Source organism: Pituophis catenifer, unplaced genomic scaffold (assembly GCF_029215685.1).
Source record: "Pituophis catenifer annectens isolate HBS135680 unplaced genomic scaffold, rPitCat1.0.hap2 SCAF_1, whole genome shotgun sequence".
Lineage (NCBI taxonomy): Eukaryota > Metazoa > Chordata > Lepidosauria > Squamata > Colubridae > Pituophis > Pituophis catenifer.
In genome coordinates, this window is record NW_027256881.1 from 285,753,867 (window position 1) to 285,814,814 (window position 60,948).

At 36.8% G+C, this 60,948-nt stretch overlaps 2 protein-coding genes across 2 annotated transcripts; one reads left to right on the forward strand and one right to left on the reverse strand.

The window, feature by feature from the left end:
- The first annotated feature begins 9,988 nt into the window (after window positions 1-9,988).
- On the forward strand, window positions 9,989-13,278 carry SRP14 (signal recognition particle 14). The gene is made up of 5 exons (XM_070931338.1): window positions 9,989-10,109; window positions 10,958-11,030; window positions 11,970-12,082; window positions 12,778-12,810; window positions 13,005-13,278. The coding sequence occupies exons 1-5, from the start codon at window positions 10,086-10,088 to the stop codon at window positions 13,092-13,094; spliced, it is 333 nt and encodes a 110-aa protein (XP_070787439.1). The 5' UTR covers window positions 9,989-10,085; the 3' UTR covers window positions 13,095-13,278.
- Window positions 13,279-16,005: 2,727 nt separating this feature from the next.
- Window positions 16,006-60,410, reverse strand: EIF2AK4 (eukaryotic translation initiation factor 2 alpha kinase 4). The gene is made up of 39 exons (XM_070940158.1): window positions 60,192-60,410; window positions 58,299-58,414; window positions 54,099-54,201; window positions 50,039-50,212; window positions 49,459-49,539; window positions 48,060-48,208; window positions 46,869-46,984; window positions 45,955-46,112; window positions 44,586-45,121; window positions 43,514-43,623; window positions 42,869-43,026; window positions 41,966-42,396; window positions 40,186-40,255; window positions 39,755-39,838; window positions 38,597-38,719; window positions 36,616-36,720; window positions 36,212-36,272; window positions 35,381-35,460; window positions 34,162-34,263; window positions 32,831-32,881; window positions 31,563-31,799; window positions 30,287-30,362; window positions 29,770-29,891; window positions 29,359-29,408; window positions 28,104-28,272; window positions 27,128-27,244; window positions 25,221-25,286; window positions 24,150-24,320; window positions 23,539-23,673; window positions 23,347-23,454; window positions 22,777-22,905; window positions 21,186-21,272; window positions 20,617-20,729; window positions 19,974-20,032; window positions 19,023-19,120; window positions 18,050-18,118; window positions 17,273-17,317; window positions 16,845-16,957; window positions 16,006-16,300 (listed from the first exon to the last, which is right to left on the reverse strand). Exons 1-39 carry the CDS (start codon window positions 60,351-60,353, stop codon window positions 16,243-16,245), a joined length of 4,992 nt encoding a protein of 1,663 aa, XP_070796259.1. The 5' UTR covers window positions 60,354-60,410; the 3' UTR covers window positions 16,006-16,242.
- Window positions 60,411-60,948: the final 538 nt, after the last annotated feature.

Genomic DNA, 60,948 nt, shown 5'->3' on the forward strand with positions numbered 1-60,948 from the left:
TTTATGGAACCCTAAGGATCACTGCAACTTGATCCCTAGAAGTTATTCTGAAAAATAACAGCAGGGTTGTAAAAATTTGAAATTCTTTCTTGTATTAAGCTTATTTTATTAAGTACTCCTATCATTTCTTTACATATGCAGAACAGAGTATTGTATTTAATGATAATATAACCCCAGTAAAAAAAAAAGTATATTATTTTGGATCTAAAGCCAAGTATAAAAGTTGAAAGGTATCATGGGGGCATGATATGGAAATTTGGATACAGGTAATTGTACTGAGCAATGAGGAACAGTAGCACTTTAAAGAGGAATCTTTGATGCCGTTTCCTATTGCACTCTAACATCTATAGCAACTTTCCCCAAACTGGGTGTTTGCCAACTCTGCGGATTCAACTTCCAAGATTCTTGGTAATACTAAGGGCTCCTAGTTGAGGAAGACAATCACAGAAGTTTTTTTGTGGTAAGAATGAATGTGAAGTCAAGTTAGACTCTGGTTTGTGGTAGGCATGCAAATCAAGAACCAGCTATCTGACACACAGACTTGAGAAAACCAGTGGGATATGAGCAGATTTTATGACTCCTGTTTACAAACCAGAACTTGGAAAGACTGAAAACTAATAGTTTGGTTATGAGTCAGCCTGTCCTTGACATGGTCTTTTCCTTCCCTTGTTGTGTCACTTTAACCTAAGCTAAAGAGCTCTGAGAATATCAGGACTATCTGCCTTCTCTGCAGTTTGGCATTCCTGTTCCATCACAAAGTAACACCTTCTCAGTTTTACAAGAGAATAAGAGGTTGCGCAAGATGAATATAAGCCAAACAGAATATTTGTAGTGATGCTTAGTTGCTTTATTGGGAATATTTGAAAAATTAAATTACTCTTACAACCATAGCCTTACCTTTTAACTTTTCTAAATAGAAATGATTTAGGCACTTTTTAAATTGCAGGTTGAATAATAGTCTATGCTATGCAATTTGCTTGAATTTGCAAATTCCTTGATATCTTTTTCTGTCTGATACATATTTATGAAATATATTCAGCAATAAAGTTAAGGCGCTATTAAAAGGAAATGCATGGGGTTAACAAAATAAATCACCTATGTTTCTAAGTATGTTTGCTTGTGTAAAGCCATAGTTTTGATAATAAGAGTGGCACTAGCATTAACAGAATAACAGAATTGGAAGGGACTTTGGAAGTCTTCTAGTCCAACCCCCTAAATATCAGATAGACATTGGCCACCTCCCAAAAATCATATTAGCCAGTCAGCCACTAGTTTATTCACCACAAGGTGTGAAAAATAATCATTCTGGGAACAGAAACCCTACCCAATTTCTCCAGGGTTGGCCTAGTATCCCACAAGCTGTTGCACTGGAAAAGTACTGACACGGTTTTACATCATCAGATACTGTATAGGCGTTCACTGTCAGTATCTGGTCAGTAGATTTGGCTTCAGGGTGGACTGCAATCTGGATGACAGATTTCCTGATATTACATTGGCAACGGTGGCATATTTAAGACGGTCTGCTTTGCTTTGCTGACCACAAGCAAGTGAGCAACGTTTGACTGAGCACCTATCTTTATAGCCAGGTGTCCTGATGATAGCATCGTTAGTGCTTCTCCATAACCAGAGAGTACAGTACTGTAGGTGTGATTTCTGCTTTCAGTCCTTGACACTGCATTTTGTAACAGGCTTGACTTTTCAGCTGCTCCTTTGCTTCACTTCTTTTTCTGGGAGACGAGCTCTGCACTGTGAGTCAGTGGATTGGGTTAAGTATTCCCACTGTTGCAAGAATCTCCCTGGAATCCTTTTCCCGAGGGGGTGGGGGAAACACAAAAGGCAGCTGCTTGGGAAGAAGGTTCTTATTTTATTTGGGTCAGAAACAGTACAACGCTTGTTTCTGGGACAGCTGACAACACACTGGCACATCAGCAAGGTTTATATACAATTTTTAGCCTTTGGTGTGAGTGAAATATGCTTTTATGAGCATGAGAAAGCAGGAAATATAGCTTTTATGGTTAGAGGAAATATTCTGTTATCTTCTTTATCAGCAGAGATCTTCCTGACCAGGCAGAGGTGTAAGAGCATGGGTACAAGTGTTAAAACTTGCATGCCTTTTAAAAATTGATTGATTCCAAGGCTGCCTGTCAGCATTCTATTGCCTTTAAGAAAATACTGTATTTTATTAGTGGAGATGGGTTTCTCTGACTTCAGATCAGAAGGCTGTTAAAAGAGGAGGGAGGGCAGATCAAAGACTTTTAAACTTCTATCATCACAATATGATTGACTGGGTGAGGTTAATTTAACTATGGCTGCAAGACCCAGGCTGCAAACATTCCAATCACTACTGTATGACAATTGTGAATTTAAAATTTATGTTACCACCTTTTTTACAGCCTTCTTGTGATCACTTTTGTAGCTCAGATCTGGTAGTATAATGGCAGTGAAGAAGACCATTGCTATTCCAAGGCGTTTAATGACACACTTTTACTTCTCTTTCGTACTAAGAAAAGTCTAGAAGTTTAGAGCTCATTCTGAAGAAACCATAATTGAATCTCTCCATTTTTTAAAACAAATATAGACTGATATTGAATTTTCCAATCCAGGCCCTTCAACTGTATGATCATTGTAGTCAACAGAATCACATGACTTGTCATATATTTCTATGGTAAAATTTAAAAAATTCATTGTTGATTCTATATTATCACTAGGATTTGTTCTTGAAAATAAAGATTTATTGGAAAAACATTTTGATAGAAAAATCATCTTTCTGATGCTGGAAAAAATTATACACACACATACATAGACCCCTAATGACATTTTTTTGCAGAATTTTGCTATAATTTTTGTTATTGATCTAAAAAATTCTGGATCTGTCTTCCTTCCCTGGTCATCAGACACTGGAGGTCTCATCTAATTTCCAACATCAGGTGTGCCAGCTTCTCTGATTCATCTCTGCTTGGACTGGGTTAAAATTGAATCCAGAGAAATCAGAAGGTTATGAAGTTGGGGGAAATCTCACCCTTTTCAAATGATATCTTCTTCTTCTAAGAATAGTTTTTTTTCTCACCTGAAAAGCTGCAGTTTCATGGTACAGGTAGTCCTTGACTTACAACAGTTCATTAGTGACCGTCTAAAGTTACAACAGCACTGAAAAAAGTGACTTTTCTAAATTATCTTATCTTGACTTCTATTTACAATTTGATCTCATAACAAAAATTTAGATAAAGATGTAAGTTTAAGATAGAGATATTTAGAAGTAGAATTTGTGTAAAGAGGTTAAATAGGTTAGAGATACCGATGCAGAAAAGTTGTTATTAGTATTGAAATTTTGATATGTTTGTTTTTGGTTGTTTATATTTTTTGTTTTTGGTGTGTGTGTGTTTTTCTTGCTTTTTTTGTGTATTATGTTTCTTTTTGTACTGTGTATTTTAATCTTTGGAAATTTAATAAATATTATTTAAAAAAAAGAAAACAGTGACTTATGACCATTGTTCACAGTTACGACCTTTGCAGCATTCCCATGATCATATGATCAAAATTCAGATACTTGGCTGAACTGGTTCATATTTATGACCGTTGTTGTGTCTCAGGATCACGTGATCAACTTTTGCGATCTTCTGACAAGCAAAGTCAACGGGGAAGCCAGATTCACCTAACAACTGGGTTATTAATTTATCAATTTAACAACTGTGGCAAGAAAGGTTGTAAAATGGAGCAAAACTCACTTAACAAATGTCTCACTTAACAAGATAAATTTTGGGCTCAATTGTGGTCGTAAGTCGAGAATTACCTGTACTGTATTCCTTTTACCATTTGCATAAAATTTGTCTGCTACAGGCTTTTTGGGAGAGATATAGATCTGGCTCCAGTTTATCAGCAATTATCAGCAGCCCAACAGATAAGTCAAGAAATGAATTCCACAACTACTTTTATTGACAGCTGCTATAACAACAGAATCTTTCATATCTGGTTATGCTGTGCCCTTCTCCTTCTTATACCCATGTTAATTAGGGAAGTGACCATATGAACTGCTTATGCATACTTTCTCTTTGTTTTGCGTTTAAATTGTGTTTTTCTCCTTGGTAACTGATCTCTGTCAAGGTCATTTCCCATACTTTTTAAAGATACATATCCCAGCAGGAATGCATTGCTTCCAAAAGATCCCCAAATTCAGAGCACTTGTCATTACATGTAGATGTTAGGCCTGGAAGCCATCTTTGGCGTTGGGGGTGTTACTTGGAACCCTGACAGTAGATACATATCTTTGGCATTGCCTATTCTATACAATATTTGCCTAGGTGCCAGAATCTTCAAATAATGTGTTTTTTCCCCCTGCATTTTTTCCCTTCCATCCTATTGTGTCCAATTCTCAGAGACTGCCTAGAGTTCTGTCCCAGCAGTTTTCTTGACAAAATTTTTCTCCTTCCTAGGGTTGAAAGAAAGAGACTAGTTCAAGGTTACCCAACTGGTTTTGTGCCCAAGGTGGCACTACAACGCAGAGTCTCCCAATTTCTAATCTGAGGCTCAAACTACTGTACCAAACTCATTCACTCATTCTTGCTCTCTTTATGTATACAGCCCATAAGGAAGATTTGTGGGAATCTAAAGGAAGTAGTGCAAGATCAGAAGATGTGAACAGACCTTGCCCATAGAATTGCCAAGAGTTGGACATGACTGAATGGATAACATCATTGTTATCATCAGGACCTTTTCCTTGGAGACCTATGCAATTCTTCTTCCTATCATTGCAGTCTGTTACCTCTTTGGTGTGTTTAAGAATTTTTTTTTAAAGTGACTTTTATACTCCATGTTTACCCCATGAAGGACGTGTTTTTATCTGCCATCTAATCTTTTAATTCTCATGTCATTTTGTGCTTGGGTATGTGGTATTTCTGAATGTTTTTTTTAGCTATTTATTGTGTTATAAGTTTATAGTATTTTATTTGAATATGTTGTCATTTACTTTTTTTTTTAAGAAATTGCTGTGGGCTGACTTTCTTGGGATTGTGTGGTATAAAAAATGTTTAGATCAGTTTCCTCCAGTAGAAGTTCCTAATACTGACGTGTAAGGTAGATCTCGTTTTCCACGAGCCTGGGTCTCAATCTAGATCTGCCATTTAATGTCAGAATGTTCCATGAACATCATAATATCATTTAATTTGAACCTCATGATCCATTATGACTGACTTTGCTTTTCTCCCATCCAGTTTCTTCATAATAGCGGATTGTTCCTGGACATAATGATCAAAGAGCTTTACTCGAATGAGTCATGAACTACGAGCCATTATCTCTTATTAACTCATCTATAATATTCTGGCAAGCAATCCATGAGTTCTGATGCTTCATAGTCTGTCCAATGCTATACTCTCCCTTTGAAAAAGGGTCTGTGACCCAGTTTGAAAAAGTAATCTTCTACCATTCAATCTTCACATTTTCAGAAATATTAGTTGACTTTTTACTTGATTATTTTTAGAAACTTGAACTTTCATGTTGCATAAAAAGTATATACACACAGAGAGAGATTCTCATGTTATCAGTTTAAGGATGACATGTAAATGTGTCCTTGTCCTTTTAAAAGAAAATCCCAACACTGCAGGGGTGAAATCCAATTTTTTTCCCTACCAGTTCTGTGGGCGTGGCTTGGTGGGCGTGGCAGGGGAAGGATACTGCAAAATCTCCATTCCCTCTCCACTCCTGGGGCCAGCCAGAGGTGGTATTTGCTGGTTCTCTGAACTACTCAAAATTTCCGCTACCGGTTCTCCAGAACCTGTCAGAACCTGCTGGATTTCATCCCTGCAACACTGTATATGTTGCAAACTACCATTGGAATCTCTTCTCAAGCATACATATCTGTTAAACTCACCAAAAGGAGGAATTTCCATAATTATTTGGATATTTGAGGGACCACCTATCTCCCATGGCTCAACCTATTTGACCCTGCAGGGTTGGTGTGCTCCGCATTTCTTTGATTAAACAATGTGATTTCTCATGACCCTAAAAGCCCGCCTTCTCTGTAGCAGCCCTGGGACTTTACCCTGATCTTATTGGATCATGCTTGTCATCTTTTATTTGTTTATGTTGCTTATTTTATTGCAATTTCTTGGATTGTTTTGAGCCACCCAAAGTTGTTGAAAGTCGATGGCAATCAAACCAATTAATGTATACTATGGCTGCATTCACTTACCTTCACTACCGGTTTACAAATGAGAGCGGGTGTGCGAGCATGCTCAGTTTGATTGTGACATCTCTGCACATGCGCAGGACCCGCGCATGCAGAGAGCATCAAAAACAGGATGTGATGACGTCCGAGTGGGTGGGCGGAGCCTCCTGCAGCTGCCGCTACTGGTTCGCCCGAACCATATAGAATTCTGTGGATAGGTTCTATGGGCGTGGCTTGGTGGTGGTGGGGGGTTAATGTGACTGGGTGGGCATGGCCAATTTTTTTTTTTACTTTTAAAAGCATTTTTTCTACAACCTTAAGAGGGTTCAGAAAAAAATGCTTTTAAAAGCCTCTGACGATCAGGCAATTCAGCTGGGATCGTCAGAGGCTTTTAAAGGCATTTTTTATTCTACAACCTCTTCAGCCAAAGAGGTTGTAGAAAAAATGCTTTTAAAAGTAAAAAAAAAAGCCTTGATGAGGCTTTTTGGGGAGGGATTTTTGCTAACGGTTCTCTGAACCACCCGCCATCGCTACCGGATCAGGTGATCTGGTCCGAACCGGGAGCATTTCACCCCTGCCATTAACTACTTTAACTACTTTTAAGCTATTAGAGATTCTCAGAATGATGTTTGAAAACACCAGGTTAGTGTGTCTTCAATGAATGAATGAAAGAAAAAAATAATAATCATAAGCTAAAGAGTTTAAAGAATCTAAAATGAACAGCAAAATGCTAAGTAAGATTTTGAACTTAGAAAGTTGTAAATGAACTAAGGGTTCAGATAAAATTGGGATATTAACATTTTTACAGTAATATTTTGGAATTAAGAACTAATAGCTTCTTGTGGGAAATAGATTTGTTTTGGTTTTTATAAGACAAAACAAAGATAAGCAATTTATGCTTTCACAAACTGGACACTAAAGAGCACTGAAATTTTTAGGAAGAGGGTAGATTTACAATCTGGATAAATGTTGTAAATTTTATACCAATAAAAATATTGAAGGAGCCTTGTCATGAATAGAATCAGTAAATAGTAACCACAGTATTATTATATTCTTACTTTTCTCTGTCTTTTCACTTTTTTCTTGCAGCTTTTACTCCTTTTCCATTGCCATTATAACTGCAAAGTGCAAATGGTTGCTAAAGGAGGCAGTTGCTGAACAAGGACTACTTGTATTAGCTATTTAATCTCTGCTTCAGTTAAAATAACCTTGTCTTTAATGCTGAATAATTTTACAGTCGAATCCCGCAGCGGTATATTCAAGTGGAGGCAAATCAGTTTGTCACCTCTGTTTTAAGGTTGTACCGTGAGAAATTCAGGCCTTAGTGGAAATACAATATACATCTATAAATTTATAATATGCATTGAATAAATAAATAAAATGTCATTTTTGAATCTTCTAGGGATTTTCTCTTAAACTGTGTGTTAAGAAATTTTGTTGCCTGTCACAAAAATAAAGAGAATGTCCAAGCAAGTCAACTAGATTTGTTTCATTTTTGGCGATAGAATATCAACTTCTGTTACAGCAGAAGGCAGACTAATTCAGGGGACACTGAGCATGTTGTATGATGCGGAGAGTTCTGCCTTCTCAAACATCACATCTGTTCACTTCCCCATATCTACACGCTGAGAGGCCGATTCACAGTCACTCTCATTGATGGGGCCAGACTTGTTTATCTTCTTTTCAGTAGCAAAGACTACAACTATTTGGATTTGCCCAGTGTTATATTGGATGCAGTTCCTGCAATCTTTTATTTTCTCAGGAGCTTGTGACAACAACAGTCTCCAAATATCTGTCTCTCACGAACCAAAGAATTCTGGCTTTTCTAGGATCCATTACAAAGAGTGACCTAGAAATACTCTTTGCTGCTTTGTATGATGCAATTCCCCAGTGTAAAGTTCTAATTCAGTCTTGCCAGTTGACCTACAAAACTTTTGATTTGTTTGCCAACTGTTTTTCTTTTCGTCTTGCAAGATTTTTAACACTTTTGTAGCAAGGAGAAATTAATTAGCTGAGGCAAGAAAAACACTCTTTGTGAAATCTATAGCTCTAACATAATTATTAAAGGCTCAATAGTCTTATTTCTTTTTTAAAAAAGCCTTTCTTATTTCAAGGCAAACTTGTAGTTTATAGTCTCCACTCAGATTCATAATATTGAACAGCTTTGAAAAGAAATGAACTATAAAGCAAATTAAGAATGTGATGTGCTTTTCTTGATTCTAGACACCATATGAGAAGCAAATAAAATGGACAATTAAATGATAAAAAACTTGTTCCTGTAGAACTGATTATTATTTAAATACTTTCCACTAAAAACAGCATATCCTTAACAACCATAGGAAATAGCTCTGTTCTGTAAAGCAATTCAATTACATATAATTCCAGAAATATGAATGGTGCCCTTGGAAAAGAAAGTTCATAAAATTTGTTTTTAAATAAAGATATTTTTCTGTAATGGTTCTCCTTAAACTATTTCAAAAAATGGTGGTTGTTTAGCACTGAGCTTCCTATGATAGCACTAATTTACTGTGAAATGGATCTGCATTGCAATAAAGAACTAATGTTGTTAACTTCTTTTCATCATTCCCCCCACCCTCCGCAATGAAGTACAGTAGCAACTCTCATTTTGCTGTAAAGCCACAGCGCCTCCCCAAGGTACAATGGCAAAATGCATTTCTACCCAAGGCTGATTTTCTGGAAGGACATACTACCTGCTTTATTTCACACTATGGTTTAAAGAAAAAAATGAACATATTCAAATAATGCTCACAGCTGGAATTACTTTTCAAACTTGTTTCTTATATGTTATGAACCTGTGATAGCTCATATTAAATAATAACAAAAATAAATAAAATATATAATATACCAGTAATAATACTTAATATACTATAATTAGTATAGTATAGTATAGTATAGTATAGTATAGTATAGTATAGTATAGTATAGTATAGTATAGTATAGTATAGTATAGTATAAATACCATAACAAAGGCTTTTATTATGGATTTCAATATCGCTCTTCACCATCCACCTGTTGATGGTAACTTATCAAAATGTGACAATTATGCACCACAAATAAGGATTTACTGCAGTGGTGAAATCCAATTTTTTTTACTACCGGTTCTGTGGGCATGGCTTGGTGGGCGTGGTATGGCTTGGTGGGTGTGGCAGGGGAAGAATACTGCAAAATCTCCATTCCTACCCCACTCTGGGGCTAGCCAGAGGTGGTATTTGCCAGTTCTCCAAAATACTCAAAATTCCCGCTACCGGTTCTCCGAACTGCTCAAAATTTCTGTAACCGGTTCTCCAGAACCTGTCAGAACTTGCTGGATTTCATATACTGGATCTGGGTTGTCAAAACTTAGCTGATAGCAAAGAGATACTAAAAAAACAGAAGAGGAAAAAAAGAAAAGAAAGAAGCAATTTGTCACTGTAATCTTGTGGCCGTTCAGCTTTTTTTGGCAGTCCAGTTTCAGTACTCCCAGCATCTTGGGGTGGGGGTGGGGGGAGCTTTTTGTATACTTGTTCAAAGCACTGCTGAAACTCTTCTATATACCACTACTAGGATTCTTCTCTCCTTAAAATGGATCGGAGCGCAGACCTCTCTGTGGTAAGCAAGTGCCGCCCGACAGACTTCAGCCTCCACTGCCTGCGCAGCGGAAAAGCCCTGAAAGATCAGCTCGATCTAGGGACGCCTTCGCGGCTGACCCACGCAAGCGACCTCCGATTCCGAGAACAATTCTGAGTGCAATTCCGCCTGGAGCCCTGCGGGCGGCAGCAGAGAGAGAGAGGTGGGGTGAGGTTCTTTCTAGAGTTTCCGTCTCTCGTATACTACTTCCGTTTCCTGGCCGGGTGTCCGTCCGTTCGGCGGCGGTTGGGAGTTTGGCTGCGTTTGCATCAGCTGTTGGGAAGAAGCGCGCGGGGCGATGGTGCTGCTGGAGAGCGAGCAGGTGCCGCGGCCTAACGCTCCGTCCCCGGGGGTGCCTTTTAGGGAAGGGCTTCGCAAAGCCCCGTTGCTGTGAGCGGAAATGGCCTCCGACCTGGCACCTTTGTAGGGGGGAAGGCTGCCCTCCCGCAGTTCCTTGCCCTGTAAAGCAGAACAGGCAACCGTGGGATGGGGGGGGGGGCGGTTAACAAAAAGAAGGTGGCAGTTCCAGAGGCCTCATCTCTCTTCTGCGCTGGGTCTGCTCAAAATCTGTATTTGGACCCTAAGCAGCGGGACCAATGGTGCATAAAGCGATTGGACAGCCAGGGAGGGGCGCCCATCACTTCCCCCTTATAGTATTATTATGTCACTCTTGAAGGTTGTTAAAATCCATCCACCCCCAAAACGGTATTCGTTTGCATGGGGGCCGCTTAATGCTCAATGAATGCCAGAAGCTCCAACCCAGGGCGTCAGTTCTTTGCTACGTGCCACTTCGTTTTCTGGCCCCACCTAATGTGGCAACTGTCAACCTACGTGTTGAATACTCCTCCTCATGAAAAATTAATGATTTCACGGGGCTCATTTGAAGTAGTTTACACTACATTGCATCTTAAGAGTATTGGCTCTGAGGCCTAGCTTAATGCAAGTTAGAATCTCTTTGATAGGGAAGTAAGGAACAGTGAAAGGTGTAGATTCAGTGCATATCTAGCTCCATGAATAGATTATAATATTATGGTTTAATAGTCAAGCGCAGCTGTTTCAATATTCGGTGCAACTAAAAGCCTTAGGATAGGATTGTTCACTAGCTGGAAAAAGAAAACAATTCAAAATTGCATTCTTTGTAACAATTAGATGTTTTGTTTGTTTTTGCAGTTCTTGACAGAGCTAACCAGGCTTTTTCAGAAATGCAGGACCACAGGCAGTGTCTATATAACGTTAAAAAAATGTAAGTATTACATTCCTGTTTGTCTCACAGTAGCTTATCTCATAACAAATCAAATGAAGATTCTGCTGTGCTCAGTAGTGGAACTGCAGTTCAGTTAGTAAATGGGTAAGTAGCCACATCAGTAATCTCAGTAATAATATAGGAGTTGATTACTTCAAACTTAATCTATGAAAAAAACCTGATTTAGACCTCTACTGAGTCAGGAGTGTTTAATGCTTCTTAAGCATATTTTCCCTTAATCTGAATATTTTCTGCTTATTGGTTAGAAACATCCAACTTTTTCCTGACAGTTTTCACAGATAGATGATGATGTGTACCTGTTGTTGATAATAGCCTTTAGCTGGGAAATTCTGAGAGTAGAATTCCACACAAGTTGCTATGATTGAGAAACACTGGAATAATGGGTGGGAGAAAAGAGGAACATAATAATGGGGTTTTCTGTACTTCTAAGGTATCTTGCCTCCAATTCTCCTGGTATTTAAGTAACCAAAAAAGAGCAGGCCAATTTTTATCTCCCCCCCCCCCCCCCCCCGCTTGAATCCTAAACATGAAAAGATAATAAATTCTCTTAAGAAAAAATTTGGTTTTGGTCTTCTAGCATGGGAGGAAAATGTTTGCTTCCAAATGGGCAATCTCTAATGGCATTGCCACAACTAGAAAGTGAGTTGGTGGATCCTTTAAGTATTAAAGAACAGCTTCACGTGTACTTAATATTGTGAAACCTTATTATTGTGCCCAGCTTAATATAATAACCAGCATTCTAACAAAATTCTTACCTCCCAATCTGCACTTTTAGATTTCTAATATATGAAGCAGAATTCAAAAATACAGACATTTATTTTATGAAAACATTCTCTTGCCATCTTTGGATGTTATGTAATTTAACTTGCTAGTTTTGCTAAGTACAATATATAATTTTGATGCTTCTGTTTAATGTAGATGATGGTCGGACAAGACCAATTCCACGGAAGGGCCATCTTGAGAGTTTTGAGCCTGTAGACAACAAATGTCTTCTTAGAGCCACAGATGGGAAGAAAAAAATAAGCACAGTGGTAGGTGTTATTGTTTTATGAAAGGATGTTTTTTCATCATTGCATTTTTATGTAAGGGGGGGAGAAAGACCTTATATAAAATGGGTAATGAGTTTATTTATGTATTTGAAGTTACAGGCTGACTTTCACCCTCAAGGTAGCTAACACTTTAAAATTAAATGTAGGCAATTACCAAAAACGGGGTAATCAAGTTCAAAGGAATTAAAAAGTCTAGAAAGAGAAATGCTTTCAACGCTTCCTGAAAGCAGGATGAGCGGAGGATATACAGCTTATTCAGTAGATGAACCTGTGGAACACAAGTATCTTTAAAAAGCTTGGTTATTGACTATAGTGATTAAGATCAATACAAAGAAAGATGGGGTTCAGATAATTGGAACCTACACCAGCCCTGTGTAGAATGCAGTCACATATTATGCTATTATTTTGTACACCTCACGGTTAGATACATTATGTTTTACTTCCTGTTTTCTCTACAGTCCTGTTAGGGGGTTGGACAGAGAAAATATGACTTACCCAGATGACTTTCATACCTAAGGGAGACCTAATATTAATTTTCCTGGTTTTTAATCCAGCACTTAACCAATTCACCAAAGCTAATACATAATGTATCAATTCTTATCTGAATTTTGTGATCAGCAGAACCAGCTGTTTCGTTCATCATCCCATAATTCTATCATGAAATTGTTTTTTTATAGGTGAGTTCAAGGGAAGTTAACAAATTCCAGATGGTAAGTTTGTATCTATTCACTTAGACTTCAATTTTTTAATCAAATAATTTCAATTTTTACGCTGAATGCATGACTAACTGGAACCCTATAGAACTGTGTAGCTGCTTTCTCTCTGCAAATATTTTGAGGCAAATATTAACAGTTTCCTGAAACTTGAGTTTTTTTTAAAAAAAAAATCTTGTTTTTGATTGCAGGCATATTCAAATTTGATTAGAGCCAATATGGATGGTTTAAAGAAGAAAGACAAGAAAAGCAAAAACAAGAAAAGTAAAGCAACACAATGATATAAAAAACATTTTTCCAAAGAATGGACCCATGTTTTACCCCACATTTTTTCTTTATGTAACCACTTACCTTTTGACTAGTAACTGAACTTAGCAACTAGTAACTGAACAGTAAGCTTCTTATACAAACAGAGAATGCTCTCAGGATTGTGATACACAAAAATAAATATCTCTAATGCATAAATTTGTTCACCTGATTTGTTTCATACCTTTGATTTATTTCTATAAGTAAATTACTGGAATATCTTTACTCAGAAAAATAATTTTGATTTAACTGTTTAATATCTGCAAAAGCTTTATGAGCGGAATGAAGATTGAGAACGAATTTCAGTTCTGGCTTTGCTTTACTGTATTTCACTTGACTTTTAGTAAACTATATTTTCTCAGCAAGCAAAGTCAAGGATTGTTCTTGCCTAAAGGTTCAAGTTGAGGCAGGGCTGACAAAAATTGTTCAATAGCCAATCAGGAAGAGGAAGATTTCCTTCTCAGATACGCTTTTAAAACTTGTGTTACAACTGGAAATAGATTGTTAATGCTTTATGAATCTGAGCTTCTAAAAAGCATTTACTATGCTTGTGCTTAACACAGTTTTTTATATAGTGAACTGATGAACAGATCTGTTGCTTTTGTTAAGCATGGCACAAAATAAGTTTTCTATAATTTTAAAATATTACTTTATGGTGGCAAGACAAGTAAACAACCTAACCTTAAGCAACTTTTACACTCTTGAAACAATTCTGGAATCAGATTAAAATAGTTATATGCAAATTTCAATTGCTGCTGCGGGATTTTGAAGAGCAAACTCAACTAAAAATGGTAAAGTTTGCTTATCTACTAGGTAAAATCATTGAAATAACTTTCAATTACTAGTATCTTGATTCTTAAATATTTGTGCTTAATGTACAAATGTACAACTGTCAAAAACAGTTTGATTCAATGGGACTTGTGTGGAAACAAGAGAGGATTAGAATTAGAAATATGCATTTTACCATAGTTACAGAAATGAATTTGGTCCACAACTATAGATGATATTTTTCTTTTTAAAAATGTTACTGTTTGGCTATATTCCTGTACAGGTTTTTTCCAACTAAACAGAACTTGGCAACTAAAATATTGGGGAAATGTGATATTCAGGGAATCCTTCGTGCAAATACATCAATAGAAACTTGGTCAGCAGAAGAGCCATTTTAAAGAACCTAACTGGTTAAGAAGAGCCTGATAGTACAGTGGACTAAAGCACTGTTATTAACTGTTATTAACATCTGCTGCTTGCAATTACTGCAAGTTCAATTCTCACCAGGCTCAAGGTTGACTCAGCCTCCCGTCCTTTCTAAGGTAGGTAAAATGAAGACCCAGATTATGGGGGCAGTAAACTGACTTTATATAAATATACAAAAGTATGAAGGCTATTGCTTAACACATTGTAAGCCACCCTGAGTCTCCGGAGAAGGGCGGCATATAAATCAAATTTAAAAAAAAGAAAACTCAACACTCATGGCTAGGTGCAGTTAACCCCTATGATCAATAAGTACAAATGACTGATGCTGCATAGAAGTATCTTTATACTTAGTAATTCTGTAGTTTTATGTTAAACGTTGTATGAATAATGAACTAACTTTGCCTTTACACTGAATGGAGAAAAATCTCATCTAAAAGACTTTAGACTGAAAGGTACGGTATTTAAAAGTATATCTGAGCTATCAGACCTACATATAATCAATCTAGTATTAAGCAAAGACAATCAAAATATAAGAAAAATTGTCAAAACTGCCACCTCATGCCTGCACTCAGTGATCATCCAGTTCCAGTCTGCCATGAATCTTGTGGGGTGGGTGAGAGGGAGGAAGAGTGCCGGGGGGGGGGGGAGTGAAAGTTAAGAAAGTGAAGGTGCCTCTCCCAGACAGTGTTTCAAAGTTGCTCCGCTGTGAGAAGAATGCAGCTGCAAGCTAGCCTACCATCAGAGTGAACGATTCAAAAATATCTTGGAAATAGATTGGACAATGGAGGGACCCAGCAAGGGGAAGTGCCTAAGATTTAAATTGAGGCAAGAGTGACAGAAATGGTTAAATAGCTAATCGGGAAGAAGAATTCCTTCTCAGATAGGTTTTTTAAAAGTAGAAGGACATTTTATTTTTGTCATTGGCAGAAGAAACAAACAGCCCTGCCCAGTGGCAGTTTGGAGATCTAGGAAAAATACAGCAATCTTAGGACTAATTGTTTTTTTATGGAAAACGATATGCAGTGCTGCCTTTCTTATACTTCGGTTTACTTGTTCTGCTCTGTGTATGTGCATATAAATGAAGGAACAACAGCTGGGATTACCCCTTTAGAAGTACTTGTTTTTCTTTTCCTCCTTTCAGTTCTTATCTGATTTCTTTAATCTTGACATACTGTACATAATAAAAATTTAAATGCCACTGTACCGATGTCTGAGTAATTTGGGCATGCTTGCATTCATGTGCAGGTATCCCTTTTACAAATGTACAAATTACAATATTCCCTTTTTGGGGAAGCAGTGCTATGCAGAGTGCAGAAAAATGGTAAACCAAAAAATAAAAGACACAACTAAAATTAAACCTAACTAAAACCAGTTATTTCACAAACTCCAGATTTACAAAAGCAGATGAACCACCTCCTGTCTAAAAAACAGGATGTCCTAGAGAAGATCTTACTGATTCCATTGAAAAATACAGATATCCAAGTGTTTCAGCCTCTTCCTTTCAGTTCACAATAGGGGAATGACTGGATATTATTGCTTTTCTGCTTAGCCTTCCTTCCCAATTTGAAAAGAAGGAGATGTGGAAGGAGATTCATGGACTGAACAATGAAAATTGCAGTTATTTGACTTTTTAATAACCAAATGTCACAATTTGTCAATTTTACTTTAAGCAAAAACAAATAGATCCTAAGGTATCAGAAGATTATTTTATTTTGAAAAAGATATGTACAATATATTTTGAAAAGATGTACACCTTTAAAGATGCCAACTATGGCACAGGAGCTCAACATAATACTTAAAAAGGCAGCGATTGTCCAAGGAGTCATTGGGGAATCAGCAACAACAAAGTGCAAATTTTCTTTATATTAACATAATTGGAAGCACACATTTTGTTCCCTTCATTATCCTGACTTTAATCCTGACTTATAACTAAAACAGGATTTTGTAGTAATCGTCTTTGTAACTGTAGAGAACAAGGACAGGCACTCTGCAAGAAATAAAACAGGCAGAAAGTTGAGAAAACAGTCAATTTTGGTAAAAAATGCTATTGTATTTCAAATTTGTGTTAGGCTTCCTCATCAGGAGACCAAATAAATTTGTCCAACAGCTATTGGAAAAATTTATCTTTGTTCTATAAGATCTTCTATCCCAACTGATAGTGCCATATGGTTCAGGACTTCACATTATAATGGTTCCAGACTGCAGTTCCTTTACTGAATCTCACAAAGGGGGAATTTAGTGACCTTTATAACACTAGAGTCTAATGTCAGTCTTTTGATACTATAGAACTCTTGCAGTGTTTATACTAGGGGTGTCAAACTGGCCACCCATGGACCGGATGCATCATGCACAGGCCACGCCCATCCCAGCTCTGCGAATGGAAAAAATGTTGCAAGAATGTCACATGACAGCAACGTGACATGGCAAGGTTGACACCCGTGGTTTACAATCACCTAAAATCTGCAGAATGATCTTCCAGATTCAACATGAGAGTCTTGTACTATATTGCTAGTATGCATAGGAATACTTACTTTTTTTCTATTTTGATGGTATAGATTTCATCACAAACTTGCTTAATATATCTTTGCTTCGGCAGTCGAGACATCAATTGTTTCACAGTTGTATAGAAAGCTTGGTCATCAAACTGAGAAGATGGAAAATATTCAAACCAATATCTTAGTCTGAAACAGGGACTGTGAAAAAAGTAATGCTGAGAACATCAGGATGCTTTTTTTTTATTTTTTGGGGGGGGATGCAAATAGAGATTATAATCTTTGATTTCTTGGAAAAGCAATTTACAAAAATGAATACATTAAATTTATTCTATGCCAGCAATGAGATTTTGCTTACTGTATATAATGAATGTTCAACTTTATTTAAAACTCAAATTTATTTTTAAAAACTCAAGTTATTAATTAAATCCACCAGTAAAGGCCAGTAACTTAATTTCTAGGTTTACCTCTAATGATAAGAAGTGTATTATAGTTTCCTTTGGTAGATCAACCTGCAAAAACAACAACAATACTGAATCATTATGATGATATAAACTATGAGATAGAGTTACATTTGTTTCATTTAGTCCATGTTAAATTGGGTATTGCAGAAGGCATCCAAATTTTGGACTGTTTACCAGCACAAAAATTAATTAGATGAAATATCCTCAAGCTCTACTCGATTACTGCAAGAAAGATTAAAAATATCAGAAGCCCTGATCTGTAGTCACACAGATTCATACTCATTCATACCAAATTCTGATGACCAATAAATAAATTCCCAAACCCCAACCAGAACAGAGCTTGAAACTCTGAACTCTGACATTACAGGAGTTCTAAAAGAGGTTTTGGATTCCCTTCAGAATATTCTGGCCCAGGTTTAGTTAAGAAATTAATAGGTCAATGAAGTCCCTAATACTGTCACTCCTTTCCCACACTTCATATGCCCATTATTGCCTTTTGTTGCGGGCAAAATATTATAGGCAAAGGTTTTGGAAAGACTCAGAACAAAGAAAGTGATTTCAATGGATTCTATATAAATGAACAGGAAATTTACCACTAATGAAACAAATTGATTCCTGGAAATTACATCTGTACCTCTGATATGGCTTTCATTTCATTTCATTTTAATATATGCCGATTAGTGTACATTCAAAATGACAATAAAGTTATTCTAAGTTCTAGTTACTGGATTCTTATCCAGTTATTAGATGGCTTGTTGTGAAAAAAGCAAAGTAACTTACTGCTAAAATTTCAACTTCATTCAGCTTCAGCGGGAAATTAGTAAAACAAGCTTGGAGTTTGGTTTGTACCTGGAAGTCACATGGGATTGAAATAATTAACAAACCCAGACACAAACACACAGAGAATATTTTATTTTTATATTAAACAAATATACCTGTTAACTGGTCTTAACGCAAAAGCGACATGCAGGGATTTATCTTCACATTTACTGAGATAAACAGCGGGAGAAAGGGGGTGCACTCTCAATTCCATTTTTGAAATCCTTACACTCATGAATTTCCATCTCTTTTTCCATCTTAATGAGGGTTTAGATTAATGATCTTTCTCCAGTATATCCTCCTGGAGCGATTTCATACAGATTTCATACAATGGCCACCTTATTCTTGGATTTAATCAGCTATGGCAAAGGACAGTGAATTTGTCTTTCCCAAAAAGAAAAATCAATTCCAGGCTCTCTTCTTTTATCCAATTGTCCCCTGCCCCTCCCAACCCAACTCCTGATTCTGTAATCTTCTTCCAACTGTATTAGAGAAATTCTTACTTAAAATCAGTGAAGGAAAAGTACTAGACAGGAAACTTAACTTGCTCGAGGGAGGAATAACCATTTGACTAGGAAGGGAAGCAACTGTTAGAAGGAATCATTAAGAAATGCATCATGTTGCCGTGTCATGTAATCTCTCTCTCTCTCTCTCTCCAAATATAGCACTGGAGTTAAATAAAAGTTTTGTAGAGCAAAGTTTCTTGGCTCAATCTTTGGAATGCCAGATAAAATCTGACTCATATCCTAAAGTGTCACTGGCAGAAAGGGTACAAAATAATGAAAAACAGTGAACTAAAGGGACCAGAATTGTGCTTGCTTATTCACTATTTCTTACATTTCTTTCTACTTCTATACCATCTTTGTGGTATAATTTCAAAGTTATAAGTCATATTGCAGTATAATTATTGAGAGAAGAGATACATCTATAATACCTGAGCTTCATAGCGTCGTCTGACACTTGCTGACAACTTTTCTTGTGGAATAATGCACACATTTGGTATTACTACCGTTCCGTGTGATTCAGACAAACCTGAAATGCAGAATGATTTAGTTAAAAGTTCCACTATTTCTCATAGGTGCACACAATAACTGAGACTATAAAAAGTTTTGTTTGAAAATCTGTCTGTACCCTCAGATTTTCGATGCTGGACCATACACAAGTATTTTAAATAATAATAATAATAATAATAATAATAATAATAATAATAATAATAATAATAATAATAATAATAATAATTCCTTTCCTTTTAAATTGCCCCACATATACTTACGGGACCAACTTCTGCCACCAATAGCCTCCCACCGGCCGGTTCGCTCCCACAGAGAGGGCCTCCTCAGGGTGCCTTCGGCCAGACAATGCCGGCTGGCGACCCCCAGGAGGAGAGCCTTCTCTGTGGTGGCACTTACCCTTTGGAACAATCTACCCCCAGAGATACGAGTGATCTCCGACCTCAGGACTTTTCGTCGGGCCCTAAAAACTTACTTTTTTCAGTTAGCCGGTCTGTCTTGATTTTAGGATTGGTTTTTAAAATTTTGATACTGATTTTAAATTGACAAATTTTAAATTATAGGCCAAATTTATTAATTATTTTAAATCTGTTTTTAATTGTAATGTTATGTATAAATGTTTTTATTTTGGCTGTTCACCGCCCTGAGTCCGAAAGGAGAAGGGTGGATAGAAGTTTGAATAATAAATAAATAAATATCTTGTATGATGAAAGGCCTTATATGAATACTAATCAAAATAAAACAGTTACACATTCATTTATTTCCTTTATTCTATTTAACCACCTTGGAGGAGGATTGCTTTCCCATTTTAATCTCCACCTCTGCTACATAAATAACAAGATTTCTGAAAATACAACACACTAGTCATTACATACCCGAATTACTGGAAAATGATCCTTTTAGATTTTGTGTTGCGACATTATCGGAAATTTCTCTAAAATAGGATTCAAAAATCAAAGTTTGTTATTCAATACTGTTTTCAAAATAACAGATTACGACAGAAATTGATATTTTATTAATAATTGAAAACATTTGTACATTTATTTGTGAATTATCAAGAACTGCTAGATAGTGGTAAAAATATAATAAATATAATAGATTACTTTTCAGCATATATTAATTCCGTATCTTTGTAAAATTCACAGAGCTAGGTCCAGATTTAATCCTTTGTGGGAGGAAGTCATTTTCCAGCATTTTCCAGCCCTAACACCAAATTGTTTTAAAAGACCTCCCAAACCTTCTACTTTATGGAAGTCTCGAACTAATTCAGTGTATATTACAAATAAATAATTTGAATTCCATCCGATATTTACACATGGAAGATTTTTGCACCCCCCCAAACCTACAGCCCCAACTTTTATAACATTTCAGTTTAAAACATATTACAATAAAGGCAAATCGCTATATGATGCACTGTTTATAGTCTTTGAGGTAAATCACTGCAAAAGCAGTGGTATGGTATTTCATTTTCTTCCTGCAAATAATCTTTGGTCTTCAAATTATAGTACTTGTTGCTACCTGCTATTTCTTTCGTCATAGAATTTGGTCCTCAGTTTCTGGGCCAGATGATCTACTACATCAGACTCCAAGATTCTTTTTTCTGTCTGCCTTTCTCTTTCAAATGATTTTACCTGCAAAATAGCCCCACAAAGTGTTTTAGCCTTTATATTGCTAAATCTAAAGAATGAATTATCAGATTTAAATCAGGAAATGGATGAGATGCAAGTAAATGACCCCTTTAAAAAACAGCAGTGTTAAGGAATGAAACTAGCACTGATCAGTAAGATAAGTAAGGCCTTTGTAAGACCTTCCTTCATGGCTTGTATCTGCCCCTGTTATATTCATTCAAAACTTTCAAATAGACATGAAAGTTGGCTGGGTGACTTTGGGCCAGTCACTTTCTCAGCTCAACTTGCCTGAAAGAATTTATGTTGTGGTGAAAATAGGAGGAGGAAGGAGAATTAGGTATGATCTCCTTGGGTTATTTATAAAAATAAAGGTGGGATAAAATTCTAGTAAATAAATACATGTACTGAGTGGACAGAGATAAGAAAGGAAGTATAGCATAATGCTGCCATCACATTTACCTTAACATGATTTCCTTCTTTATCATAAATGAGGGCCACATAGGTGATTCCAGAACATCTGCAATACTCCTGTAATTCTTCCTGGGACTAGCATGTTAAAAGGAATAAAATTACTTTTAAGTTCTCTTCCGCAAAAACATTCGAGTAGTACTTGTCAATTGCACAGAAATAGATTTAAATCTCTTTCTAACATAATGATTGGCCTCAAGCTTCCCTGAGGCCAATCATTACGTTACCACCTTTAGAGCGCTCCATGGCTTAGGACCTGGTTACTTACGGGACCGCCTACTACCACCAATAGTCTCCCACCGGCCGGTAGGCTCTCATAGAAGGGGCTCCTCCGGGTGCCGTCGGCCAAACAATGTCAACTGGCAGCCCCCAGGGGGAGAACCTTCTCTGTGGGGGCACCTACTATCTGGAATGAGCTCCCCCCGGAGATACGGAGGATCCCGGATCTGCGCACCTTCCGCTGCGCTCTCAAGACCTTTTTATTCCACCAGGCAGGCCTGGCCTAATCTTTTTCCCCTTTTTCTCTTTTAATACATAAATTTTAATCTGTTTTTTTTAAATGATTGGGGTGTTTTAAATCTGTCTGGGCCAAATTTGTTTAATTCGGTTTTATTCTGTTTTTTAAATTTTGTATTTATGTATTTTATTGTTTGGCTGTTCACCGCCCTGAGTCCTTCGGGAGTAGGGCGGTATATAAATCAAATAAAGACTAAAGATTAAAGACTATAGACTGACCTATCTTTTATCTACTTTATCTAAATTTGTATACTATTATAATCTTCAAGGACTCTCAGTGCCTTGCATTGAAACATTAAAAATAAAAAAGGAATTCCAAATATTAAGTAATATAAATATTAGTATAACATATTAAAATAATTAAACTGACCCATTATAAAACAGAGCAATGAACAATAAAAATAAATTTTATATGATTGATATGGAACTAATTCCATCGAAAAGGAAAGATTAAAAATGATAATTTATCTAATAGTCCAAGTCTTTTAACACTCATACAAGAAACACCAATAAACTGTTTTAATTTCAATGTGAAAGATATATGGAATCTGTTCTGAAACAAATAATGCTAGCAAATGCAGATCTTTACACTGAATTCAGAAGATTCTATTAGCGCATGCGGCCCTCTGGAGCTCCGTTTTCGCTGGCAGAGCACACAGGCTGGTTCTTTGCTATTTCCAGGGCAGCCCCACGGGCCAGTTCTAAGCACCCCGCAGGCCAGATCTGGCCCGTGGGTCTTGAGTTTGATAATCCTGCTCTAGAGCAAGTACTTGGAGCTGTGGTAAGCCTGTAAGATGCCATACTTTTTTTTAAAAAAAAAAACCCTTACAAAATTCCCAACACCTTGTAATAATAGACCAATCTGTGATGGGTGGTTTTCAAAGGTACAGGCAATAAGTTCACAAGTGAATTTTCTGGTCGTTGAAATTTTTTCTCTTTTAACGACAACCCAAAACTTCTTTAATTTAGCTTTGCTTACTGTTCTATTCCTGATGCGCTTGGAAAAAGGAATGCATATAAGCCTAGAAACAACAATAATTAACATGTATAATAAATTACCACTTACCTGGGACCAGTCATACATAATTTCAGCTGCAATTCCTGCAGCCCAGAGCTTCTGAACAACATTTATGGCTCTTTCCATTGACTTCTGTCCAACACTAACAACTAACAAATCACAAGAGCTCACTGTAAACTAGAAGAAAAGAGAAATGGAAACCAGAATGTTACTTAATTGGATGGACTGTTCTGAAATTACTTAAACTAGAAAGGCAGGCAATGTTATTCTAAGGTTAAGATAGTCTTAGTCACTTAATATGATTCATATTACAATTATGATCATGTTTTTTGAGATACATGAGACACCCCCCCCCCCGTCCCCCGAAAACAACATCTTGGCTCTTCTGCAGAGATATATTAAGAAGCTTGAAGTTACCATATTCTGCACTGTCCTCTTTTATTTGTAACTGCAATTAGGTACCATTAGCTAATTACCAACAATTAGCTAATGGAAATAGTAATCTCAATTTGAAACTGTGTTATCTCATTTCATTATTTAGATTGCTTGAGAAAGATCTATATTTCCTACCCTTTATGAAGTCTACCTGAAATATGCAAAGTAGAAAGACAAACATACTGGCTCTTCCATATTCAAAACTGTGGAACTTATTCTGTCCACAGCTATGCTGACTCCAACAGCTGAAGGAACCAGACCAACTGCTTCTGGGCCTCTGAATTGTGAAATCTGCAGAAACCAGAAAAAGAAATATGCTAGAAAATGATTAGTGTCTTTTCTTATACCTAATTTATATAAATTTGTAACACTTACCATATGATCATATCTACCTCCAGCAGCAAGAATGTCAGTAACTGTTCTTTGTCTCCGTTTAATGTATGCAATAAACTGAAATATAATTCCACTGTGTTGCTGTATTTTATAAACCAAGCCCAAATTTATGGATATCTGCAAGAGAAAATTCTTATTTCATAATTTTAATCACACCTCAGAGGTGGCCAAGCCTCAAGCTACATGTGAGCCACAGGGACCCGTTTTCAATCTCCTGAAATTCCTAGAGTGAGCTAAGCTAAATTTTTTGGATACACCATTTGTTTTTCTCCGGTTTCACGCATCAATGCTGAGCTTGTGGCTACCATCTTGATTTTTGTGATGGCGCACCTCTGTTAGGTAAACAAGTGACATCTCCTTTCCAATGACATATTTACTGACTCTTAAACAGAATCAAATAATGTAGTTAAATCTGGAACTTGCTTGTTTTTTGTAAAACAATTCTGCCTCCTTCAAGCTTCCAAACTTACACTATGCAAAATTTTACACCCAGGTCCCTCTTTCTCTATGATGTTTGAATATTCTTTATACACTTGACTGACCTAAAGCCCTGTAAGAAATACTAATGATACAATCCACTTTGTTTTACAAACCTGGAATTTTACGCCAAGTTTTTTTAACAGACCCACTGTTTCCTCCAGGTCTTTCATGCCAAGTTTCACTAATGAGGCAACTCCTGTCTTTTGCTTCATCATAGTATTCAACAACGGGGTTAGATCTTGCAGCTCCCCTTTTTGCTCGATAAATCTATAAAGTCGAACAAGCTGAAAAGACACATAAATATGAATGGCTGCATGGTGGAGTTCTGAACTTAAAGTGCAAAAGCCAACTTAACTTTTTCTTATTTAACTGCTTTGACCTCAGTTTTTTAAAAAAATATACAGGTAGCTCTTGACTTACGACAGTTCATTTAGTGATCATTCAAAGTTACAATGGCGCAAAAGTTACATAAGCTTATGCACATGCGAGCGAAGCGAGCATGCACAATTCCGTTGCGAACCGGTAGTAAAGGCAAGTAGAACCCACCCCTGCCCCACATGTCCCGTTTTTGCCAAAAACGGGCCTGTTTTTCGCAAAAACAGGATGTGCAGAGGGTTTGGGAGGCCTGCAGAGTGCTCCTGGGAGCTGGGGGGAGGAAAAAACTGGACACATGAGGCCAAAACCTTTTTTTTTTCTTGTTTTTTTCTTCAAAACTTAGTGTTTTATACTCTGGTGCGATTTATAGTCTGAAAAATACAGTAACTGCCTTCACTGGAAATGGTGGGATCCTTCAGAGATGTATCTGGGCCTTGAAAGTAGTCCAGGTTGAATTGTATAACACAGTTGATCATCAACATAAGAAATGTTGTATGATATTTTGTATCATCTCATAAACTATTTTATGATAATTTTAATGTTTACAATTATAAAATGTTTCACAAAACTCACCGAATTTGAATTCCATGGGAGACATGGATCCCAGATTTTGGATACATTCTGTAAATTAGCCCATTTGAGGTACCTTAAAATTGTTACCCTATTATGCACCATTTTGCCCAGTTAAAGGTTACGGGAATGAGAGTTTTAGTAGTGTATGGACTAATCAAAGAAAGATTGCAAGACTGATGAATGGAACATAAACAATGTATAAATGAAACAATAAAATTAAATTTCAAATTACTTACATTGTTTGATGAAAGGGAAAGATTGCAGAACTTGGCCTCTACTTCTCTTTTAGTTAGCTTTTCAGTCTGCAGTAACACAAATAATTGTAACAGGTTAATTGATATTTTTTTATTCCTGATTTTTTAAAAAATCCTGCAAATGTTAATATCTAATACCTACCTGTTCACCAATTGCAGGTTAATCATTAGTGAAATTATAGGTTAATATGGTTAACGCTACTAATTACCATAAATTTCATTTCATGTAAGATCCCCCAACTTTATCTTGACCTTGGAGCAATGTCAAAATAAATACCTCTGCTTGGGGGGGAGGAGCTTGATACTATTTGTCAACTATCATGCAACTTTAAAAATGAATATATAACTATTTATATGAGAATGAGTGCATGTTCAAGAATTCATTGCAATGAAACACATGCAAGCAACCTATGTCTGAGTCTGTTTAGCAGTGGACATATCAAGATCTAGGAATCCCCAAGAACAGTACCCTCTACGGGCCAAACACAGTTCTGGATGCATCACCCTACTTCTGGTTCTTCTTTTATTCCCCCTATATCCTCAACCATCCCTATTATTCTTTCTGGCACCAAATCCACCTTATGAGATGGTTGCACTGCTATGTCTTCCATCCCTTTCCTTTAATTCTTAAAGACTTTGAAAGCTAGACAACAAAGAAGTCACATGCAATATTTCCATTTCTCCTGTAGTAAAGAAAAAGGTAATTTTATTTCTGCCTCTATCAGCTTACAACAAGCTCCCTTAATGTTTAAGAGGCAATTCTATCCATCATCTCTTCTCTTCTTTAGTGTTTCAATTTTTATCCATTTTTTTACTCGCCTCCCACCACAGCTTTTTAGTAGGCTCATGACAAGTAGAATGATTGCACCATTGCCTAATTGCAATACTCAGTATCCAACAGGGTTGTTCTGATGCAACTTGAAATGTTTCTCTTAGAATGCCCTATGAGACAGATTATGATCCAGATTTTTCAAAGTTTGCCCTTCATTCATTTCCTTTTGTCCACCTTTTTGTTATGCTTTGTTTTTTATTCCCTTCCTACAATTCTCTTCCCTTAGCTACAAAAATCTAAACAAGCAACAGATGGTGATAAAGAGCTAGACGTTTCTGTTATCTCTCTGCTATCATTTATCCATTTTCAGTCCAGTTGTAGGACAGGACTTGGAGACAGTCAAAAGTGCATGCAGGAATAAGACCAACTTTGCTGTTCTTCGAAGCGTCTATGTGATGGTGAAGCATTATGGGCAAGGAAGATGTAGGTAAGGTAAAACAAATACTGCAGCTGCAGCCTGAGATAACTTTCCAAGCATTTTCCCTTTATTTACAGAGAAGCTAATGCTGCCAAAGTCTACAAAAAAGTCTGTGTATGTATGGGGAGGAAAATAATACAAAACATTGTCCATATAGGTAAGAGAAAGTGCATGTGTACTTGGAGGGACAGTATGTATTTCATTACTGAGTATTCATTTTTTACTGTTATAGAGGCTTTTTAGTTTGAAGTGTTTTTCATTGTAAAAGAAATAGACTTTTGCTCGCTTTTTTTTTGTCATAGCTTACTTTTTTTGGTCATTGTCCTTCTAAAGCAGGTGTATCAAACTGGCAGTCCGCAGGCTGGATGCGTCACAAGCAGGCCACGCCCATCCCAGCTCCGCGAATGGAAAAAACATGATACATCCCGTAATGGCAACATGACGCCGAAACCTTGACACCCATGTTCTAAAGGTATTTTAATGGCCACACATTTTTTCCCTCTTTTCTATGAGCCTAATGAACAGCTTACTCTTCCTGTTCTGTTTAAACATCCTTCCTTCATTGACAGAGGGACCCTGTCAGCCCATCCTGTAATCCATAACATAAAAGTGCAATTCAAGAACAACATAATGCCTTACCACAGCATCGTACAGGATTGTGTAAACTTGATTGAGTTTATCTTCAGGGATCCCACAATGCAGAAGGATTGCTTTCAGCAAGGCAGTATGATTTAAGTAGATACTATAGTTTCTTTCCTAACAAACACAAATGAATTTCAGTTGCATTTCCATTACTTTTTCATGACAACTAAACTTAAATTTCAATATCCAGTATTTCTTCTCCTATCCCACCTGTTTGCGTTATATCACTACTGAGACTACCTACACTGACAGAATCTTACTTGACAATGAATTTAATTCCTAAATGAAGATTCTGAAGATCCATCAACCCACAGAGGCTCTTCTGGAACAGAAGCTTCCTTCTTAACAATATTCTGGAATAATACAAAGCTTCTGAATTGGATTTGATTAATGTATTATATTTAATTCAATTTAACTGAATTTCATTAATGAATCAGATTTAATCCAATTGCACTGGATTTCATTAATGAAAAATATCCTTAGTTATGGCCGGATAAGAGTTATCGAGTCAAGCATCTCCTATATCAATAATTATAAGTCACCAACAAATCACTACTTTTTGGAGTAATATTGTATAATATTGTATTATATCAACATTGGAGCATTTATTATACAATTATAGCACTCACTTTTTTACTAGTTAAATAAATGTATTTTCTGTTTTTTTCCTTGTTTGTTTTATTATTTTATTTTTGTTTAAAGTTCCTTTTTGTTTCTTTATTTTTTAAATACTTGTGAGCCACCTAGAGTAGCCCCATGGTGAGATAGGCAGCAAATAAATTTAATAATAATAATAATGATTCATTTGCATCTACTCAGAATAGTAACAGAAAAGGAACCAGGTCATATGTTTACTAGTCGTCTTAGCAAGTAGAGGATTTAAAGTTTGGATTCTCATAGCAAGTGAAGAAAATAACATTCCCACCTCTGACCCTCTGACCTTTTGGAAAGATCAAGGCAGAGAAACACCTACTTGCAGCACAGGAAATTCCTGGATTATTTCACAGATTGTGTAGATTGTTTCTGCAATAGGTAAAAAACTATTTCCAGCAGGTGTGATTATATCAAATGCACACTCTAAGAGTTCTCTTGGATGGCAACGATCTAATTTCCGAGGCCTGAAAACTCGCTCAATGCAGTATCTAGAGAGATAAATGTTTGCAGTTGAAACACCTGAAACCATCTTCTGTGGTAGTATACATTAATCAATCTATCCAGTTTTATCTATTCCATGATTTTAAAAAGTGTATTTCCCATTTTTTAGACATGTTAAGCTATGCTTCCATAATTCTCCTAAATTTGGGGACATGATTTAGTTATCAAACTTTTGCTCCAAATGTATGCAGCTTGGCTCTCAACAATTTTTGATGGTTTACAAGAAGGATGTTACAAAAACATCAATTTAAAAAAGAAGATAAAAGGTAAGATTGACAGAATGGATGAGTATGAAGCGAAGGTTCTCACTCTCCCTCGCAAAAAGCCTGAGCAAAGAGGCAGGCCTTTCTAAACAACAGCCAATTTTTTTTGGTGGGGAGGATGTCACCTAGATCTTGGAAGAACCTCCTTCCAAAAGGCATGTGCTGCTACGGAGAATGTATGTTTCTGGAATCCCAATAGATGACATAGTTTAATTGTAAGGATCCTGGAGTGCACCAACCATGTAAGATCAAATAAGTTAGATAGATACTACGGGAGACAGGTAGCCCCTCAAGTAATCAGGTCCTATGTCATGTACTGTAGGGCATTACAGGTAACGTTCAGCATCTTCAATCGTGTTCAAAAGCAAACAGGCAACCAGTGCAGCTTGCAAAACAGAGGTTTTACATGGGCTTATTGAGTCACTTATCACTGCCTGCATCACCAGTTGAAGTTTTTGGGTGGTGTCTAAAGGCAGCCTCAAGTAGACCATACTGCAGTAGTCAAGCCATGAGGTAACCAGGTATGAGTAACTATCTGAAAGGCCCACAATGACAATGAATGATGGGGACTGGGCTCCAACATACCTAAGGTGCATTATGTTGGGAATGGTTATTTCAAGGGCCCTAAATAAGGAGATATTACTCAAGATTCCTTTTAATTGCAGATGCCAGGAAGCTCCATTCAAAATATATGGTTTTCAATAAATTTTGTTCCCTCTTCTAAGCCAGCTTTATTGTACAGAAGTATAATCAATCTATCTTTGTCCAGTTTTGAAAACAATAAAAATATACCTGGGAGATTTCCCTTACCTTTTCAAGTTTGTTATGTTATTTCTAGCTACAAATCTTGCAAATGGAATCTGAAAAGAGGTATAAAAGCAGGTTATAAACTGAAAAAAAAAGCAGTATAAAGCAAAATATAATTTTCATGGTTATCAGCATCAATCTTTAAGTGAAAATATAGTTTATAACATAAAGAAACTAAGATGTTCTACTCTGCATGTAAACTTATCTTCCTATCAAATACGGAATTATACTGACATTTCTTTTCTTCTTCCTAATGCATCCCCTTGTGTAAGCTCTTTAAATCAGTTTCTAATCCACAGTAATTAATTTGGCTGTACTGCCTGAGAACTCCAGAAGCTGTACTCCAAAAAATCTGGAGACCAGCAGACTAGGCAAGGCAGGTCCAAGATCCTTAAAGATGATATTCCTACTCACTCTGAGATCATAAGGAAGCATCACCAGCATTCCACTGTGGTCCATCAAATATGAAGCTTCATTGTGCTCATACAGTTTTCTATTCCTAGGCATCAGTAGGGGAGTATGCATCTTGACAGCTCCTGTCCAAAAATGATAATAACTATTACCAGTATAATTCCATAGAACAAATATAAAATATTTTTAAAAGAAACTGTTGCAGAAACTATTCATTTAACGTTCTCATTTTCACTTTTCAAATGTGTTTATGACTTGTTTCAAGTAGAGTCATTTGAACTTCTCTGCTTATTTGTTCATTCAATGTTTCAATAAATCTAATTATCTGATAGCTGAAAACTCCACCTATCAGTCATATACTGTAAATAGAATACTGAATATGTCTGAAATTAATTCAAGAACAAGGTATTAAGGGTAGAGAAGTACAGTATCTATTTCTGCTGTCAGAATAATAATGCTGCATACCTCACATCAAAATATTTCAATCTAATTCAAGAATATTCAATATAAGCATACATACCATGTCTTTTAAAAATTCGGCTAATTGTCTCACACACATGTTGTTGAATCTTGGTTGACCAAACTGAAAAGCTACCCTAAAATTAACAATGATCAGAGGTAAGCAATGCATTTTTTTCCTTCAGTTACAAAAATACAGAGTGCCTCTAAACCATGAGCAGCAGATTTATATTCATTCAGCTTAACATACTGTACTAATTAGCAAATATGTTTTCAGTAAATATTTGCAGTTTCAAATTATCAAATGAGTTTTCTATTTCCAAAAAGGGAATATTGAGTAATGTTTATTTGTTTCTTTCACTTCATTAGCCTTTGAGAGTTTGTATGCTTGAAATCTGGTTCTCATGTCTGCAATTTACTCCCACATTGCACCTCAGCTCACAAATTTATACAGATGACTTTGAAAACAGTGCCTGACTAGGCACTTCAATGCTTGCATTTTATTTGCACACGTTAAACTGTGTTTGTCCTGGTCTGCAGGAAATAGATCCTAGGATTTTTTATTAACTTTTTTGTTTTTTTAAAAAATGTGAAACATGTTTCTGCGATGAATGTGTGCCATGTTTTGATATTTTTTAAAAAAGCTATTACCTATAATAATGGGCAGTATAATGTTTAAATATACCTCAGAAATTCTGCCTTGAAAGAACTCAGATTGAAAAGGAAGCACCCATCTACTGTATGTGAGTTTAGCAGCATACAAATCTAATAAATTTTTATTAAGCAATAATAGATCAGATTGGCCACAATTTTGTCAATCTTCTGTAAGGCTTAAAAACCTGGTTTGTCACTAGGCCTAAAGTGGGTTGAGCATTGGTTATGTTAATTGTTGGGTGTGGGTCTGTTTTTACTCTGGCTATTGTTGTATGCATTTTTTCTTTTTATATTTTTAACGTGGTTATAATCATTAATTTGGCAGCCCTATAAATTGATTAATAAAACAAAATTATTATTATGGCTTCAAAAGAAAATATCACTACCAATGAAAAGAGCTTGTAAGACATAATGGGATGCCACAGGGCAGCAACCAAAACAATCACTAACATCTTCTTCCCCTGCCAATTTTCATACTTTGTGTATGAAATTACTACACTGGAAGCATTAAAAGTAGTCAAAGCAATATTACCCAATGCTTTTCACTTTTCTTCCCTGTTAGTTTTTTCCTTTTCCTCTTCTGTTTGTTATTGCTTGTTCTGTTATTATTTTAAAAGCAGTAACATAAGATTCCAATCATATCTAACTTGCTGTTTCTTTTCAATGCAGACTTAAGAACACACCTTAAGGATATCACTGTCATAGGTATAATCTATTGCGGGAGAAATGCGCTGGGAGAATATTTGGCCCATCATGGTCCGGTATGCTTTTCCGTCCACATTTGCTAAAGTATGATGAAGGACTTCATGAAGTTCAGACTCTTCCAAATGAGGAGGTGGAAGATGTTCACTTTTTAAGAGCTCCATAGCAGTTGGCCGTTTTGAAGGATCGTGGTTCAATAGCCAAGCAATCACCAGTTTCTAGAAAGCCAAAATATATAGTGACATTTTAAATTTATAAATCAAAGAGTTTTCTTTCTAACGTCTATCTTTAGATATGTCTTCCTGGTTACACACAATCAATATATATCATATTTGCAGCTAATGTCAGAAAATACAAAAATATTGAATAATCTTTCAGCCATGCTAATAAAATCTGTAAACTGTATAACATTTAAGTCATTTAAAAAAAATATGACTTCAATATTACTTTCTAAACATTCATTTTGCTTCTAGGAACTAGATTACTTTGATCCGTATTATTTAATCCTAATGGGGCAAACAGACATTGGTTATTTATTATTAACTGCCAATAAAGAGCCAAGGTAGAGCCGAAGTGGCGCAATGGTTAGAGTGCAGTACTGCAGCTACTTCAGCGGAAGCAGATCAGCGGATCAAATCTCACCGGCTCAAGGTTGACTCAGCCTTCCATCTTTCCGAGGTGGGTGAAATGAGGACCCAGATTGTTGGGAGCAATATACTATTTAGTATACTGTCTTTGGTGTAAGCCGCCCAGAGTCCTCAGAGAGTGGGCGGCATAGAAATATTATTATTATTATTATTATTATTATTATTATTATTATTATTATTATTATTATTATTAATAATAATAATAATAATAATAATGGGAAATATTTGCAGCTCAGAGTGGAACTATGGAGTCCTTGGTCCTCTCTGAACTAGGTTGTTTTCTTGCAGATGTTTCATTACCTAAACTAGGTAACATCATCAGTGACTATCATTGTTATTTACTTAATGTTATTTATTTTGGGTAATGAAATTGGTATAAACAAACAACCAAGCTCAGAGAACACCAAGAACCCCTCATTATTATTATCAATTATTTTCAAATTTAACTAGGAAACAGACCAGAATTAATCTCAGTGGAAGAAACAGATACCATCCAGAGTTGCTCTGGCAATGAGATGGGCAGTCTCTAAATTTGATAAACAAATAAATTAAATTGTTAACACACAATATAACAATTACTTTTTTAAAAAAGAAGCGAATACCTGTTTTGCATTTTTCACTTCATCGAAGTCTTCTGGAAATTCAATAAATGGCTGAAAAACAAAACACATTAGAATAACGTGATCATCTTAAAAGTTATATGTATCAAAATGAAAATATCTTCGCCATTTATAATTATGTAGGTAGCCTTTCCCAACCTAATGATTTTCAGGAGAGTTAGACCTCAATTTTTTTAGTTCCCAGATAGCAGATCCAAGGGTCATACTAGCTAGGCATTATGACAGCTGAAACCCATTATATTTAGAGGGTAACAAACTGGGTAAATATATGAGATACAGACTAGTAACTAAGCCAATTTCTCACCTGTCTTTCTACTGTGCCCTACAACACTTAATATAAGCAATTGTACAGCATAAATCCGGTATCTTTTTATACTATTACACAGTTAATGCAAACTAGAGGTAAGCAAAGTGTTTGAAAGAAAGAAGTGTTTCACAAAATACGTTAAGTGGAGACAAAGCATCTGTCTTCAAAGTGCTAAAGCAGCCATCTCTTTCAGAAGGTTCAAGTGCCAGCTTCAAAGGCTGCTTCCATCTGTGTCCATATATACATGCATGCCCAGCTACATTGTCCATATAGGCACACGCATGAAGCAGCTAAGCATCCCTTGCAAAAGATGTGGCTGCTTAAATAGTCAGAAGAGAAATTCTTCATTTAAGCTAACATATTTTATGACACACCTCTTATTAATGCTGTGCACTGTCCTAATATAGGTAGTCGCTAAGTGAGATAATTATTAAGCAAATCACACCTGCTTTTATGAACTTTTTTCCCATGGCCATTAAGCGAAGCAACAAGGTTCTTAAATGAATCACATGGTTGTTAATAGAATCCAGCTTCCCCATTGATTTTACTTGTCAGAGACCAGTTGGGAAGGTAGCAAATGATGATCATGTGACCCCAGGATTCTGTAATCATTGTAAATGCATGACCACTGCCAATCACTCCAATTTTGATCATGTGATAGTGGAGATATTGCAATAGTCATTAAATAGAAGAACCGATTGTAAGTCATTATTTTATCCTATAATATCCTATAAAATAACAAACTCAAAAGAGGCTAATATCAATGCTCTAAAGATCTTGCATAGATTGCAAAATCTGGGTATGTATGATTAAAACAAATACTTCTTTAGGCAGATGTGATCAAGATATTTAATATCTTATATATATATAAATTTATTGTTAGCAACTGAGTTAGTCTTATATGACCTAGAGAGCAATTGCCATTAAATGTTTTGTTTTTTTTAATAAAATCTGCCTTATCAAATAAGTTGTTGCTGGACAAATTATAAATGAAATTTATACATACAAGCCTTAACTGACTGAGAACAAAGATTCTTTCCGATGCAGTTGTCATTGGATGATAGGACATCTCAAAGAATATTATACCCAAGCTGAAGAGGTCCACTTTCTAGAAAAAGAAAACTGGTAGTCAGTATACTTGCAAGAAATAGAATCTACAATCTAAACAGTCCTGGTATCTTACTTAATCAGATTGCTTATCTTATAATGGGCCCATTAAAAAAAATATTGAGAAGGAAAGTGCAAAGAACGTCTGACTGCAAATTGAATTCTAGGACAGTTGACAAAATAACAATGACACTGTACAATTGTTGCCATTATACTTTTATATAATACTAATGTTTGAAGTAAACAAAATATAGTATACAAATATCTCGCTAAGCAAGAGAAAAGTGTGCCTAAAAATGTAAATAGTCAATATGTAAAATTAATCCTCTTTTAAAATGTCTATGTGATAGCAAATGCCTGTCAGCTTTGGAAGCCATATTAGGCTGGAACCTTCTATGCTGCCACCTTTTCATGTGTGGGAAAGTAGGAGGGGGGATTTAGTAGAGGGGTTGTCTGTAGACATAATAGCATTCTTCCTGTCGGTCAAGGTCAGGGCGATCCTACATCTGGAGGCGGAGTGGTCGGAGTGATGTCTCGAGATGGGACAGCAGTTGATTGGAGCATGTGATTGACTGAGGACTGAGGGGATGATTTTGGGGGGTTTGATTTACTGAGGGAAAACCCGGACCTCTCAGATTCGGGTTTTCCCAGATGTGCCAGTTTACCTATTCTAGTAAATAGAACTTTGAAAATGCTTGCTTCAGAGTCTTTACTTGGAGAGGGGGGTTTTCTAGAACGCTGACATTGCCATTCTAAAGGCTTTCCCCTATGAATAATAAAAGGTTATTAACATTGTTATTGTTTTTATATCCTCTTTTTCTGCCTATAAAACCCTGTTTCTCAACCTTAACAACTTTAAGAGGTGTTGACTTCAACTCCAAGAATTCTGGGAGTTGAAGTCCATACTTGCCAAGATTGAGACACACTGCTATATAAACCATGCAGGGAACTTCAGTAAAGCAAAACCAATTCACAAGAACTCAGTGTCGTAATAGAAGTAAAGGTCAATCTTTGGATCTAAGCAAGCAAACTGGATCCAAAAATATCTCTGTGGATTTCACATGATGTCATTATGGCAATTTCCCTGATAAAAATGTGAGTCTTACGGACATTTTTACCTGATTATATGTAGATTTAGTACTTCCTTGGACTTCTGGACTCACATAAAGAGCAGTGCCAACCATTCCTGTTAGGTTTCCTGTTAAAAACCAAAGATTTAATTATTGAATTTTATTAACTGCTTTACTGTCTTTTGAATGCTTAGAAAGTAACTCACACATTTTACATTATTTTTATAGCTTGAAAATGCAATTATTCTTCAGTCAGTTTGCAAGTATGAATACAAGTAGAGATATCTGCCTAAATATTTTACCAAATCAGACTTTTTGTATCTCCTTCGCTTTGTAATCTGAGCTATGAATATGCATGTGTGCTTATGTGTTCTTATAAAATCCAAGCTTCCAGTATTTATTGAAACTCTTTATATTACAGGTGTTCACTGTATTTTTACCAATATTATGTACATTATTTTATGATCAGAATCCCTGTTTCATTACAAAATGATTCGGGAAATGTTGGAGAAAAGTCCTTGATCAGAAGCAGACTAAAAGTTAATAAAAAAAGGCAAGAGGGGTTCAAACTGCTAATGTATTCAATGGAGCTGCTATTGTTCACAGCAGAATGCTAGAAACACTTGTTAGAACAAACAAAGTAATAAATATGAACATTTCTAAGTGTTCAAATATGAAAACTATTCATACAGGAAATGGTAGGGTATTATTAGGACTTGCCATAAAATTGCTTAAAAATTAAGCTTGGTCAGCATTTGAGGGACAAATGCTCTCCCTGATCCTGTAATTTGAAAGATATTAATTCATTTCAATCTTGGAAATCTGCATTGCAAAACTATATGTTTAAAGAATCAGGAAAACATTCTGCTTTATACCTACCCAATGAATCATTTGTAACCACATTTTGGTTGGAAACGTCTTCTCCAGGTTTAGAGTCTACCTGAAAAAGAAAACCCACAATATCTGGTTATATAAGATCACACTCTTAGATCTGAATAATGGCTGGAAAGCAAAAACAGTGTTGTTTGAAAATGTATGCAAATGGCAATGCATTAGACTTCAGTCCCTGTTCAGTTATGGAACTCATTAGCTGGATTTGAGCTAGTCAGTGAAGATACAAATATGATATTGACAAGTATGTAAACCCTAATATGATGCACAATGTAAAAGAATTAGCATCTCTCCTAAAGATTTATTACCCATATAAGCTAAAATTAAAACATAAATAATAATATATCCTAAATTATATATTACAGCATTCACCTTTTCTTATAAACACTTACTGTATTTGCTGGGTGATCTGTTGCCAAACCAAAGTCACCAATTTTCACATGATCTTCTGAATCTAAAAAAATGTTGACAGGTTTCAGATCTCGGTGAATCATTCCCTTTAATAAAATCAAATAAAGTTTGATATGAAACAGTGTGTATATGAATCACACCTCAAACAGAATATAAGATTGGACCTTCTGGTATGAGTCAGCTCAGCCTTTAAGAGTAGCGGGGCAAACTTTGTTTACATTTCTATGTTGGATGATGATTATCAGAAGTGATGATCAAGATGATAAGATGATGATTATATGGGCACAATTTCTGAAAACTGCCCAGAATATTATAACATATGTTTTAATTATTTGTATTATTATTAATGCTACTTGTGAGCCTCCTTGGTAGGACTTATATTTTAAAAACAGGATATACTAATAAATATAGCATTAGTACTACTGAAAGCCAATTTGTTGTGGTTAAGGCATCAAGTTAGAAACTGGGAAACTGTGAGTTCTAGTTCAGTCTTAAGTACAAAGCCAGCTGGGTGAAGCTGGGCAAGTCACTCTCTCTCAGCCTTAAGAAGCAATCACTGGCAAGCCTAGCCAAGAAAACTGCAGGGTCTAGTCTAGATAGTCACCAGGAGTCAAAAACTGACTTAAAGGTACCTCCCCTAAAACCTAGTATTACTACTACTGTTTATAATTTCATTATTAACAGTAGCATTGCACACAAAGTGATTTCAAAGATATATGTGCACAACTTCAATTCAATATTACTACAATAAAGATAATATTGCAAACCAGCCAGAGATAACTAAATACCCAAAAAATGCTAGAACATGGGGAAAAAACTGGGAATGGATAAAGAAAAATTATATCGTAATGGTATTAATAGCAAATCAATAATATCCTAAACTTGAGATATGAACAATAATTTATCTTGCCTGGAATTTTTGGAGAGGCTGTTACCAGAATGCCTCCACAGGCCAACTGTGCATGTACAATTGGCACCGAAGCTTTACCCTGCAAAATTGCACTGAAGTTGGATTTAAACTCAAACACTGTCGTCCGAAAGTAGCACTTGCTTGAAAACGGTGTGTATCTTCTCAGAATCTCTTATTTTCCAAGGGGATGGGAAAGGAGAGGAAAATCATCTAAAACCGGTCCCATTCTATTATATTGTCCATAGCTTTAGTAGCTCAGCCAATAGCATCAACTTAAGCATACCCAGAATTTAAGTAAACAAATGAAAAAAAGAATTAAGAAACAATTGTAAAATATCCCATAAAATCTAATATTACAAGGTTAAAAAAAATATAAAATACAGCTAAAGATAAAGGTTCCCCTCACACATATGTGCTAGTCATTCCCGACTCTAGGGGGCGGTGCTCATCTCCATTTCAAAGCTGAAGAGCCAGCGCTGTCCAAAGACGTCTCCGTGGTCATGTGGCTGGCATGACTAAATGCCAAAAGTGCACAGAACGCTCTTACCTTTACACTAAAGTGGTCCCTATTTTTCTACTTGCAATTTTTATGGGCTTTCAAACTGCTAGATTGGCAGAAGCTGGGACAAGTAATGAGAGCTCACCCTGTTACGTGGCAATAGGGATACAGCTACATATAGCAAAATGGAATTTTGTGCCGAATTTTGTTGGTACAACCAGGAAGGACACCAGATTTGCAAAATAGGATTTAACAGGTTACCTATCTCTCACTAAGGAGATACATCAGGTGGTTAGTCAGATGGTTATCTTGCTGGCAAAAGCAAACATGTATTGTTTTGGATTGTTTAAACAGATAAGGAGTTTTGCTTAGGCTTAAAGCTGTGGCTTCTGATTCAGATATACTGGGAAGCACAAATGAAAACCGGATAGCAATGTAATAATTGAGGCTTCCCCTGCCTTTATCAAGGCCAGAATAAATTTTTGGTAAATAATTAACTAAAACCCAACAAAGTACAAGAGATGTGCATGGGCTTGGCATCACCATCACTGACCTTTTCATGGATATAAGCTAAACCATCCAATATTTCTCGGAAAAGTCTCCAAAGACGATTGGTATCCTGGTATAAACCTTGATCAATGGTATCTCGTAATGTGCTCTTTTCACAATATTCCATCTTTAGATGCAAGATTAAGGATGAAAAAAAAAGTTGAAAACAACTGGGAAGGTCATCACATGTATTAACTGTTACTATTCTACAACCCAGATTTGGGGTGATTAATCATTCAAATACTGGAGGCTTCCCTTTTAAAAGAAATTTATTTAAAGAAATGTATTCTGACTGGTTAAATTTAATCCTTTTTTTTGAGGGCAGACAACAGAAGGAGACAAAGAAGAAAAACTATAGGTTTGTTTGCCTGAATTTCATCTGCTTAGCTGCCTGACTGGAAGTCCTTCAAAGAAATCAATGTCTTTTCACCTTGTTATGGTAAGAAGAAAGAAGTTTATGTGATTCATAAGAATGCTTCTGCATACTTATATTGTTTGATCAATTCTAAGGGTGTATAATACCCAGTCATGGTAGCCATTACCCTTTTCAAAGGTACACAGTATTTAATTAACCCAGATACCACAATTTTGAATGTTTCATGCAATGGAATGAAGCAATATAATACAAAATGGTTTGTTTTAAAAATCAGCCAAAGCTTTTAACACCTGTTCTGCTTGTGGATTATTTCTCATAACAGATGCAACAAATAGACATGTTCTTCTCCCACAGCAGGGGGCAGTATTTGGCTGACCTTAAGAAGCTGACGGGATTAATACATGGAGGGGAGACCATCAAGAAATCACAAAGCTTTAACCTAGAGTTGAAAATTCCACAGCAGTAAGGTCCAAATTGGGGAATCAAAACACATCCCAGCACAACATCTCATGTCCATATTGAAAACAACATGCATGCATCCATCCATGTAGTTATTAGGAGCTGAACTTGAGCTGAGAGAGATTTTTCTATTTTAAGCATGCTATGAAATCATAAATTGTTTGCTTCTAAAACTTGTAAGGCTGAAAAAAATTACTTGTCACTGATTTCTTAGATAGATTCTGATTCTGGATACTGACTATAATATTACTTCTATCTCAGAAACAGAAAATGTTCATTTTATTTTGAATACATTTATTCTGGCTGTACCAAATGATAATTTCCAACCTGAATATAAAGATGGTGCACAGTCTGAATCACTGATGTTTTGTTTTCTTCACTAGAACTATCTTTTTCCTTGTAGTCTTCATCCTAGATCACAAAAATACAGAAGTACAATATAAGCAAACCTAATTCTTCACTACATATATTTAATCAGTCCATAAATCCACTGATAACATTTCCTTCATTTAAAAACAACATTCTTATGTGCTAAAATGCCAAATAAACCTGTTTTGTTTGCATTCTACTATCCATCATCACAACATGATGCTGGGTACAAATACTCTTATCAATAAAGCAAATAGCAACATTATTGTGGCTTTTAACTGTAAGCAGAATCATATCACAATAATGCTGTAGAGCTTTTGATTATCAGACTATCAATCCAAAGATTTGAAAGAAGAGACTTAAAGATGTATTTTCAACAGAATATTTACCATCATCTGATTTCTACTATTGTCTTCTTCATGATCAAAAATGATATCACTTTCAGAATCTGCTGCTGGCCTAAATCAAGAAACAAGAGCTTTTAAATATCCAAATATTTGCAGAAGGTGCTTTTTAACTTTTTCCTCACAGGTTCCCGGAGGTATCTTCCCATGCCAATCCCTCCCTATGGGTTATCCAATTCCCTATGGGAATGGTAATTCATTAGGTTAAAAAATTACTCTATTGGTGTGATATTTAATTCTAGTTTCATTTAATTATGATTCTTGACGAATGTATCTTTTCTTTTATGTACACTGAGAGCATATGCACCAAGACAAATTCCTTGTGTGTCCAATCACACTTGGCCAATAAAGAATTCTATTCTATTCTATTATTGTGAGCTTTTATTGTTTCAATTACCCTGTACACTAGAATAGATATGACCTATTTAATTAAAAGCAATGTATAATCATATTAAAATAAAAAATGACAATAAAGATTATCGCATCTCATCTCATCTCACAGGCAAAAATCCTAAAAGATGGTTTATCTTCCATTTCAGATGCTGTACACAGTTTAAGCACTGATAGTCAAGATGCATGTTTCAAGGAACCTGTTGGTGAACAGGAAGGTGGCATAACTTCTACATAACACAAACTTAACGCAGCAGATGGCCAACATGGGTGTCAAACCTGTGGCCCATGGCCCGGATGCATCACACGCTGGCCATGCCCACTGGTTTAGCAAAGGGGAAAAAAGTTGCAATTCATCACATGACAACAATGTGTCATTGCAAGTTTGACACCCGTGGTCTAGTGCTTAAAGCACCAGGCTAGAAACCAGGAGACTGAGTTCTAGTCCCACAGGAAAGCTGACCAGGTGACTTTGTGCCAGTCACTCTCTCTCTCTCAGCCCAATTCACTTCACAGGATGATTGTTGTGGAGAAAGGAGTATGTTAGCCACTTTGAGTTATTTATCAAAGAAATAAAGGTAGAAAATAAACAAATAAATGAAAGACAGTATCTTTCTGCAGATTTGAGTCCATACTTATGTGCAGATTTTACGGATTCAATTAAGAAAATAGTAAACGTGGCAGGGACAAAAATTTGCAGTGATCCATTCTGCAGTTCCAAGTAATGAGGTTTTTTAAGCTGATTTCCAATTGTCAGTGAAGAAATTGAAAACTGAAAAGGGACTGCGTATTTCAGCATGGCAACTGACATACTTACAAGAAAGAAAGATAAAGATTTCGGAATGGCTTTCAGAGATTCCATGCCATTTCCATTACTGAAAATTTATGAGGAAAATGAATACATGCAGTGCATCCAAGGAGACTTAAGAATATTTCTGAACTAGAACTGCAAGGAAGGGAAAAATTCCAAAAGAGAAGTATAAAAAGACTCTTCCCTGGCTACAGAAAACATGTTACTTCTGCCAAAGGAAGTGTTACAAAGTTGTAACTGAAAGGATGTCTAACCTTCTGCATCTGCCACATTCTAGTTTTCTTACTCTGAACCTGTAAATAATTGTAGATAAATAGTAAGTATACATTCATATCTGCAGGAAGATGTTGCACTTAACTTTGTACCATGTAACCTCTGAAAGGTAGAAGGTTCCTAAAGGTAGGAGGTCTAGGGAGAATAAGCAAAAATCATCTTCCATTTTCACAGCTGCTTCTACTAGATTCCAAGCATCAAATAAAATAATCCCTTCCATGAATGAACAACCTAATCAATTGACGGTAAACAAGCAAAAGGAAAGCAGAGAAACTCAATGTTCCTACTTACAAGAAGGACTGCGAAAAGACTCCTTCCCCTTCATCATCGTCATCGTCGTCATCATCATCACTGGATTCCTGATCACCTCCACTGAACCTGGCACTGGTTGACCTTTCACAGGAAGTGCTCCACTCCACCGAACTGGTCAGGATAGGAGGAGGGGCGTTTGCTTCTATGTCATCCACAAAGGCCTGCTCACCTTTCCCATTCTCAGCCAGCTTCTCAGCTACTTTCTTCTCTACTGTGCTTTCCGATGAAGAATCATTAAGCAGAGGACCCTCATATTTCTCTATCCAGGCGTTGTAATATCGCACAATGTTCTCATGGTTTAGCCGTGACAAAAGTGTTACTTCCCCTTTGATTCTTCGAAACTGCTTGCTTGTGGGATTTATACGAATACGCTTCACAGCATAACAGCAGCCATCTAGTTTGTTCTGGACCTGCCCATTGAAAAATGTTACAAAACATTTTTATATGATGCTTCAATGAACATCATATAAAAATAATTCCTTCTGGGCACCCGCTCATTTCTTTTTACCCAAAATAAATCCTATTTTTTTTCTCCTTATTCTTTGCACAACTGGATAAGGTCAGCATTTGTTACACAATCCCTGTTTTATTTAGCAACAGTGCTTAGACTTATATACCACTGCATAGTGCTTTTACAGCCCTCTCTAAGCAGTTTACAGAGTCAGCATATTGCCCCTAACAATCTGGTTCCTCATTTTACCCACCTCAGAAAGATGGAAGGCTTGAGCCTGGTGAGAATTGAACTGCCGAACTGCAGACAGTCGGCAGTCAGCAGAAGTAGCCTGCAGTACCGCATTTTAACCACTGTGCTACCACAGTTACGCATATACCTCAAAGAGATTCTACGGAGTAAAATTTATTTTGTGCTGAATACTGCTTTACCTTTATGACCGCTCCAAAGGCTCCTTTTCCAAGCAACTGTAGTTCTTCAAATTCATTGTAATAACGGGAAAGTTGCCTCTGTGTTTCTGTGACATGAACATCACTAGCGATCTGACTGCTAGAAATAACAGTTTCAATATCATCTATTGCTGATGAATCTGAAATTAAATATATATATATATATTTAATGTGCGCTCCCATTGTGAACTGGTAGCAAAGGTAAGTGGAACCCAGCCCTGATTTGCAGGTGCCTCAAAGTCACCCAGCCAGCTTTCAAGCCTAAGGGAAGCTTAGAATTCACATGATGAGGATATTTACATCAAGAATACTCCCTATCTGAAAAATACAAGATAGGAACATTTTGTGACGGTTCAGGCATAAATAATGGTTTAGAATTATTTTATTGCCTATTGATTCCAACTGGTGTTAGAAATTATGATATTGCACATCTGAAATTCTCTCACACAAAATATTTAAATAAACGTCTATCAAAAACCAGAAAATCACCTCATTATTTTGACAGGCATTTTATATTTAAATATGCAACTCTCTTAACACAATCTAAAGATATATGCCATGCATTTTAAAAACACAGTTATATGTTTACCTAAAAGGTTAGCACATTAGAAACATTGAAATATTTACCATCTGGGCTTTCTTCCAATATGGGTGCTTTTACTTGTGGTGGATTTATAAAACTATGCTGTAGTAGCTGCTGAGGACTCCATCTTTCTTTATCTTCCAAGCAAACACACCTGAATGTGATCCAGACAAATAGAGGGTTAAAGTTGCTATTTAGGTTGTAACTATATAAATCTTTGACATTCTTGCAATTAAAGCTGCAAACCTTAAGTATAGATAGTCCTCGATTTACAACAGTTAATTAGTGACCATTTATAAAGTTAAAACAGCACTGAAAAAAGTGACTTATGACCATTTTTCATGGTTACAACAACAGAAAAAAAACCTAGAGGAAAAGATTTAAGTGTAGAACCAAAACTAACAACAACCCTCCCATTCCAAGTTAGTTAACACAGCATTATAAAATCTATTTAAGGTGTAAAAATATTTTAATTATTCACCAACATTTGATTTTAAAGTAATGCATGCTTTTTATTGTTTTCAGCTAATAGGGGAAAACTTAAAAAAAAAAAACCATATTCCTGTATGCATAAATTCCACTTACACACCTAAATAACTATCTTGGTGTCAAGTTTTGAGGTCGTCTCAAATAAATTGCATTTCAAACAAAGTCTTTGAAGGAAAACTCCCATTTATTAAGCACAACATTCTGACTCTGACTCCATTGCAGCCAACACTGACTTCCAGACCCAAAACCCTCCCTTTCCGTTCCCCACTCCCCTGCACTCATTGGCCATCTTCCAAGTCACTCTACCCCTAATCTACTGCTCCAGATCAAAGGAATTTTCTCCCTCCCATCCCATCTCCTAGGGGATATTATCTCCAGGGAAAATAAGTAGGTGAAAAGTCAAATGTCCCTTTCCAGGCGCCTCCGCTTCTCCTTCTTATGACAGAACTAGAGTAAATGCAGCTTGAAGTGCTGACACTTGGTTTGTAATCCTTGAATCATGTTAAAATCACAAAGAGCAATTATTATTAAATTATTTAAATGGTTAAGGAACCCACCTGTATCCTAAATTATAATTATGCATTATTATGTTCAATAATGGTTAAATGTTATGGATTATTTACATACTTTTTCAAAAAGTCTTGAAAATCATCAGGCAAATCACTTGGAATTGTGATTGGATATTCCTTGGTTAGCCATCCTTGGCTGAGAGCAAGCAACATCAAACCCAATCTCCATACGTCTCCTTTTTTCCCTGGTTTGTTGGGTAAGGCGTCCTCACTAAATCGGACTTTGGTTTGCTCAAAAACATCCTCCTTACAGATTTCTGCTAACCGTTTGGAAATACTGTAGTCGGTCATCTTGATGTTTCCTTCAGTATCTACCAGAATGCTGGATGCTCTCAAAACTTTGTGGACCACTGAATTACTATGTAAATAGTCAAGAGCTGACAAAAGCTGAGTTGCGTAATGCCGCAACTGATCGACGGGAAGCGGGATGTCTCTGTCCAAGTACACAGAAAGGTTAGATCCATTGATGTGTTCCACCAATATGTGTACTACAATTGAGTCACTGTGCTCTTTAAAGGTCATAGATAAGTAACGCACTATGTTAGGATGGTTTAATTTCATCAGAGAACTGAATTCTGTTTCTGCTCCCTGTATCTGTTGAAAGGAAACACACATTTCAATTAGTATTGAATTATGGAAGGAATATGCTCGCTCCAGATATTTTCTGTACAAAGCACTGAACCTCAGTCAACTGAGGAAGCTAGATAAAAGACATTTATAAGCTTTTAATCATGTGTCCAACCTATCTTTTTCTGTTTTTGCACAGAACGTTTCATTAAGACTTGAATCATGGAAGGAAAGGATTATAGGAATGATCTTTAGGGCTGTGCAAGCTACCCAAATTATTCAGAGGAAGCAAGCATGGCATCTTTGAAAGAGTTTGGGTTAATGAGTTGATTTCTTGAAGCATACTGACCTGGTAGCCAGAAGATAAACAGAGTACTCTTAATGAATAGCAGAGAGATAGCATGCACACACATTTGCATGAGTGCAAAAGACTGCTTCTGAATCATTTTCACAGCATGGAAAATCCTAATGATTAAAATAGCATGCCTACAGATTTGTATTGGAAATTTATGTTAACCCTGCTCAATCCAATGTCTTTCACTTGTGCTCTGAATTCTCACAGAATCATGACATCTATAGGACCAGAGATTGGAGAAAAATTATCTTTCTTCATTCATTTAATAATCCTTAACAAACAATTTCTACAAAAATATGTATGTATGTATGTATGTATGTATGTATGTATGTATGTATGTATGAATGTATGTTTCTGTTCCAAAGTACCCAGGAAGTTTCACATTCATCAGTGATATTCAGTTCTTTGTTATGCAGCACATCTCAGGTGCCAGATGTTATAATTTTCAAGCAGCAACAATCAAAGGGGTCACAACACTAAATAAAACACACAAAAGAATGATTACCTGTTTTTTACACTTTTCAACCTTTTCCTTTTCTTGAGTTGTGAGAAATTTTCCCATTTTCTTTTGCCACTGAAGTACCCATTCATGCACTTGGACAAAGTTGCCAGAACAAATATCTAAAGCATTGTAGATTGATTTACCAAGTTCTTCATCTTTGCCTTTAGATAAAGGTAGATAAAGATATTGGTTATTAATGCAGATATTCTGTAGATTCCAAGTTCATATTAAATTAGACATTAGTTCCATTTGATATGTCCTCTCTCCTTTTGTTGTCATTGTTTTTGATACACCGGGGTGAGGTAGAGTTGCATTCAAAATTAATAAAAAACTGTCAATATTTTTGGCGAACTTAAACTGAGGCATTTTGATCCTCTCTCATATGGAAGGAGAAATAATAAAAAGATATTGATATTCACAATTGCAAAAATAGACCACACATTCATGATAGAGATACGATCATTCTCACAATTATTATTGCTATAAAAGCCATCATATTATTCAACTTCAGAAGTGGCTTGCTGTTTCAGCAGAATGACCAGCGCAGCCTTAGTGACACCCTGGGGTTTTACTTGCCAAGGCACCTGATATCACAGATATTCCATACCCAGCGGAGATTCCATTGGGTGGAAAAATCATAGCCTTTTTGGCCTAATTTGATGCAACAACGGTAAAAGCACAATGTCAGAACTGGAAAAAATGTAATATTTGGCTGGTAACATTTAACAATGCTTAAAGATAAAAAAATGAACAGTTTTGATCCTTTGAACTGTCAAATAAACACTGGATTACAAAAAGGGCAGTTAGCGTTCCTCCTTCACAAAGTATATATAGGTACATATCTTTTTACCTTGAAAGAAATGGACAAACCTACACGATATATATTTGCATTTCTAATATATTGATGTTCAACTTACCCACACATTTTCCTTTGTGTACTTTAAGCTGACCATTTGCACTGCTATGAAAGTTCAAAATTTCACATGTCCCTGGAGATTCTTCATTGCTGCAGCTAGAGTTTTGACGCTCTCTCCTATATAGCCAACATCAATATTATTTTCTTTGAGAAACATACAACATATCGGTCCGGATCTTGTGAACCAGTAGTAACAGCGGAAGGAGGCTCCGCCCACCCGCCCAGACGTCATCATGGACGCTCTGCGCATGTGCAAAAGCTTCTGCGCATGCAAGCGAAGCAAGCGCACATGCTCCCGTTACAAACTGGCAGCCAAGGTAAGTGGAACTACCCGATATGCAAAAATATCCCCCCCTCCAGTATATATATAACAGCCACTCAATTAAATGAGAAGATGGTCAAAATACTAGTTTAAGTGTGTGGTTCTAATGGCAAATTAATGTATTTCCACAGAACTTGGTTCATTTCTAATTTTAATTAAACTATTATAAAACAGAAGAGAACTGTTCATTTGGCAGAAAGCAAGTCATTATCTTGTTCTTTAGAAAATGTATATTATTTTCAAAAAGAAAAAGATAACCAAGGAAGAATTTTTATATATTATTCCTATTATACCATATAATTCATTTATTTATGTAGCACACCCTCAACTTCATGGACTTCCTGTGAAGAAGAGGAGTCAATTATAACAATGGCTATGAACTCTGAATTTAAATAATGAACTAGAAGTTAACAATTTATATAGCTTTTGCATAAATTAGAAGCGGGTTACATATTTGCATATATGAATAATTTGCAAGTCTATTGTTTGATGATACTGTCTGAAATTAGATCTTGTTTCTTGCATCCACTATAGGGTTAAACATAGTTTAATATATTTATCTAACATCTACAGGAAGTGGAAAATTAAACATATATAATGGTATAAGCAAATTTCTAAAATGTCTAAGTCTCCTGGCACTAGAATAATCAGACAAATAATCAGATGGAAAACAAATATTCATCCAGCCAAAAATATTTTTTTTGAAATTGTAATGCATGCAGTATTCATTATTTTTGTTCTTTTGTTAATTTTCACACATTTGTATACCATTCAAAATGACATGAGCATCTACAAAACCCAAGATGTTTCATGAGCAAAAGCAATTAATTCTCTTAAAATATCTTATAACCCATTTTGATAAATACATACTTTGAACGTCCTGCGGAATTTGCACGATATTTATTATTCCCTACATGGTCTGTTGCACCAGTTGTTATGCTGACAGTCGTTTTGCTCCCTGCAACATCTTGAACAGTAGAAGGATCCTGCTTTGTCAGAGTAGTGTTACTTAAGCGTTCCTGGAAAGATAGCGTGAAAGTGAATCACATTAGTACACTAAAATCTTTTAAGTAACTACTTTTAAAATCTTTTAAGTAACTGATTTGTAGCCAGAATTGGGATCAGAAATTTGACTGTCAATCATTATGGTCATAAATTGAGGCAATCACATGAGAGGAAGTAATTTTGGGTAAATAATTCTTTTTTTGCAGTGGTTATTAAATGAACGCTGTGGTCATTAAACTAGCCATTTCATCTGAATAGATATTTTTTGCCAGAAACAAACAAATTAAAATGCAAATTGCATTCATGTGACCACAGGATGCCCTGACCAGTTGTAAAGCTGACCCACCCAATATACAGTCATGTGATCGGGGTAGGGGCAGTTCAATAATTTATGATGGCTGAGAGTGCTTCACAGGCCATAAATCACCCATTCTGTGGCTGTTATAATTTTGAAAGGTCGTCAAACAATAAGTCAAGAACTATTGTAGATGGACTCCTGACTGCAGCTCCCTTTGGGGGGGGAGGGTGTTAAAGAATGATGTGCTTTCTTAACTGAATATTATTTTCCTTGCTATTCAAGAAGTCAGTGTTGACAATGTAAGTTTGCAACCTGAGGCAGAGACATTTATTCTATGCTGCTTTTACATACAAAATCTCTATTGAGTCCAAGTGCAAATGTAAGCATCAGGGTAATCTAGGTCAAACATATTTGTAACATTAGGAAAGGGGAGGGGGTTGCATTGGTAAAACCCACCATTCTATGTTTGGTATATATAAACCTATGGCAAGAATATCACACCAAACTTCTTTTGCTATCCTCAATCCCTTTTATTCCCCTCTGCTTATTCCTCCACTGTCTTAAAGAGAGAGATGAACAGCAAATAAAAGCTCCCAAGTCCACAGAGAATTTAGATCAGTGTTTTTCAAACTTGACAACTAAGATGTTTGGACTTCAATACCCAGAATTCCACAGCCAACATTCCTAAACCCATCATGAAAGAAATTCTGATCTTAAAACTTCTCTGGGAGATGTTTTCAATTTGGGAGAATGAATTGCTTCACAAAAACCTTGGCAGGGCGTAAAGCAAATGAAAGGTCTGCCTCCAATCTTTCTAAAGAATACTGATGTTGTTTATGGCCTGCAAACTCCAAATCTGGATCAAGGCATTTTGAAGCAATTCACAAAGAATTCTGCTAAAGAAAAAAACTGGCTGATACACATATTTCCTATTCTTTGGCAATGCAGAAAATATTTTTATAATACCTGTTTTGCTATTTCCTTCCTTTTTCTTTCTTCTCTTTTTTCTTCCTCCCTTCTCTGAATTTCATCAAGAATTTCACGTTGCTGAAATACATTCATTGATATGCCATAGAACAGTATTTTATTTTACTTAGGAGGAGTTTGGAAGATTAACAACAGATAAACAATCATGCAGAAAACAATATAGTAATCAAGGAATTACCAAGGAGGAAATCACACCCTCATCAACATTGGCAGGGCTTTGTTTTACTATATAAACAGGAAGCAAACTCCACATTCACTGACATTAATGAGGTTACCTAGTTGAATAATAAAACATCTGCAAGCAAACAACCAAGCTCAGAGAGCACCAAGGACTCCATAGTTCAACTCTGAGCTACAATATTCTCTTCTATTGGAAAGACAGACTGATTTGTTGATTTGTACAGTTCTTCATTGTTTGGAAGAGTACTATAAAATATATTAGTAATAATACTCATATAAATGAATAATTCAGATTGTAGGCATGGGGTTTTTTTCTGCTCAGATGAACAGAAGTGAAATGAATAAGATGGGGAGGATAGGAACACTACAATGTTCTCACCATCTGTTCTTCTTTTTTCTTCAGGTCTTGAATTCGTTGTTGTTCTTCCTTGGCTAGTCTTTCTTGTTCCTTTTTTTGATTCTTTAGCATTTCTTCATGGAAAGATTTTGAAGGGGGTTTATTGTAATCACTGAGAAATGACTGTATGAATTCTGCCAGCTCAAATATCATCACCTAGAAAGGAAAGTTAGAACAATTAATCAGTGGAACAACTTGCCTCCAGAAATTGTAAATGCTCCAACACTGGAAGTTTTTAAGAAGAGATTGGACAATCATTTGTCTGAAGTGCTTGAGCAGGAGGTTGTACTACAAAACCTCCAAGGTCCCTTGCGTCTATTCTTTTCTATTCTTTTCTTTTCTTTTCTTTTCTTTTCTTTTCTTTTCTTTTCTTTTCTTTTCTTTTCTATTCTATTCTATTCTATTCTATTCTATTGACACAACTGTTTAAATGCTTGCACTGGCTGCACTTATATATACATACAGCAGCACATCCTTCAATGAAACACAACTGATTTTGACTTTTTTCTTTTAAACTAAATAACTAAACCAGCACAAGACTCAACTAAATTTGACTTCAGAAGATCCTGTCCCATCTCAACAATGAATAACATAAGCATTTCTATTGAACGCATAACAAATTGTCTTTAAAAGTATTATAGTTCTAAATCCTACTAGTTAAAGCAGAATCAAAATAATTTCTCAACAGTGATTCAGAATGAAACTATATACCGTATGTTTCCCACTATAAGACGCTCCGGAATATAAGACGCACATTAGCTTTAGAGGAGAAAAACAAGAAAAAAAAATCTGCCTCTGCCTGCCAGCATCCATCGAGTATTCATCTGGCTAGCGTCCTTGCAACAAACAGCAAACAGCCTGCCTCCTCCATGTCTGCTGCCTCCACCAGGGAACGCTGGAGCCTTCGCTGCAGAGCAGCAGATTGGCTGTGGGATCGGCCTCTCGGAATACCGCCGATCAACTATTCTAGGTAGCGGGGATCGCTGCCGCCTCTGCCTATCACCACCGCTGCCCGTTTGCCGCTGCTGCTGATCGCCACCACCCATTTGCCACTGGCCAATCACCGCCGCCTGTTCGCCGCCCCCAATCAGTGGCGATAGGTAGTGGCGAATGGGCAATGGCGATTGGCGGCAGTGATTGGCGGCTGCGATCAGTGGCAATCGGTGGCAGCGAACGGGTGCCACTGCCTAGAACAGCTGATTGGTGGTATTCTGGGAGGCCAATCCAACGGCCAATCAGCTGCTTGGCAGCAAAGGCTGCCGCGTTCCCCAGCGGCAGTGTCGAATGCCGCCACCGCACCAACCCCCCCTCCCCCCGCCGCAATATTCACTCTATAAGACACACAGACATTTCCATCCACTTTTTGGGGGGAGGGAAGTGCATCTTATAGTGCAAAAAATACGGTATACGTATTAAAAAGTCATTAGCAATTTGCATTTGACAGTATTCATATGCATGTGATCACCATTAACATTATCATGTCTCTACAGATATTTAAAGAGGATATTAATCATTTTTAACATTTACACTTAACAATAATCATAACAGTAAAAAAAAAGAACGTTGTATTGATCTGTCCCATTAATTCACTTATCCAGTTCTCCTTGATGAAATATGATTGCACATTCATATCCTTCTAAATATATCATTTCTGCTTTGAATAGATAATCAAAATGTTCCAAGTTCAAAATTAATGCTTTTGTTTCTTTTGGCAAAATATAATAGACATTATTGCTGTAGATATGTAGCCTTCATTCTTCTCAAGCCTAAATTGCATTTGAAAATTTGCATTTTGGAAATTGACAATGGAACTTTGTTACATTTAATTGGCTGCAAAAAAGGGGGGGAAGATTAATCACTTCATTTATTCATGCCAATTTCTGCTCTAGAGCCAAGTTGGTATAGTGGTTATGGCACTGAGTGAGTTTGATTTTAGGCATAAAGCTGGGTGACCTTGGGCCAGTCATTCTCTCTTTCAACCCTACTAAGGAAGCAATGACAAAGGACTTCCAAAATCTTGCCAAGAAAGCTGAAGGGACTATGTCCAGGAATCAACACTGATTCGAAGAAAGGACAGAATAGAGCTGGAAGGGACCTTGGAGGTCTTCTAGTCTAGCCCCGTTCAAGCAAGAGGTTCCTATACAATTTCAGACAAGTGGCTGTCCAGTCTCTTCTTAAAAAGCTCTAGTGATGAAGTGCCCACGATTTCTGAAGGCAAGCTATTCTACTGGTTAATTGTTCTCACTGTTAGGAAGTTTCTCCTTAATTCCAGGTTGCTTCTCTCCTTGATTAGTTTCTATCCATTGTTTCTTGTCCTTCCCTCTGGTGATTTGAAGAATAATTTGACCCCCACTTCTTTGTGGCAGCCCCTCAAATATTGGAAGACTGCTATCATGTCATCTTTAGTTGTTCTTTTCTCTAGACTAGCCAAACCCAAATCCTGCAATTGTTCTTCATATGTTTTAGTCTCAAAGTCTTTGATCACATGAACACACACATTTCTGCTCTATTTTATTGGGCACACTGTTATTGGAAAGTAATATATAATATGTAGCTCCATCAAACAACAGAACAGGATTTTCTAGTTTGGGAAAACAGGAACTATTCAGATAATTAGAAAAGTTTCCTTCACATTCTGCAGCAACATTCTAGAACCCATTTGCACCTATGCATTCTCATTTGTTGAAGGAGGATAACAAATAATTATCTTATGGTGTGTTGCAATGCAACAAGATAAAGCAAAAAAAAAAAAAAGAAAGCAAATAAAAGAAGTATTAAATTACTTCAAAACACATACAAACATAAGTAACACTGAAAAGCAAGCATTTTTGACAGAGATGACATGACTTGGCTACAGTTAAGTCTCACTAAGAGAGTAAAAGTCATATTCTCCCTTGATAAATAGGGGCAGGTAACAATAGCACATCATCATCAATGTGATGTTTCAAGACAAGCCTAATTTCTGGTGACTTCGCAGGTATATTTGTGTATTTTGGGAAACCTTATTTATGTGATGCACTACTGCTTCTTCTGGGATGTTTTTTTTCCCCAACTTTCCCTGTAACCTACAGCTTTTGTGGTGTGTGTGTGCCTGTGCCCCATTCAATCTACCTCACTGAGCTTATTAAAGGTAACTAGATATTACTCTCTCTCAGCATTAATGGTGTACTGCCAATTCTAATGAGAGCCTGTTAATATTCTGCTAGAATATTATAATAAATACTCATATAGCTATCCCTGCTTAATAATGAAAACTCACGAAGTAATCAAAAAGATTTTTAAAATTCTCTAATCAAGCATGATAAAAAGTAACACAAGGCTATATAAAAAAGTAATGTATAAGTTAAATAATAATTATAAAACGCCTCTGTCCATAGGTTGGTCCCTATACTAACTTCATTCCCCGAGGCTGTTAAAACAGAACTTTTATTTAGGGCTTTTTCAACTGTAGAGTTGCTTTTACTACAATGGGTTTGATACCTGTCCTTGTCTATTTTTATCTTTATTTAATTTTATGGATCTTCATTTCATTACTGTTTTGTTTTTATTATTATAGTATTGCAATGGTATGGTTCTTTGTATTTTCATTGATTATCACTGAGCGTTTATTATTAATACAGCAGTACAGAAGTGCAATAAATAAATCAGTAAACAAAAATAAAATACACAGCACTAAAAGGGGCATTCTAGCAAGACGACACACATCTGGTAATGATTTACAGAAAGAAATGGAAATAGTATTACAGAAGTAGCTATTAAAGCAAAACTGATCTCAGATTGCTCAGGGAATAAAGATAAAGGTGTTAGCGAAGGACCACCAGTGCATAATCTGCAACATATATGATGAATGCTTCTGGTACATACTTTTCACCTAATAGAAATTACTGGAAAAAATTCTATGTTGCTCAAAATTGATGGTCATATCACAAAACACACATGTGCATGCACGCACGCACACACACACTTTGCCATATTCGTTTGAAACCTCAAATATTATACCAACAATGTCGCTCAACATCTAGAGTTAAATGTACACACTTACCTCTCCACAACGCTCTTTTGCTAATACCTCTAGTTTGGATTTTAACAAGTTTATATTTTCATTCGATAAGCCTTTCACATTTTTAAGTTCTATTTCTGGAACACTAGAGGGAAGAAAAAGAAATCACTAGAACAGGAGTTTTACAAGGAGTTACCCAAGTTGTACCACAGTACTATTATTTCCAATCAATCATGAAAACATGTTATTGACCTATTTAAAAGACTAGTCAGCCACCTTTTATTGCAAGGTCCTTACCTAAATACAATAGAACGTAATTGTAATAAAAGATTATAAAAGTGTATTTACACATTTCAAAAGAACCAATTAATTTAAACAGCTGTAAGTAATATAAAACATTTAAAAATAATTTTAAATCAAAGAAGTCTAGATTAAATAGTTTCTAAAGAACCATTGTAAAGTCAGCCATTTCTTGAGTCCTAAAAATATCAAGCAACACTGAGAAAGCAGAGTTGTTGAGGTTTACCAGCAAATATTTTAAAAGTTGCCTCACGGGTTTTTTAAGACAGAAGTCCCAGGCAGAGTCTTATAAATACATACGTTCTTACAGACAACTTGATTCACAAATGTTGAGTTCTGAAAGCCATTAGAGCATCTACCCATATACTACAAAAGGTCTCCTGTTTGTCTATTTGTAACTTTCAACTGGGTGAAATGGTGCATCATACGGCAGCAATTTTTGAATTAAGGTATCTCAAATACAGGTGAAACTCGAAAAATTAGAATATTGTGCAAAAGTTCATTTATTTCAGTAATGCAACTTAAAAGGTGAAACTAATATATGAGATAGACTCATTATATGCAAAGTGAGATAGTTCAAGCCTTGATTTGTCATAATTTTGATGATTATGGCTTACAGCTTATGAAAATCCCAAATTCACAATCTCAGAAAATTAGAATATTGTGAAAAGGTTCAATATTCTAGGCTCAAAGTGTCCCACTCTAATCAGCTAATTAAGCCATAACACCTGCAAAGGGTTCCTGAGCTTTTAAATGGTCTCTCAGTCTGGTTCAGTAGGAATCACAATCATGGGAAAGACTGCTGACCTGACAGTTGTGCAGAAAACCATCACTGACACCCTCCATAAGGAGGGAAAGCCTCAAAAGGTAATTGCAAAAGAAGTTGGATGTTCCCAAAGTACTGTATCAAAGCACATTAATAGAAAGTTATGTGGAAGGAAAAAGTGTGGAAGAAAAAGGTGCACAAGCGGCAGGGATGACCGCAGCCTGGAGAGGATTGTCAGGAAAAGGCCATTCAAAAGTGTTGGGGACTTTCACAAGGAGTGGACTGAGGCTGGAGTCAGTGCATCAAGAGCCGCCACCACACAGACAGATCCTGGACATGGGCTTCAAATGTCATATTCCTCTTGTCAAGCCGCTCCTGAACAACAAACAGAAGTGTCTTACCTGGGCTAAAGACAAAAAGAACTGGTCTGTTGCTCAGTGGTCCAAAGTCCTCTTTTCTGATGAGAGCAACTTTTGCATCTCATTTGGAAACCAAGGACCCAGAGTCTGGAGGAAGAATGGAAAGGCACACACTGCAAGATGCTTGAAGTCCAGTGTGAGGTTTCCACAGTCTGTGTTGATTTGGGGAGCCATGTCATCTACTGGTGTTGGTCCACTCTGCTTGACAATGCAGCCGTCTACAGGAGATTTTGGAGCACTTCATGCTTCCTTCCGCAGACGAGCTTTATGGGGATGCTGACTTCATTTTCCAGCAGGACTTGGCACCTGCCCACACTGCCAAAAGTACCAAAACCTGGTTCAATGACCATGGGATTACTGTGCTTGATTGGCCAGCAAACTCGCCTGACCTGAACCCCATAGAGAATCTATGGGGCATTGCCAAGAGAAAGATGAGAGACATGAGACCGAACAATGCAGAAGAGCTGAAGGCCGCTATTGAAGCATCCTGGTCTTCTATAACACCTCAGCAGTGCCACAGGCTGATAGCATCCATGCCACGCCTCATTGAGGCAGTAATTGATCCAAAAGGGGCCCAAACCAAGTACTGAGTACATATGCATGCTTATACTTTTCAGAGGTCCGATATTGTTCTATGTACAATCCTTGTTTTATTGATTTCATGTAATATTCTAATTTTCTGAGATTGTGAATTTGGGGTTTTCATGAGCTGTAAGCCATAATCATCAAAATTATGACAAATCAAGGCTTGAACTATCTCGCTTTGCATGTAATGAGTCTATCTCATATATTAGTTTCACCTTTTAAGTTGCATTACTGAAATAAATGAACTTTTGCACGATATTCTAATTTTTCGAGTTTCACCTGTAGGCTAACTTTAAAAATGCATCCAGAATCCAAAACCTTTTACTCCTATAACTGAAATTTCAAGGACCTTTACATCAGTTGTATTCCCAAAGTTGTGCCTACTATGGCGTTGCCCATTAGCTGCAGTCACATGACTGTGATTTTCAACTATACTTTCTAGAAACCTGTAGGTTGTGTGATATAAGGAGAAATGTATTGCTGTCCTCTTGCCCATTTCAAGTGATGGCTTTGGAATCAGGCCAGAATCTGAAATCTGTTAACGGCAGTAGATAGTGAGGGATGGATGCCTGCTGGTGAGTAGAGCTGGCTGAGGTGCACAGATGATTAATGTATCAAGTTTGTTCCTTCTGAAAGGGAGATGACCCCTGGGAACATACCAGGATGGAGACTGGGGGTACAGTTTTCCTCACAGTCTGTGACTTCCTTTATTCTCCTTCCTCCCCAGAAAAGTGGCAGGCAGTTCTGTGGGTCAGTCAAGGAGGAGGTGACTTCACAGGGGCTCTACTGAGGATTGTGAGGTGAAGGGAAACAGTGCCAGATTATATTATATGTGGAAAGAAAGATAATCCAACAGACCAACGGTGGGTTTAAAATTTTTTTACTACCGGTTCTGTGGGTGTGGCTTGGTGGGCATGGCAGGGAAAGGATACTGTAAAATCTCCATTCCCTCCCCAATCCAGGGGGAGGTTACTGCAAAATCCCCATTTCCTCCCGATCAGCTGGGACTTGGGAGGCAGAGAATAGGTGGGGGCGGGGCCAGTCAGAATTTTTACTACTGTTTCTCCGAACTACTCAAAATTTCCGCTAACCAGTTCTCCAGAACTGGTCAGAACCTGCTGAAGCCCACCTCTGCAACAGACCTAGTTTTTAATTAAATCTGGAAATGTACCAGTAAAAGTGATACATATCAATATTAGAAGCTTCAAGCATATAAAAGGGTTTATACCATTCTGGAGGTCACCAGTTTATGAATAATTGAAGCGAAAATACTTTCTCTGATTTGGGTTGTAGATGACATACCATCTTAACTTGATAAAAGGTACTCTGAGCTACCGGTATTGATACACATTGCATGCATACAACAAGACGTTTTCAGGTAGAAAACATCTGGTTTGTCTAAATGTTTTGGATTCAAGACCATCGAGGCCCTGTTTATATGAACAATGAGCAAGGGCAGTAAGAAATGTATTCCAAATTATCTGTGAAGGCACAGAACATTTACCCCAATCCAATCTGCTTCCCATCCCAGTGCATGCTTCCCAGGGGTGGGTTCTACAATTTTTTACTACTGGTTCTGTGGGCGTGGCTTATTCTGTGGGTGTGGCTTGATGATCATGTGACAATTCTTTAGGATTTAGCAGAGGTACTGGTCTACTAGGCTTTTAACTGCTTACAGAGTTGTACCTGTCTACTCATTTTGTTTTTGGAGGCACTGGTCTACCCATTTATTTTTGTAGGCACTGGTCTACCTATTTATTTTTGCAGGCACCAGTCTATTCATTTGTTTTCTTTTACCACTGATCAGCTGTAGGGTGGCCCTTTGAAGCCCCGCGGCAAGAGTTTAAACAGTTTTTTTCCCCTCTAGCCGATAGCTGGGACTCAGGAGGCAGCAATAGATTGGAGATGGGGCCAAATAAAAGGTAAGAATAATGCAGGGGGGGTGGGGGGTGGGAGCAGAACCAGTTCGGTGATGTCATATTGTCACTGCTACCGGCTTGGCCGAACCGGGCCGAACCAGGAGGAACCCACCACTGATGCTTCCTCAATTAAATATCCTTTTTCATTCATTCATATCCATTGTTATGTTATGTCCAGATTTTTCAGGAAAAAAAATCTTTTTTTAATTTTAGAAAAAGTATAAAATAGATTTTTTTAAAAAAATTTACTCACATATCGGGATAGGTTTGGGGACACTTGACCCATAAGTCAACTTTGGCATAGACTTCATGGTCACCAGTTAATCCCTGAGGTCTCAAAACCAGATTGAGTTCAGGAGACTCCCGTATCTGCAACATTTAAAAAAAAAATTCTGATTGTGCTCAACAAACCTTCAAAGACTTTCTATCTGACAACAAAAGTGGATTCAAAGTTTTTATTTTTCTGGTAAGTGGAATTTGTTCTCAAGGGAAATTGCAAACTAAATATGTGAAAGAGCTTTTAATAAGGAAAGATTGTATCAAGCGTCATATATAAATGTCCTGGGAAAAACCATAGTCTTTGGGGAAGTAATAACCTTGCTAATTATGTTTAAGTAAAACATAATTACTTATTGAAAGTAAGTTGATGGTTTTCTTTTAACATTCACAACACATTCATTCACAAAACAGCAGCAACACTTGGGAAAAGAAAAAAAATATTCCCTTTCATACTTTTTATCCTAATTGCTCATTTTGATAAACAGTCATATTAAGAAATCATTTGATACTCATGTGTCTCAAACTAAATTCAAGAAGGAAAAGAAGGAAAAATGAAATAAGGCACACTAGAAAAAAATCATCTTGTTGGGGATAATCTTACTCTCCCATTATATTTCTCTATGTTTAGCCCTGGGCTATGTAAAATCTAAAGTTAATTAATCTCAAGTGATTAATACCAGAGAAGAAAGCAGAAGGGGTGGATTTAATTCTTTATTTGGGGAAAATCATTAGCTGGACATTGTCATACTATTATTGACAGCTGAGTTGCTTAAAAAAAACCCTCTGCCAAATATTTCGCATCACTGTTAAAGCAATACGTATTAGGACATTACCCACAATTTCTTATGCCATTTTTTTTTTTAAATTCAGAAAGTAACACTGGGGTTGTATAATTTTTATACCTGTGATTGCCAGAATACAAAATATATTTTCATCCCTTTATCTTAAATAATTGATCCATGGAGATGACATTTCATTAACATCTACTTTTTCCAGGGAGGTTCATATAGATTATATGGGGGAAGCAGTAGTGAAATCCAATTTTTTTTACTAGCAGTTGTGTGGGCGTGGGTTGGTGGGCATGGTGGGTGTGGCTTGGTGGGCATGGCAAGAGAAGGATACTGCAAAATCTCCATTCCCACTCCACTCCAGGGAAAGGATACTGCAAAATCTCCATCCCCTCCCCACTCTGGGGGCAGCCAGAGGTGGTATTTGCCGGTTCTCCGAACTACTCAAAATTTCGGCTACCGGTTCTCCAGAACCTGTCAAAACCTGCTGGATTTTACCCCTGGGGGGGAAGGTGTCCTCTAGTTTTATCCCCGTAAAACTAAAGTAGGCTGGACTAAAGTGTTAAATGGGGTTTTGAGTTTAACCCACAAAACTATGAGTTTTTTCTCTGATTTTCAGCCAAGAATATGAAAGGGTAAAGTAAGTAAGTAGCAGGTTGGGTGTACATGTTCAGTCTTTTGTTACTACTTGCAACAGTAGGACTTGTAATTAACAATTAGTAACAGATGTGTATATGAGGAACACATATTTTTAGGTATCCATGGAAATATATAATTGAGAAATTCTATAGCATAGGGTCTTCATTTTTTCTCTGGTTGTGAATGAATCCTGACTGAATTTCAAGCAGACAATCTTAGGAAAGGACAGGTGAAAACAAGGACTGGGGGGAGTCAGGCAAACGAAACCAAAACTTCAGTCTCAAAAAAAGGAACTTCTAGCCACCTTTAAATCCGTTTAATGCATACATCAATAAATCTACATCTACACGAGCTTCTGCTTGGATTCCCAATTTGCAAACACTGGACATCATCTGCACAACACCGACAAACAGGAAACCCGGCCAGCCTTTTCGTATTACCTTCCACGGCCGGCCAAGACGCAGGTCTTGAAAGTCCCGCCCGTAGATGGACTCCAGCACCTGCAGCTCGTTCTCTTGGCGAAGCTGGTAGCTCTCCGGTTGCTCCGAGGTCACTTCGGCCGTCTCGGCTCGGGGCTGCAAGACCCCGTTCGAATGAGCCATCTCGGCGCAAGCTATTAAAGCCCGGCGGGCAGAAGGCCGGGCCCTTGCCTAGTCGCCACGGTGGTGGGCGGGACCGCGCCGCTCTTCCGCCTCGCTTGCAGGTCCCGCCGAAGGCCGGTGCTGCCCCTTGCGACGGCGGGGAAGCAGGAACGCAGAGTGGAGTTGGCGCTGCTTTGCTGATGAAGCTGTGTCCGTGGCTTTCTACCCAAGATGTCCCTCCCCTCTCAGTGGCTCTTTGTGCATATATAGGAGGGGATTATCTCACCCACTATGTAAAGTCAATTTTGCCTCCCCAGCTCTGTAAGGTATTTGTGGCTGAGGAAGGGCAGCCTCACCTACCTCAATTTTCTATGACAGTCTATATTATCTCTTTTTTTTTATTTATTTTTTTAAATTTGATTTATATGCCGCCCTTCTCCGGAAACTCAGGGCGGCTTACAATGTAGCCTTCATACTTTTTTGTATATTTATACAAAGTCAGCTTATTGCCCCCACAAACTGGGTCCTCAATTTACCTACCTTAGAAAGGATGGAAGGCTGAGTCAACCTTGAGCCTGGGGAGATTCCAACTAGCAGTAATTGCAGGCAGCTGAAT

Bases quoted from the DNA above. Each gene is read 5' to 3' on its own strand.
- SRP14 (XM_070931338.1), top strand. From the start codon at position 10,086: ATGGTGCTGCTGGAGAGCGAGCAG. The intron at 10,110-10,957 runs GTGCCGCGGCCT...TTGTTTTTGCAG, and splicing joins TGCTGCTGGAGAGCGAGCAG to TTCTTGACAGAGCTAACCAG. The intron at 12,811-13,004 runs GTAAGTTTGTAT...TTTTGATTGCAG, and splicing joins AAGTTAACAAATTCCAGATG to GCATATTCAAATTTGATTAG.
- EIF2AK4 (XM_070940158.1), bottom strand. From the start codon at position 60,353: ATGGCTCATTCGAACGGGGTCTTGCAGCCCCGAGCCGAGACGGCCGAA. The intron at 49,540-50,038 runs GTGAGAACATTG...AATGTATTTCAG, and splicing joins AGAAAAAAGAAGAACAGATG to CAACGTGAAATTCTTGATGA. The intron at 23,455-23,538 runs GTAAGTGTTACA...TGGTTTCTGCAG, and splicing joins GAGGTAGATATGATCATATG to ATTTCACAATTCAGAGGCCC.